Source organism: Malus sylvestris, chromosome 3 (assembly GCF_916048215.2).
Source record: "Malus sylvestris chromosome 3, drMalSylv7.2, whole genome shotgun sequence".
NCBI lineage: Eukaryota > Viridiplantae > Streptophyta > Magnoliopsida > Rosales > Rosaceae > Malus > Malus sylvestris.
This window is the reverse complement of record NC_062262.1, coordinates 27150262-27206369: the sequence shown is the minus strand read 5'-3', so window position 1 is coordinate 27206369 and position 56108 is coordinate 27150262. Positions and strand designations below refer to the sequence as shown.

At 38.0% G+C, this 56108-nt stretch overlaps 5 protein-coding genes, 1 long non-coding RNA gene and 1 pseudogene across 8 annotated transcripts; 4 read left to right on the top strand and 3 right to left on the bottom strand.

The window, feature by feature from the left end:
- The first annotated feature begins 11735 nt into the window (after positions 1 to 11735).
- Positions 11736 to 18583, top strand: LOC126616070 ((-)-germacrene D synthase-like). Of its 2 annotated transcripts, none has more exons than XM_050284032.1 (7): positions 11736 to 11759; positions 14258 to 14552; positions 14652 to 15024; positions 15127 to 15345; positions 17185 to 17323; positions 17563 to 17808; positions 18105 to 18583. In XM_050284032.1, the coding sequence occupies exons 1-7, from the start codon at positions 11751 to 11753 to the stop codon at positions 18399 to 18401; spliced, it is 1578 nt and encodes a 525-aa protein (XP_050139989.1). In that variant the 5' UTR covers positions 11736 to 11750; the 3' UTR covers positions 18402 to 18583. The 2 variants fall into 2 exon arrangements, with proteins under 2 accessions (XP_050139989.1, XP_050139988.1); XM_050284031.1 differs by lacking the exon at positions 11736 to 11759 and adding an exon at positions 14014 to 14169.
- A 1182-nt stretch (positions 18584 to 19765) lies between these two features.
- Positions 19766 to 24052, top strand: LOC126615863 (microtubule-associated protein TORTIFOLIA1-like). 2 transcript variants are annotated; one of them, XM_050283783.1, is made up of 5 exons: positions 19766 to 20705; positions 21045 to 21236; positions 21560 to 21665; positions 21768 to 23359; positions 23714 to 24052. In XM_050283783.1, the coding sequence occupies exons 1-5, from the start codon at positions 19968 to 19970 to the stop codon at positions 23909 to 23911; spliced, it is 2826 nt and encodes a 941-aa protein (XP_050139740.1). In that variant the 5' UTR covers positions 19766 to 19967; the 3' UTR covers positions 23912 to 24052. The 2 variants fall into 2 exon arrangements, with proteins under 2 accessions (XP_050139740.1, XP_050139742.1); XM_050283785.1 differs by having other exon boundaries at positions 19767 to 20705; positions 21783 to 23359.
- A 2257-nt stretch (positions 24053 to 26309) lies between these two features.
- Positions 26310 to 27242, bottom strand: LOC126617119 (G-type lectin S-receptor-like serine/threonine-protein kinase SD2-5). Its single transcript, XM_050285173.1, has one exon. The coding sequence runs from the start codon at positions 27240 to 27242 to the stop codon at positions 26310 to 26312; it is 933 nt and encodes a 310-aa protein (XP_050141130.1).
- A 1734-nt stretch (positions 27243 to 28976) lies between these two features.
- LOC126616405 (uncharacterized) lies at positions 28977 to 33914 on the top strand. Its single transcript, XR_007621148.1, has 2 exons — positions 28977 to 29097; positions 33776 to 33914. It is a non-coding gene; the product is annotated as an uncharacterized LOC126616405 (long non-coding RNA).
- A 1126-nt stretch (positions 33915 to 35040) lies between these two features.
- LOC126614604 (probable serine/threonine-protein kinase PBL23) lies at positions 35041 to 37604 on the bottom strand. The gene is made up of 5 exons (XM_050282251.1): positions 37158 to 37604; positions 36367 to 36548; positions 36075 to 36264; positions 35579 to 35970; positions 35041 to 35475 (listed from the first exon to the last, which is right to left on the bottom strand). The coding sequence occupies exons 1-5, from the start codon at positions 37279 to 37281 to the stop codon at positions 35215 to 35217; spliced, it is 1149 nt and encodes a 382-aa protein (XP_050138208.1). The 5' UTR covers positions 37282 to 37604; the 3' UTR covers positions 35041 to 35214.
- A 741-nt stretch (positions 37605 to 38345) lies between these two features.
- On the bottom strand, positions 38346 to 41257 carry LOC126614836 (uncharacterized). The gene is given in 2 exon segments (XM_050282504.1): positions 38346 to 40494; positions 40497 to 41257. Coding segments are annotated over 2 exon segments (2271 nt in total). The 5' UTR covers positions 41081 to 41257; the 3' UTR covers positions 38346 to 38807.
- A 4450-nt stretch (positions 41258 to 45707) lies between these two features.
- LOC126617118 (uncharacterized) lies at positions 45708 to 53306 on the top strand (annotated as a pseudogene).
- Positions 53307 to 56108: the final 2802 nt, after the last annotated feature.

Sequence of the window (56108 nt, the reverse complement as noted above, 5' to 3'; positions counted from 1 at the left end):
CGAATAGTGTACAAGTCATCCGCAGAGTGCAAGCGATCGGTCTGGAAAATGTGTTGAAAAACAAACAGTTTCCTCAATTCCTCAAATGAGTCTACTGTCTTAGGTGAAAGACAACAATACCAGTTTAGAGCTCCACCAGAGAGGGTAAAGGGGAAGAGAAGATATCGCTCTTCGTCGGTATGCATCTGGTATGCCATGGTAGACTAAAAAAGGTTAAGGTGTTCAATCGGGTCCTCATTTCCAATATAGAGTTGCAAGCCAAACTTCTGTTTTGTCTTTGCTTGGAATGGGGGTGTCGAGGATCCTCCTTGTAAGAGGGCCAGGCCTAGGTTGGTTCCAATCAGGTATCTCAGCTTGTCGTTCGGCCTTCAACTTGTTTACTTCCTTAAGAAGCTGCAAGACAAGAGGGTCCTGAGTGGAGTCATGTACTACTGGAGCTTTCTTTCGTAAATCTCCATATCCTCTTGGAAGTATGAAGGTTTGATCAAGAGCATATGATTTTTCACTGGACTCGCCGTACTGACTTCCAAGGTATGTATGTCGAAACATATATGAGTCCCCTATACCTTTATATTTCTTTAGGACTTGTTGCCCCTTCCCCAAATTGGTAGCCGTCCTAGGACATGGGAGAGGACTGAGTTTTTTAGAGACCCTTGGGTCATTGATCTTCGAACATACATGGATGGGATTATCTCGACGTTGCTTTAGGAAATCTCGACAGTCGCGAAAGACGGCTTTCGATCATTCCACTCCTTCTGTAAGGAGGTGTCTTCATCCACTTCTCCTACTTCGAGTCGAAGCAGCTAGGTTGAGAGAAGTTTCAGGTTGATCAATGTTTTGATGATTAGCTCGCTCCTCATCAGGGATACCCATGTCGAAGGAAGGTGACCCTCCTTGTTGTGAGGCATCCAGATGATGGTTGATGTTCATAGGGTTAACGAGTTCGCGTGTTTGAGTACGCCTAGTTTCATGGAGCATCTCAAAGAGCTTCTTATACTGCTCTTGGAGGACCTCATTCTTCATTGCTATCTTGTTGTTTTGAGATTCAAGCTCATCGACTTTAGCTTGAAGAGCAACCCTCTTTCCTTCATTCTTTCGTTGCTTTGCACTAGGTGCAAGAGGGGTGTCATTCTGTGTTGTGGCTTCCTTCGCTCCCCATGTTGGAAAGGGATGCCTAGTCAAAAAAGAGTGTACGAATGGTGGAAACCAGCTTAACAAAGCTGAAGAGAGTGAGAATAAGCGTCGTTCCCACAGACGGCGCCAAATTTTGATGCACAAAAGCAGCGAGGAATTTGGTACAACAGAAAGTGTTAAGTTTGTGACCTTCGCTAGATTGCTCCGATCACTAGTGTGGATAAGTAAGTAAATGGATAGGGACAGGGAAGCAAACACAAGATGTACGTGGCTCACCCAGATTGGCTACGTCCACGAAGTAGATGAGTTCTCATTAATTATGAAGGGTTTACACAAGTACATAGGTTCAAGCTCTCCTTTAGTGAGTACTAGTGAATGATTTAGTACAAATGACATTCGGAAATATTGTGAGAGAATGATCTTTATTTATAAAAGAGAGTTTCTAGTTTCATTCTGACATTGACACGTGTCGTGTTGTGATTGGCTTCTGATGTTGACACGTGTTGCGCTATGATTGGCTTCTGATGTCAACACATGTCGCACTGTGATTGGCCTCCTGGTTGGAGGGAAACTCTTCTGGGTCCTTGACGGTATAACGTTGACCAGTGCTCAGTAGTTTCGGGATTGGTCAAGTATGGTACAAACAGAAAGGAAATTATAAACTGTGATTATGGTTGTTAGAGTAAAATTGGCAGTTCCTAAACAAAATGCCTTAGTCTATAATCTTAGATTAGTGTTTGTTTTCAATTGTAATTATTTGAGTCTAAGTTTGTCTCACGTGCTCTCGATCACAAAATGGCAAGCGTTTCAGAGACATCCACTCAAGTAAGTTTGGCATGCATATGCATTCACATGATGTAAGTTTTTGTTCAATGGGCTGTTTAGCTTTAAGTTTATAACAATTGAGGTTTGGGCTTTACATATTAATTAATTTGCTACGACTTCATTTAGCTTAATTAAAGGCCCATATATTAATATGAGAATTATATATTTGGAGTCAGATGCCATGCATTTTAAATGTGGATAAATTTCAAATGATCTTTAGTTTTATCTCTTCACTTAGAGATCACTTCAAACTCAATTGGATTAGTTGTTTTAATTGATTAGGATGACAAGTCTGATCTTTCTTTTTTCTTCGGCCAAGTGATTGCTTAATCTAACAGACCTATATATATATATATATATAGATTCATCAGGTTAGGGTTTGGTGGTTGCTGCTCCGTATCAGAACATATATATATACACTGAGAGCAGGCATTTATTTGTGAGAGCATGCGTTCGGTTTTCAGAAGTCATCATCGTATCATAATTGTTGGTTTTGGTTGCTGCAACATGCATTGGAATAGGCTTTGTTTTTGGGCTGTCGTTTTTGTGCTTTAAAGGGATATTTGAGCTTTAGTCAGCAACACTAACAGCACGACATATATTCCTTCATTGTTTTTGTTGTCCATGTGCCGCATGAATTAGATTAGGATTTTGGTTGTTTTTGCTGCATGAAATATCATTTGAAAGCAACGACATGTGAGCAGCCCGTGTGCACAGAGAAGGATTTTCATGAAGAAAAATTAGTTTTTATTGTAGGTGTTTTCGATGAGAAAAATATTAGTTTTGGTTAACTGATTTTTCATGCTCTTTAATTAGAAATCAATTATGAAAATGTGCCTTGTGATTTTCATAATTGGTTGATTTCCAAAAATCATTTCATTGCATACATTATGCATGATCACATTAGTATCCTGCAAAGTTCGAGGCGACAGTGATTGACGGCCGCGTTAGTGTCGTGCCACTTCAACTCGAAGGCTGAAGAGAAATCAAGTAGCAAAGCGCGGAGACAAAACTGCCTACTAGTATATGTGTCTAGTTGATGACTTTTGTAAGTCTTTTATGTACTCTTTTTTTTTTTTTTTTTTTTTTTTTTTAATTTTTTGTAAAGACGGATTAGGCGAGATTAGCTCTTCGTCAACAGTCGCGTGCGAGGCACCAACCCTCTCCCAAAGGAGAAAGGACCGTTGCACCCAGAAACCCCCCGCCCGTCCCCCCTCTACAAGAATTTATTAATAATAAGAAGAAAAAAGGAAAAGTAGAACAAACGGGGGGACTAGGCCAAAACCCGCTAAAAACAATTATTGAAAATGATATGGACTAGTTTAAGGATGCTTAGCTTTAGTCACCTAAAATTGAATTCCCATAATTCAGTTGATTATATTTCTTTCCCGAAATCCTCTTCCATAGCAACATTTTGCTCCTCATGAGCTCGAACGGAAGAATGGAAGCCCGACACAATCTCTTCTATAAGACGCATCAGCAAAATCGGGTACCAAGTCCCACCACGTAAAGCTACTATTCATTGCACCAAAATTAGCAAAAGCATCCGCCAAACAATTCCCTTCCCTGAAAATATGCGAAAAACGCAAATGCAAGCGAGCAATATGCCATAAACAATTTGCCCAAGAAACTTTAAGAAACCATGGAACATCCATGGAGTGAGCTAATAGTAGGCTGATGACATGCATAGAATCTGTCTCTAACCAAATGTTATGCCATTTTTTATCCCATGCAATCTGAATTGCCTCGATGACAGCCACAATCTCCGCAACAACTGCACTTGGATAAGAAGACGAGGAGGCAAACGCTCCTAAAAAAAGACCACTGGAGTCACGAAAAACACCACCACTACCCACATGACCATTCCCTTTACAAGACCCGTCTGTGTTAATCTTAATCCACCCAACAGGAGGCGGACGCCAAAACACAGGCACGAAACTAAGAGCATCCAAAGAAAGGGATGAAATTCTTAACATGGAGAATATGGGAATCGATACACAACCAGTGAAAGAAGAAAAACAAGTAGAAGCTGATTCCCTCCAATGCCGTAAAAGACAACGTTGAGACTCGACAATACTGAAACTTTTGTTCTCAAACCTAATCTTGTTCCTTTCGTGCCAAAGCCACCAAAAGAAACTGCAAATAACCAATAACCAAAGTTTCCGAACAGATGTGGGGAAAGATGAGACCAAAGAACCATAAAAAATATCTTCAATGCATTGCCAAGGATCATAAGGCTTGCCAAAAAGAATGAAAATCCATTTCCATAAATCAACTGTTTGAGGACAATGCAGAAGAAGATGGTCACAAGATTCCCTAGCATTATGACAAAAAGCGCAACAAGAAGCTAAAGCCACACCTCGGCGTTGCAATAAATCATCAGTCAATAATCTTCCATGACAAGCTTTCCAAACTACTAAGCTTTTGCGTGGCTGAATAGATTGATGCCAAACCATTTTAGCCCATTTTTTATGTGGAGCATGAGATGAGAAAAAAAGAAAAGCCTCCTTAGCTGAAGCAGTACCCAAAGATGAACCTGTCCAAAATAACGCATCATCCATGTGTGCAATTGGCAATGGAGTCTTCATAATCTTCTCCGAAAGATGAGGAAAAGAAGAAGTAAAGACAATGGGAAGAGACCATTTTGCATCCTGAATAAAATCTTTTACCTTCGAATTCAAGGGAATTATGTCAACCTCACCAATATTAGAGAGCAAAGTGGTTCCAAGCCAGTTATCATACAAAAAAGAAATCTTACGGCCATCACCAACACTCCATTGAAGGGAACTATAAAAGGAGGGCCATAATTGTTTAAGCCCCAACCAAATGGAAGACTTTTTATAAGACTTTAGCAAATGAAAGTTGTCTTTAAGAAATCTGTTACGTAACCAATCCGAAGCCGGTGAGGAAGAAGAAATTACATCCCAACATCTTTTAAGAAGGAGAGAACGGTTGGATTCAAAAAGATCTCGGATACCCAAACCACCCTCATCTTTCAACTTACAACAAGAACTCCAAGCTATTAGAGGCATACCTCGTTTTAACGGATCACAAGACCAAAAGAAATTTCTAATCCACCCTTGAACTTCACGTAGCAAATTAGTAGGCCAAGCATAAATTTGAAAACTATAAACCAAGATTCCCTGAATTACTGAATTAATAAGTTGGAGTCTCCCTGCTTGCGAAAGCAAAGAACCCTTCCAAGCCGTCAACTTGCAGCGAATCTTGTCAGCAATGGCTTGAAAATAGATCCTTTTCGGACGACCCTGAAAGATAGGGACACCTAGATAAGTAAAAGGCAGATTTCCCCGACTTACACCAAGAACCTTCTGAATAATAGCATGCCGACTGCTTGCATATTTCCCAAGAAAAACTAAAGATTTTAATTTATTTATGCATTGCCCAGAATTTAAGCTGTACTCCTCTACAAAACGCATTAGGTTACGCATAGATCGCTTAGTTCCACGCATGAAAACCATAATATCATCTGCAAAAAGAACATGAGATGGTGGAGCAATACCCATGGGAACTGAAAAAGTGTCAATTAGATCATCTTCCACCATCTTTGTTAAACCCCTGCTAAAAACCTCCTCAGCTAGACAAAAGAGAATAGGAGACAAAGGATCCCCTTGACGAACACCACGAGAACATGGGAAAAAACCTTCAACTGAACCATTAATAAAGACAGAAAGATGAGCTGAAGTTAGAATAGAACAAATCCAATCCACAAAACCTGCTGAAAAACCAAAAGCATCCAAAACCCGGAGAAGAAAACCCCAATCCAAAGTGTCAAACGCCTTTCGAATATCAAACTTGATTGCAATATTCCCACCCCTACAACGTCTGTCAAACGCTTTTATGTACTCATTTCTCTTAGTGTTTGTCCTAGCTTGGGAGCCCGAAGATTTTCCCAATGGTAGGTTTTCCCTCGTTAAATCCTACATCCTTGTGCACTTTTTATTTATCGTTTGAATTGCATATGAGTATGATAGTTTGATATGTGATGTGAATATGAATTTAATTTGAGAACTGAAAATTAAAATGAAAATTGAATTGGATTTTTAAATTGGAACCTATTCACCCCCTCTAGGTTAAACTAGTACCCATCCTATAACTTTCAATGGTTGATCATTATATTTGGAATGGTGAAAAGATTATGAATTTTTCTCCATTTATTTAGGGTGGACATGAATAAAATTATGAAATGATATTTTAGTTCGTTTAATATAAACGAATTTCCAGTTGTGTGAGATGAGAAATTTTTATGATTGATGAAAAATTGATGGGGAAAATTTTTAATTACAAATTTGATTATTTTGGTTGCCTTGGTCTTGAGTTAGCATTGTTGGATTCGATATTGCAAACAAAAAACTGATGATGAGCATATATTCTCGTAACTACGTGATTATTTAAAGTTTAATTTCGTTGACCATTAAAGTTGTGATATATATATATATATATATATATATATATTTCTCTCCCTTGGATGATGGAATGTGAGTAGTGCTCTGGAAGTGCGAGTTACTAATTTATTAAATTTGTGGCTACAATTGATGTAAGTTAAAAGTGAAGCAATCGAAAGGAAGATTTCAAAGGTTTTAATTTTATTGTGGGCAATTTAGTAAATTGCCGAAAATGAAGGGAACCATAAAATGAGAATTTATATTGGTGGTATTGCGAATTTAGTTTTAATTTTCTTTCCATTAACTAGTGAGTGTGATTGGAAATTTTCCATGAATTTGGTTGAAATTTTTTATGTTCGTTATGCCAATCATAAAGTTTTGGCTGGAAATTTATAATATTTATGTTGTCAATGAGTATGGTTAGAATTTTTATATTTATTCTGCCAATAAATGTGTCTAGAGATAGGAGAATGTGAGTGATAATCACAATTATAATTCGTTGGTCTGCTTATTTTTGGAACTTGAAAGAGTGGAATGAAATTTCAAGTTCGTTAATATTAATGTTTTCCCGGTTGGGTTTTACGTTTGGGGAAAAGAAAGTTATAAATTCAAATTTGATTTGTTGGTTTGTCATTAACGAATTATGACCGGAAATTATGATATTTTGTTAGTCATGATAGTCATGGTTTGAAAATTTGACATTTGATTTTGTCAATATGACAAAAAATAATTGGACCACTATTAGTCTAAAACGATTCATTGATGCTTCATTCTCTGCGTAATTTGTTGCCTCTTAACATGTCAAAGTGCATTATGTGAGGTCATGACCAATTTTGGATGTAGGGAATCCCACCAGCCTGATGTTCTTTTACTTCTTAGTTTCTTATCAACATGGAAGATATTTGACATTTTAATCAACTATGCATTACGGAAATGAAGGTTTAAACTTGAATGTGGAAAGAAGAACAGTGGCTCTAGTCAATAGGATTGTGCCTACATGTGCATTGTTTGGATTTTGTTAGAGAAATATTTCGTATTATTTGCATAGATGGTTAATAGCAAAACGCTTGCCATGTGTGTGAAATCCTGGATGCCCTAAGTTCAAATGCAATAGATGAACATATACTTAAGTTCAACCCGTGTTTTGGTTGGTTGATGCATGTTAATTTCAAGCCTTGGTTTCATTTCATGGTAATGAAAATTTCGGATCTTTATTTTAATATGGTAGCGAGTAATGATGGTTGGAATTCCAATGATTTTGTTTGAAATTTTTGCTAACTGATTTGTCAATTTTAGTGGTTTGGCTTAATGTTGTGATATTTACTTAGCCACTGATGAATTACAACTAGAATTTACGATATTTATTCTATCAAGGTTTGTGGCTAGAAGTTATGGTATTTTTACTTATCAAAGAAGGTGGTTGGAAAAACTGAGAAAATGGGTGCGATCACGATAAACTTTTCATTGATTTTTTTTCTAATTTGAATAAAATCGTGGACAAAGGTTATAATCTTGTTCACCATAGTACAAATGGTGGAAATAGTGCTAGTTCTTGCTCGTAACTTGACGATTGAAATCTCGAGGACGAGATTTATTTTAACAGGGGGTGAATGTAATACCCTGAAAATTTAAATATATGAATTATATATTCATAATTATGAAATGTGGGGAAAACGGAAATGAATTAATTTATGGTTATGGAGAAATTAATTGAGAACTTTTAAGTTTTGATTTTCGGAAATTATTAAAATTTAAGTATTTTCATGATTGAGATTTTATCTTAGTTTCTGAGAATTTATATTAAGTTATTTGAATTAGTTTTAAATTAAACTACTTACGAAGTTTGAAGTTTGGAAAGTAATTATTTAAAATCTGTAGACCTTTCGAGGTCACAATTTATATTTTTGAATAGAGCTCGATTTCACAAACGCGTAGGCGCAAACAGAACGCAATTTGGAGATATAACGAAGAAGTTATTAACGAACAAAGTTAGGGACTAAATGGTCAATTAATTATTTTTAGAATGCTCCAGATTTTGGAGCAAAACCTTATGGTGCCACGTGGGTGATTGAAATGAAAGAAAAGAAAAGAGAAATGAAAGATGGATGGTTGTGATTAAAAGAAAAGAATAGAAAGGAGAGAAAGGAAGGGAAGAAGAGGGAGGAGGACCAATGGGGAAGGAGAGAAGGGAGGAAAAAGGAAAGAAAGGGAGGAGCGGGGGATCCTACGACCCGGGGACCAAACTCGACCCGATCGGGCCTATTGTGTTTTCCGGTGGGATTTCGCCCTTTTTCCAGCAAATTACATCAAATTAACCATTGTAAAACTCTCTATAACCCTCCCTCTTCCTACTACACCTCAAAAATCAAGGGATTGGGATTTGAAAGTGTGAGGATCCGCACAGTGGGGGTGCGGCGGGTGTGTGTTCGAGACTATCAAATCCAAAGCTAACTAACTCCAACTTCACCACCATTAGACTTCCTTTGAGGCCTAGAACAAAACCCAAACAACTGTAGGGGCAGTGGAGCACCGAAGGTGACAATTCGAGGCCACACATGTATAGGGTTTCCGGCGGGTTTGGGCCAAATTGGACTTGGTCGCAGGTATAAAGTTTGCTCTACTCCTTGAGACCTTCATTTCTGTAATTTTTTAGAATTTTTAGAAATAGTTTATATTTTCCGGTGAATCAAGGCGGCCGACCGCCACCGGCGGTGGCGCGTGCAGCGGCACGTGCCCAAGGAGCGACACCGTAGTTTTAAGCTAATTTGGATGTTCTAGAACTAAATTTAATAAGCATTTAATGTAACACACTTGTCTGAAGCTAGATGGGGATTGTTAGTTATGTGTAGAAATATCAAAGTTTAATAGAATTGGAATTTGTGAACTACGAATTGTTTTATCCCTGTTTAGGGTACGATGGCAGTCTAACGAACATTAGATGCAGCCATAATACCAGTAAGATTAAATATTTGATAATTAGTCTTTGAATTAGAGGTTGCTTGATAGAAGAATTTGGGGAATTAAGTTGATACAAAATTGATTGTTATGGTAATTAAAAACATGGTTAATTTTATAGGAATTAAATCGTTTGGAGATTTAGAAGTATAATAAAAGAAATAGTAGCAAACTAAACAAGAGTTTAGTTTGGGCCTATCACTAATATTATTATTTCCTGAAATAAAGCAAATAGTTCGGGGCGGGGTCTTACATATTTTATGAAATTATATTTCATACGAGAGTAGTTGTTTAGAATGTCAAGTCCTCAACCGTACATGTTGGGACTTTAGTAAGTAATTTGCTAACACTTGGGTAAACTCCCCCACATTTAAGGTATTTGTAAGAAGGTCTCTAACTCTTCTTACCTTAAAGTTACTCATTATAAGAGATAACTGCTTTTTATTCTCTCTCTTTTAATAAACAAATTACTCTTTACAATTTGGACATCGTGTTTAGCCCTTACTCGGCTAAATTATCACAAAGTACATTTCTCTAGCCTTAAGGCTGTATTCAATTCCATTATAGATTATGCCTTTGGATATCCACCCATATGTACTTTGACTTTAAATTATTAAAATTCAATTAGCCAGCATCATTGAATTCATAACATGTCCATTCATATTCCTTGCTTAATAAGCAACATCATGTCTAATTTAATTTTGTGAAATGCCCCACACATTTTCAGTGTATCATCTTTTCCTCTCCAAAAGACCCCCACACTTTCAGTATATAATTTCTCTCAAAGGAATGTCCTTTGGGTTTATCCATGACTAACTTGGCTTATGAGCAAAACTCTCTTCTTCTTCTTCTTTTTTGTCACATTTAATTATTAATAGTTGAACAAGACATAAAGAAGACTAAATCTTCCTCCATCATCCTCGTGAAATCCAATTATCCCAAATGACTTGGTTGGTTAATTTCTTTCACCAAATCTTTTGCTTGAATGTAATAAAACCATGTACATGTGGTTTGTAAACAAGGCATAGAGCAATCTGCTTTACAGACAATCTGGTTAGGCCTTCCAATTATATCTTTGGCCTTTGATCTCACCTATGGACATCGTCATGCCCATTTCATTCCAATGACCTTGAAATCAATGGTTCTCTTTGTCACAAACCAAAGTTCTTAGCCACATACGAACACAAGGAGGGCTATCTTCTCTATCAAGATATGATTTGTCTAGATAATGAAGCCACTCAATCTTCCATTTTAAATATGAAAATAATAAAAGAATTTCAATGAAAGTAATCATAAAGAAAATCACAACACCAATTATGTATGAGATTAATAAAAACAACTAGTGAGAAAGCTAGAAATACTGACAAACTTAGAGATTGAGGCTTGCATAAATGCAATGTCCTAAAGACAAAGTTTCGCCCCTACTCTTGTGCTTATAGTTCGGTAGGCGTCTGTTTCCTAAGATTCAACAATCTATAATCCGAAGTCGAAGCACTTCAATCTTCGGACTCTGTCGAATTTTATATATTCCGTACTCTTAAAACACGACTCGGAATTTCTCAAAAGTAAAAATTAACTCTAATTTTATATTCTTAATGCCATGGTTTCATGAGGTTAAATAAAACCGAAGACATTGATTGACGAAGAGATGCATACATACACCTTTTAGATGGCACCATTTAAAGGGTCCATACTCAATGTGGCGCTACTATGTATAAGATGGCAACCACTTAATGACAAAGACGGTTTGATACAAACAGTTAAAGCATTTTTCATTCAAATATTGAATTAAATATTATAATTATTAGTATTATAATATATAAATTTCAACACACACAAGCGTCGTTCTCCTTTTTGAACGAAAACTCTTAGACCACGTATCGTATATCGGTCCCTTTTTGTGGTTTAGAAACCCTATAATTATTTTGATCGAATACAACTTAATAGAAGGAAATAGGGTGTTAAAATTATAGAAATAACCCTGAATACAAGTCATGTGCACATGACTTATTTTGAATGAAAAATTTAACGGAGTTAGGATGAGATGATAAAATTTTAATTTATTTGACAAATTAAAAAGTATGTACAAATTCATAAAACATTTCAAAAATTTTCTCTTTATATATTTATACTCTGAGGACACGACTTGGAAGAATTAGCTAACAAAGAATAGAGTCATTCGGGGAAAAACTTCCTACGTGTGGAGTATGCTAATTGATTTTCATAGAGCCGAAGGAGTGAAGTAACTGCAGGCTCCCATGGACTATAGGCCAGAACGCTCCTTGAAAAGAAATTAGAAATTACTACTAATCTTTGGCCTAAAATTGTGACCAACTATAACCAAGTTGGTGACTACTTGGATGTGAAGTTGCCGTTGCTGTTCTTCGTTCCGCATGACTGTCATCTCCAGCACAGCTATAACGACCAGTACTCATGTTACAGGTAAGTCTAAGTAAGCAACATAATTTACATGCTCAGCCGGCTTATTAGCAGCGAGTTTTAGACAAGCTGGCTCACTACTAGCGACTACTTGTCATACCACGTAATTCAATGCTGCCAGCTTGTGCACTTCTTGTCAGGCCACGATCTTGAGATGACACCACTAGGATAGACTATGTAAGCACGTCTAATATGATAAGATTGGTAAATGTATAATTCTTAAATTCCAAGTTCATATGATTTCTTAAATTTTCATCCATTGGTTTTTGGGTTTTCTCGTTTAATTTCTAAAGACTTATTTTCATGGTAATAGACCCCATCACGTAGGTTCAATAAATTAGTCAACTAGATTTTTTCGAATATAAAAAGGGTAATGGTATTCACACATTTTTTTTTTTTCAATATACTTTTGTTAATATTTGTCAATTGATTGTTTTTTGGGTAAATTACATTTTACGCTCTTAGTTTGTGATCGATTTTAATTCCTTGCAACATTTTTAAAACATTTCAATTTCGTACACTTACTTATCATTTTATTTCCATTTTATACATCCATTAGAAAATCTATTAAGCAAACCGTTAAATGATGATATGGTAAATATAGGATCTCCATTTGTGCTGACGTAACTGCAACATTTGTGCCACATGACCAAATACTTAATAAAAATTAAAAAAAACTATTTAAAGAAAAGTTCAAAAAAAAAAAAAAAAACAAAAACCCAGATCCCTTCTTCCCCACCCGTGCCAATCCCCCATCACCCACCCCTTCCCCATCCCCCTTCTCCCACCCTTCCCCCTCACCCCCACCTCTTCTTTCTCTCTCTACATTCAAACCATCGACACATCCATTTCCCGAACTTCCAACCAACTCCACCTTCTCTCTCTCTCCTCCCCTTTCTCTCTCTGGAAAGTAGCCCTATACTTCCAATGGCTGCTTCGATTTCGGAAGCCGTAGAACAATATCTACACAGTAATGGTGTTCAAGGCCAGGTTCTTCTCCTCCAAGAAGTCCGACTTCTCCAATAGCCCTGATGGCTCCAATAATAGTCCGCGATCTCTGGGTTCCAACTCCCCGATCGGATCCGATAAGAAGAAGCCCAAATCCGCCTTCAAAGACGACTCGCCGGGCCCGAGTACCAGTTCCGCCGGCGGCGGCGGCTTCATTCGGCGGAGTCTAGTCAAAGACGTGTCAAAGAAGGAGGAGTAGGTGATGGGGGAAGGGTGGGTGATGGGGTGGGAGGGTGGGTACGGGTGGGGATTTTGGGTAAGAAGCGGATCTCGGTTTTTTTTGTTTTTTGTTTTTTTTGGGAACTTTTCTTTAAATAATTATTTTAATATTTTAAATCTTTTAATAAGTATTTCGTCACGTGGCATAAATGTGGCAGCTACGTCAGCACAAATGGGGATCTTATATTTGTCACGTCATCATTTAACAATTTATTTAATAGATTTTCTAACTGATGTATGAAATGAAATGTTTTAAAAATGTTATAAGGAATTTAAATCGACCTCAAACCTGAGGGGGTAAAATGTAATTTACCATTTTTTTTTTCAATTCATTTAATCGGACAATCGGAAATTGAGACGGGTATGTGAGAGGTAAAAATGAGTGTGAATAGCACCACCCTATAGTAATTTGGTTTTCCCACATCGATTATATGAAAAAATAATATACAATTAATATATAGAAGTTTCCATCCCTAAATTGCCGAGCCGTTTCGTGATAAAACCCAACACCTTGTAATATGTGATTAAATTGAGGCAATATCGATTATATTAGTGGTGGATCATGCATAATTAACTAGGTTCATCCTTGATTTGAGCTATGATTTTCATTGTGGACTCAAAATTGGACCTGACTTCTCTGCCCTCCCACTTCCTATACGGTCTCATCCCCTCCTATTTGTGCGATCACGGTTAAGTCATATCAACATTTTATTTTACTATTGTTTTTTGTCTTATTATCTCTATAAAAAAAATCAATATAAAATACTGACGTGGTTTAACCATGACCATATAAAATAGGATACGTGCTAAAAGCCGGCTCCCTCAAAATTCTCTCCTGATGGGATGGACGTGCTAAAAGCGTGTTAAACATGTGAAACAAGTTAGTAATGAAAACACTTTTAAAAGCGTGTTAAACATGTGAAACAAGTTAGTAATGAAAACACCTTTGCCTCTGTTTTTTTTCCTTTTTTGTTTTTCACTGTTTCACTCACTATAAATAACATAGCGCACCACCTCTTCAACTCACGCAACTAAAAAGCCTATTCACCTTCTCCAAATTAGGAATAAAATGTCATCACCATCTCAAGCTCATACCTCAAAAAAAATTCCTAGTGATGTTAATCGACGTTCAGCTAATTTTCCCCCCAACTTTTGGGGAGATTATTTTTTATCATATGCTTCAGTGGTAGTAGGAAATTCACTGAGATTAATAGTTTGGAGTTATATGCCCCGTGCAGGAAAAGTATAATTCCCTTTTCAATTTGTGTTTGCAGGAAAAAAATATTGAAGCTGAGAAACTTGTCCAAGAATTAAAGGAAAATGTGAAGAGAATGATATTGGCTCCAACGCCTTGTAAGCATTCAGATAAGCTGGACTTGGTCGATACGATTCAGCGCTTAGGTGTCTCCTACCATTTTGAGGATGAGATTGATGAAGTTTTGCAGCAAATTCGCAAGGATTCTTATGACGGTAGTCACCAACACCAAGGGAGGGATGATGATCACAACCTTCACGCAGATGCTCTATATTTTCGATTGCTTAGACAACAAGGTTATGATATATCATGTGGTAAGTCCCTCCCTTCTTTACACTCACACTTAATTATATAACTTTGGATTTAATTTTATTTCTTTCTCCAATTACATAATGCATGAATTTGGGAAGCAGAAATGTTCAACAAGTTTAAGGACGATGAAGGCAAATTTAAGGAGTCACTTGTCAATGATGTCATCGGACTATTAAGCTTGTACGAAGCAACACAGCTAAGGGTACACGGTGAGGATATACTAGAAGAGGCATTAACCTTCACCACCACTCATTTGAAGTCGGTAGAAAATCGTTTGAGCTCCCCGCTTTCGAAACTCGTAACTCATGCATTGTACCAGCCGTTTTGGAAGGGCAACCCAAGGCTAGAAGCAAGGCGTTACTTGTCCATTTACCAGGAAGACGATTCACATAATGAAACTCTCTTAACTTTTGCAAAGTTGGATTTCAATCTCTTGCAGCAAGTCCATCAGAAAGAACTAAGTGAAATTTCAAGGTTAAACAAAACCAATTAACTACACTTAAATTTAAAGAATCTGACTACTTAGTTCTACTAGCTATTTAAACAAATTGTTGTCCACTCAATTTACTGATGCAGGTGGTCGAAGGACTTGGATTTTGTAAGCAAACTACCTTTTGCAAGAGACAGAATTGTTGAGAGCTACCTTTGGGGGTTAGGGTGCTACTTTGAACCTCAATATGACTTTGCTCGGATGACATTAAGCAAAGTAATTGGCCTTATTGTGGGTATTGATGACATCTATGATGTCTACGGCACATTTGAAGAACTAGAGCTCTTTACTGAAGCTGTTGAGAGGTTTGGAATTTAGCTCAATCTCCAATTTTAATTCCCTTTTTATATCATCAATTGCTAATAATCACTTACAAATGATGACACATATCACTTGACTCAAGCCCTAAAATAGGGAAATTTCAATGGAAATATTCATATTGTAACATCCCACATCGACCAACGGAGAGGGGGTGATGTGTCTTTTATGTACATGTCCACTTCCATATAACACATCTTTTTGGAAACTCACTAGCTTCGGATTCCATTGGAACTCCGAAGTTAAGCGAGTTCGGGAGAGAGCAATCCTAGAATGGGTGACCCACTGGGAAATTCTCGTCTGAATTCCCATAAACAAAACCGTGAAAGCATGGTCGGGGTCCAAAGCGAACAATATCGTATTACGACAGATCTGGTCTGGGATGTGACAATATTGGTAACAGCTCATAATTATAAATGATGAAAGTTGTGAAAAATAAAAGAAATTTTTTACGAAATTGTTATTATTACTCCAAAAATCTCATTTTACACTGCTTACATTGTATTTATTTTTTGTAAATATAGAAAGTTTAGAGTGCAAAATAAGAAATGTCAATAATAATTTTTTTTAAATGAGACTTTAGAATATGTTCATTAATTTGTACTCGTATCTATTATTTGGAAAAAAAAATTCAAAGAACTTTTGGTTTGATTGGACTAGTTAATGAACAAGGAATAAAACGCACCATGATTTTATATATATTTATAATGGTTTTCTACAATAATTTATACTTATAAATTGAATATTACTGTAAAACTAACTTTAAGAGTGACCACTTAGTACTACGGTGTAGTGGTATTCCTCTTCATTTGTAAATGAGAGGTATTAGGTTCATTTCTCACCAAAGGTGAATTTGAATCATATTATTGCTAGCTCATTGTGATGCTAAGTCCACCCTTATCCCTTAGTATAGATAATATCATTTGTTAAAAAAAAATTAAAAAAAAAAATCCTTTAAGAGTGGGTGAGAGGTCAGGAGAGAGAGAGCGGGTCAAGTGTATGAGAATTATATATATAAACCCTATGATCCTTTGCTTTTATTTATTTAAACTACATATTAATAGAATTTTGGTTGTTAATCAAAACTTTAGGAAGTTACAATTTTAACACTTTAATTAAAACTGAATAGAAATAAAATTATGGGCAATTTAGTAATTATAAGAACAAATTTCAAAAAAAAAAAACGATATTCTTTACATTAAGGGAAGGGGGTGAGCTTAGCCTCACAACGGTTAGCAAGATTGTGGTTCAAATATACCTTTGGCGAGAATCAAACTTAATACCTCTAACTTACAAGTAATGAGGAATATCATTAAACCGTAATACTAAGTGACAAATTTTGCTTTGTTTTTTTTAAAGCATCAACCACATATAATTTTAACGTCTCTAATTTTAAAAAATAAAAAATAAACCTTTCTCCTCTTTCTTCCACTCCCATGTTCACTTTCACTCTCTTAATCTCTCCTTTTATCTTAAAAACAAAAATAAATCCTAATTATGATAAGTTTTATTATCTTAGCAGTAATACAAAGTCTATGAAAATTTAATTTTTAAATGCTATTATGATTCTACTTTAAGTTTACACAATTACATGATTTAACAAACATACAAATTACAACATATATGTCTCCTTGATTAGCCATATATCCACAATATTTCGTTGATATATTTTGATATTTTTCAACGGACCTTGGGCCACAAGTGAAGGAACAATGGTATCCTACGTGAATGCAGAAGTATTACATTAATTAGTAAATTTAAAAGGATTTTGGAGGAGGCTTTGGTTATTATATATGCTCTTATTTTGAATTTCTGATCACCATCAGGTGGGATATCTCTGCCATGGATCGTCTGCCACAGTACATGAAAGTTTGCTATCAGGCAATGTTGGATTCATACACAGAAATGGAAGAAAAGCTTCGAAATGAGGGGAACTTATATCGAATCCACTATGCTAGAGAAGCAGTAAGTCTCACTAACATTTCCAAGCGGCTAGTTATTAACTTATTATCATATGATAAGTAACGTTAGGAAAATCATCATATTTTTAATTTTTAAACCATTCACATTAGTCAATATCCAATGAATGAATCATACTTGGATATTGACTAGTTGTAGACCGTATACATATATGTGCAATTTTGTATATAATTATAAACATGATGAAAGATTTACAACATGATCACCTTGTATATCTCTCTCAGATGAAAGTTCTAGTTAGAGGGTACATGAGGGAAGCCAAATGGTTCCATCGCAAATACACACCTACACTGGATGAATATTTGTCAGCAGCACTTGATACATCCTCCTTTTCCCTAGCAGTCACGTCTTTTATTGGAATGGGAGATATTGTTACAAAAGACTCATTGGATTGGGTTTTCAGCGACCCTAAGATTTTAAAGGCTGCATCCTTAATTGGTAGACTCAAGAATGACATCAAGTCCCACCAGGTACCTACGACTTGTATTTATAACTATAACCTTCATGAACCTTGAAAAGTGCGGCCGTTGCTAGAGCACCAAAATTCTTACCGATGCAAAATAAAATAAAATAAAATAAAATAAATAAGTGACAAAAATTATAAAAAGGTCGCACTTACAGTATTAGTCACACTTTTCTAACAAATTTTTTGTCATCGTGTTTCTTATATCATGATATGTATCATTGTCACCCTAGCAACAATCTCGATTTTCTTGAAGTTATTGCTAATTTCTCTTGTAGTGATCGTGTCCATTTGTTTTTGTAGTTTGAACAGAAGAGAGGACACGTTGCCTCGGCCGTGGAATGCTACATGAAACAATATGATGTCGCAGAAGAAGAAGCAACACTTGGACTAAGTAAACAAGTGAATAATGCATGGAAGGACATAAACGAAGCGTTGCTCCACCAAACCACCACAATCCCCATGCCTCTCCTGTTGCGAATTCTCAATCTTACACGAGTGGTCGAAGTGTTATACAAGCACGGTGACGCATTTACTAATACTGGAACTTTTCTCAAGGATATTGTAGTTTCTCTGCTTGTCGAACCGGTGCATCTATAAAGTATCTCTAGACCTGAATACAACTAAATAAATTGAGGTCATGTTATCCAAAGGCATGAAGTATAAAATAAGGAGCCAGTGTCTTACTATGCTGGTCGATAGTTTGAATTCATGTTTGAATCAAGTAGTTTGAATTGTGTGTTTAAATTCCACTGCTTTACTATATAAGTTTTTTTCCTTCACTTTTCATGCATTGTATTCAGTTTGATGGGGTGGTAAATTTGTAATGGTCATCAGAGGAGCAAAAAATGTACTCTAAACGTTTGTCTTTATAAATTTTGTGTTGATATTTATTATTCAAAATCAAACGTGAATGATTGTATTTACATCAGCGTCGAAAGTATTATAAAGTCAAATTGGTTCAAAATGCTTTTATTAGAAGCTCTCATTCTATCTGGCTAGTAGGCTAGTAGCAAAGGCAACAGCATGCGCAGCCTTGTTACATTGTCTTCTTGGACAGTGCCGGAGTTAAAATTTTATGTGTGCTTGTGCGGCGGGAGATGTGATATACAACAGAACTCATATTCTATGAACAAAACATAGAATCTTCACTTCAGTCAAATAACTTCCAGCACAAATCACCAACCTTCCCTCTAACACAAAATCCGGAATTATAACAAAAATATATTACATAAAGTTTGTAACTAACACATGCGCCCACCATGCTTATTTTTCAAATTTGAGTGTGTAATGCAATCATCATGTTGCTGTCTTATAGGTGGCCATCACATTTTCCTCCGGTCCTCTTTTGAATTTTGATTACTGCTCTTCCACAACTCCATAAATTATTATCGATGATTGACACCTCCAAACAAATCACATATTAAAACGCCCAACATCATTCGGTCGGATGATTAATCACTTCAAACCTAAACCTTGACTCACATATACTCTTCAAAATTCAAAAACAAATAATATTAAAAGAAAAATAATTTAAATCAAAATTTCACAATAGTGTTTCAAATATATAAATTTAGAAATTGAAGTTGGCGCAAAGATATTATCCTTCTAACTTATTAAATAATTTAATTACGGCAAGTAGGTCAGTGGATATACGACGAGTAGTTCAGTGAAAATACGATAGAATTTCAAGTTTGATTTGCTTCCTGATCTTAAGTTCGAGCTACAACATAAATGATTTTTTGATTGACAACTTAAAGAAGACGTGTGCGACTGTTAGCTATTAATGAACTCAAATACCTTTAACCTTTTCGGGCCTTCTTAGGAATTAGTCTTATACTTCCGAGGGTGGGTATCTCAAGTTAAATGAGGTACAAAAGACAAAACAAGGATTAAAATATGTAATAAACAATAATTTTAATGATTCCAAGTTCTAATGATAAGGTAAGGACTAAAATGTTAGCTTCCTCATCTGTTACCAAATAATTAAAAGTTAAGAAGCAGCTCTCCCTCCACCTCTCTCTGTCTCTCTCTCTTTCTCTCTCTGCAACAGCATTGCCTGTATATCTCACTGTAGAAGCCTGGAAGCTTAAGTTCCCGAATCAGAGAGAACCCATTTTCCATTTTACATCCCATTCCAAAACCAAATCACACCAACTCGAAACCATGAGTTTCGCCGGACCCAGAATCTCAAAACCCGCAAAACCCCCAAACCCATCGGCCACAACGCCGCCGCAGCCGCAGCAACTTTCCTCTTCAAAGTCCTCTTCTTCTTCCGCTTCATCTTCCCTCTCGACCCACCTGGCCATGGTGGAGCTCAAGCAGAGAATCCTCACCTCCCTCTCGAAACTCTCCGATCGAGACACGTACCAAATCGCCGTCGAAGATCTCGAGAAAATTATCCAAACTCTCCCGCCGGAGAGCCTCCCTATGCTCCTCAACTGCCTCTACGATGCCTCCGCCGATCCGAAACCTGCCGTCAAAAAAGAGTCTTTGCGCCTGCTCTCATTGGTCTCTGCTTCCCATCCCGATTTCACATCCACCCATTTGACCAAAATCATTGCCCACGTTGTCAAGAGGCTCAAGGACGCCGATTCCGGCGTCAGGGACGCGTGCCGCGACTCCATTGGCTCGCTCTCGGCGCAGTACTTGAAGGCAGATAGTGTGAGCGACAATGGGTCGGTTGTGGGTTTATTTATGAAGCCTTTGTTTGAGGCTATGATGGAGCAGAACAAAGGGGTGCAATCTGGTGCGGCATTGTGTATGGCTAAGATTGTGGACTGCGCTTTAGAACCGCCTGTTTCGTCTTTTCAAAAGCTGTGTCCAAGGATCTGCAAGTTGCTCAACAATCCTAACTTCTTGGCTAAGTCATCGCTCTTGCCGGTTGTTTCGAGCCTGTCTCAGGTTTGCTTAGTAGATTATCTTCACATGCTTTTTCACATTCAAGTGATCTAGTAGTTATGTACATTGTGGTCTCGAACTCGATATAGTCATGTACATTGTTCTAGATTTTGTAGTAAATTAGGTACTTATGTAGTTGTTTGATTGCTAAAAGGATGTAGGACACAGAAGATAGAAAAGAGTGGTAATTTGGAGTGTTGACTTGAAATCTGTCGTGTTTGATGTAGTGAGAACGTATACATAGTCTTATTGTCAATAGAATGTAGGTGCATAGACTTTGATCTATACATTGGATCATTTAATTGGACTGTACTGATCTGAAGAGTTACCTACTTGTTGTAGGTTGGAGCGATTGCGCCCCAAAGCTTGGATAATCTACAGCAAAGTATTCATGACTGCCTTGGAAGCCCAGATTGGGCAACACGTAAAGCAGCAGCCGATGTGCTGATTGCATTGGCATTGCATTCAAGCAACATGATTACAGATAGAACTGCTTCCACCCTGACTGTGCTTGAGGCTTGCCGTTTTGACAAGGTAGTCTTTTGTTGCATATTATCTCAAGTGCATTAGCTTTTTATCTTACTATCTATGTTCACTAGGTGATTGCCAGAATTCAAAATGTCTAGGGGATTACTTGATTATAGTATTGCATGTTTGAGTGAGTATTGTATAAGGATCAACATATTTTTTAACTTGGGATTTGTATTTGTAACCGGCACACCATTACATAGGAGATTCAATACTGAACAGTATGTCATTGGAAGGTGGCATTGTATGCACACCATTACACAGAGGAACGTAGCGTTGTATTTTCGCTTGCCTTAGTGTCCAAAGTTTGGTTTGGTTTGTATTTACAGATTAAACCTGTTAGAGATAGCATGACAGAGGCATTGCAGTTTTGGAAAAAGATAGCTGGGAAAGGAGGAGATGAAGCTCCAAATGAAAAGAAAGTCCCGTCTCATAGTAAGCTTATCAATAATACTATCTTTCATAAAACGCTCGTTCAATTTTCTCATCCTTTTGTTCCTCACTGGATCATTTTGTTGTTACCACATTTTAATAAAGAAAATTCTGAATCAGCTGAGTTGTCAGAGAAGAATGAGCCAAAAAATTCAAAGGCTGGTGAGAGAATAGAGCAAGGAGCAAAGGGTTCATCTAATGGTTCATCCCCTACTTCAGATTCTGTTTCTAAATCCAAAGCCAGTGGAGATAAAGTGGTTGTAGCTTTGAAGAAGAAACCATCTGTCTTAACTGATAAAGAGCTAAACCCAGAATTCTTCCAGAAACTTGAAAAAAGGGTTTCTGATGATTTGCCTGTTGAGGTAGTTGTTCCTCGTAGACACGTCAATTCTTCAAACTCAAATAATGAGGTGGAACCAGAGGCAAATGATACAGATTCCAAGGAAACTTTAAACCGGATTGCAAACAGCCAATCTGATGATATTCATGGATCTTTCAGTAGTAAATACCGTAACATAGAGAGAGGATTAGCTGGTCTCTATACTAAACAACGAGATCATGATGACCTTGCACGAGATAAATTTCCAGAAGAAAGGGTGAATGGAAAAGACTCCAGAACAAGGGCAGTTGATATTGATGAGAGGATTGATATAAATCAAAGGGAGTTGTCCACTAGTCGTGCAGGTTTCTCCAAAACTGATGGTCAACCTGAAGGATCCTTTGTCAATAACAAAGGAAATTGGCTGGCTATCCAAAGGCAATTGTTGCAGCTGGAGAGACAACAAGGTCATCTGATGAGCATGTTGCAGGATTTCATGGGCGGTTCTCATGACAGTATGGTAACTTTGGAGAACAGAGTAAGGGGTCTTGAGAGAGTTGTTGAGGACTTGGCAAGAGATTTATCAATATCATCAGGTAGAAGAGGCGGTAATTTTTCAATGGGATATGAGGGGGCATCTAATAGGCCTTTAGGTAAGTACAACGGTTTTCCGGATTACACTAGTAACAAGTTTGGAAGAGGTGGAGATGGACGAATTCTGTTTGGCGAAAGATTTGCCCAAAATGATGGACATGTTTCCGGCATGAGGGGGCGGGGCCCTACTTGGAGATCTGACATGTCTGAGGTGTGGGATTTTTCAACATATGGTGGTTCCAGAAATGGACAGACTAGTTCGAGGAAGGCCGTAGGAGGTGGTCCTGTGGATGGTAGGTCACCCAAATCAGAGAATGGGAGTGACCAGGGTAACAGCAGGCGAGCATGGGATAAAGGGGCTGGACCTGTAAGGTTTGGTGAGGGGCCTTCCGCAAGAAGTGTTTGGCAAGCTTCAAAAGATGAAGCTACCTTGGAAGCAATTCGTGTGGCTGGAGAGGACAATGGAACATCTAGAGCAGGAAGAGTAGCTATACCTGAATTGACTGCAGAGGCTATGGAAGATGATACTGTGGGCCAAGAGCGCAATCCAATTTGGAATTCTTGGACTAATGCAATGGATGCTCTTCAAGTGGGTGATGTGGATACGGCCTTTGTGGAAGTATTGTCTACAGGAGATGATCTCTTGCTTGTAAAGTTAATGGACAGATCAGGTCCTGCGATTGACCAACTTTCAAATGAGACAGCAACTGAGGTCTTGCATGCCGTTGGGCAATTTTTACCAGAGCCAAACTTGTTTGATGTCTGTTTGGCTTGGATTCAGCAGGTAGCATTTTTTCCCCTCTTAACGGACGTGTGAGTTAACTATTTTTAAGTATGTGTTTCACTAGTTTTCTTCTTGACGGTTAGACTCACATAAAGTCTTTCATCTTGCAACTTGTGTTGATTAGAACATGACTACGAGCACCTTTTTATTTCATGTTCGTAACAAGATTTTCTCAAATCTATTTTCTCTGATAATTTCGGAATAGCAATGGGGTTAGCATACGTGTTTGCTTCATAGAATGCGATAGTATCAATAATTCCTATATTTTCAATTTTGTTGCTTTTGGTGTCCGGTTATGGCAATTCCTCAGCTTGACTTGGTTTGACCATTTAGTCCTCTATTTCCATTTTGCAGTTGGTTGAAATAGTGCTGGAAAATGGATCTGATGTTTTCGGCCTTCCCGCTGACGTAAAGAAGGAACTCGTTTTGAATCTGCATGAGGCTTCTGTAACAATGGATCCACCCGAGGACTGGGAAGGTGCAACGCCGGATCAACTTTTGGTGCAGTTGGCATCATCCTGGGGAATAAATCCGCAGCATCATGACAAATAGTTTCTAGTTGTATGTATTGCCAACTTGTATTGAATTCAAACTTGCGTTTTGAGTGGAGTGGATGATTTAGAAATCTTACAGTTAGCATGAAATGAATGTAATTGCCAATTGACATATATAAGTTTCCAACATCTGTGACTACCTGTGAACTTAAGTTAGAAACCAAGTGCATACTTTTATGCCATATAGCGTCCTTGTAGCCGATTGGTTTCTTATTAAAGTTGAAAATACACAAATTCGGCATTACCCCTTTTGGAGAAATAATCTTAGATGAAGTATGCTGCTGTTAGTGACTACAAGTGTAGGTGATTTTTAACCGATAATGCATGTGGTGTTCACAAAGAAACAATGGTTGTCTTTTTTTAACGCGGTAGGCAGGCACTAGGAAAATTCTCCCCGACTAACCTTGGTGGCCATTTCCATGAGAAATTTGTTCCTTCCCGGCTCACATCAACCCTACCCAACATGCGATCAAGCGAACCAGTTGTACTGGACTTGGGTGAAAAATCAGTCCTATGGTGGATCCAACCCAGAGTCCCATTTGGTCGTGTATGAGGCACAGATGACGTGGTCCATCCGAAAAAGGAAAAAGTATTGTACCAAAAGAAAGAAGATAAAAGAAAAGAGGAAAGCTTTATGATAAGACATACATTTTCAGTTTCGCGAAAGAAAGTACAAGGCAGTACTATTTCTATATATACAAGGCCTGCTCTTCCATGAGCCTTCTTCCCCAAAAAGTCTAAACCGCTGCCCCTCCGGATACATAATACACCGACTGTCCTCATGACAAGAGGGTCTTAAACCGGGAGTATAACTCTTTCACCTCTTATTTTCTTTTCCTTTCCTCCCTTTCTCTCACATTTTGTTTTTTGTCCTTTTATCTTTATAAAAAAATCAATATAAGATATTAGTGTAACTTAACCGTAGTCGTTTAAATAGAAGAGGAAGGAAGGAGAGAGAAATTAGGAGGGAAGATAATTCTCCTTCCTTAAACTGAAAGCCCACCTTTGTAATTAACGACCGTATCTACTTGTTAGTGTACCAGTTTTGTGCACATTTTTAATAAATCATTTTTGAAAACGTCATGGGAAAGTTCATCGGTCAGCCACTAGTTGTCGGAAAAGTTAGTGAATATAATACTATTCATAAATGATTTTGGTTGACTTTTCCAATTGCGGCATTTTGTTGAACCACATTATTACTAGTCTATTGTTAGGCTTAGCATACTCCCCCACCCTTTAATGTAGATAATATTTCTAGTTAAAAAAATAATGCTCAATTATTGAAAAAAAAAGGGTACCCCTATTAATTATCAAAACCTATGGGGCTGTTTGACTTCTTTTTAATTAAACTGAAAGCTTTGGGCTATAGTTAATTAAAGAAGACAAATGACAAGCCCAGAGGAGCCAAGTAAATAGGGCTGATGCAAGTAGTGTACCTCCTTGGCATCAAGCCCTTAGAGTTCGGCTAGTAGGCACCATAAATATGCCATGTTCTCTAACATTGTGTTTGAATGAGGAAATTTAAGATTACTAAGAAATTTCAAAACGACGGAGTTTTCTTTTCTAGAATTTGTGAATTTCTTGTTTGGTTAACCTAAAAGAACAATGAAATTTGAATATAAAATTCTTTATTTTTAAACTCTCACTCACAGAAACTTGGAAATAACACCTACTTACATAGAATTTAAACTTGGGAATTAGAGGTCCCAAATTCTAAGTTCTTTTTTTTTTTCACGTGGAAATTTTAAATTTCTATATTTATGAGTCCAAACAAAAGAATTTGTGCATGTCAATTTATAAATTTTAACTTGTGTCAAAATTTCAAATGTATTTCCTTCATCAAACATAGTGTAACTCTCTTACGTTCAACTTTGTCCCTTAGAGAAAAAGTGATAAAACCCCATAGCTAAAAATTAGATCATGTGTGCCCAAATTAATCCAATGAGATATCTTACTAGCACAATCGAATCCCTCACTACATCATTCGTCATTGATGCATCATTATGGATACTCTTAGAGGCTCACCACTTGGGGCCTTTCTTGTGAATCAATCATGAAGAGGAAAATACAACACAAGGATAATCTTACAAAGTAGCACGACTAAGGAATTTTGTAGAGGAATTTTGTAAGAATGGAAGGAAAATGTCTTGGGAAAATGTCTTCTCTGGTTAAGGAGCTCAGCACTTTACTCTTTGGACATAGATAATGTTTGGTTAGATGCAGTTCCTTCAAGAACAATTTAAGCGCAGGGGAAAATGAACCGGGTGAAAATTTTCAAATCCCAAAATTAAAGAAAGAAAAACAAAGCAAAAAACTTGCTCTTATAATCATCTAAAAAATTTGGTACAGCTGACATGAAACTAACGAATTCTGGTTTTGTTACATTTCCATGCATTTCATCTCGGACCAGAGAGAATGGATGAATGGGGTGCCACAGAAATAAGGTGATCCTGATGATTTGATTTAGAAGCAGAGGCCGTTGGATGACTAAACTTATAAATGATGTCTGGATCCACTTCCGTTAGTCCTTGCAAGGCCTGCACTACTGCTGACATGAGAGGCCTTCTAGTGTGATCATGCTGCAGACACCAAACTACGATCCAGATAGTCCTCAACACTTCCTCCCTATGATTTTCCATGTCTTCATCCAAGTCTTCCACAATATCAATCAGTTGGTCCTGATCATCTCCATCACCACCCTTCTTTTCCAACATTTGAGGTAAGACGAAAATAGACTCCGACCTCGAGCTGTCCGAGATTTTCCTTCTGGCAACTATTTCAAGAAGAACAATCCCAAAGCTGTATACATCAGATTTAACGGTGACTGTTGAATCAGGAGCAACATAACCTGGAGTTCCTAGCATTCCAATAAGCAGTTGGCTCTGATCTCTTGCAATTAGCTTGGACAACCCGAAATCAGAAATCTTGGCGTTGAAGCTTTCATCCAAGAGAATGTTATGTGGCTTTACATCAAGATGTATTATTTTGTGCCTACAATCTTCGTGAAGATAAGCCAGCCCTTTGGCTACGCCAAGTATAATCTTCTTTCGAGTGGCCCAATTTAGATCCTTGTTCAGATCTCTCTTGAAAATCCATTTCTCTAGCGACCCGTTCGACATGTACTCGTAAACGAGAAGCCTGTTTTTATTTTCTGCACAAAACCCAATTAACCTAGCTAGGTTAAAATGGTGTACACTCCCAATTGTTTCAACTTCTTCTAAGAACCCTATCTCCGCTGGACCCATTCTACCCAACCTCTTCACAGCAACCTGTGTGGTGCCATCAGCAAGGAACAAGTGTTTATTTTTCAACCCATGGAAATTTACCATATGACCGGAGATCTATTATTTTCTTTCGTCTATATCTTTCGTCACGTGATGTTACACCTTAGAATTTGTCAATTGTTACGCCCTAAGAATTTGCTTGTCATGTAATAAACGGTCTTAGATGCCCAACACGAAAAAGAAAGAAAGAAAATTCTATTAGCAACAATTAAAAAAGTTCAGTTGACGAACAAACGAAGATATTATTAGCAACTGCATTTTCCTCCCTTCACTTATTGCTAGCCCCTTGCTATCGCAATCAATTCAATTATTCAATTTGTCTGCGAGCATTGTTTTAGATATTTCACAGTTCACAACTGGAGTCAGTAGAGTTTTCACGTGCTCCAACCTCGATGCAAAGGAATGGCGCACTCAATGACTTCTTTTGTAAGTCAGAATGGAAGTAGTCATAGGTGAGGTATGCTTTTCCCAAGTTATTATTTAATGTTCTTGTGGAAAATGTAAATATTTCAATAAAAATTTAGTAAAAAGCTTTATGGTTTGACGGAGATTTTTTTTTTCAATTGGTGACGGGTTCTTATCACTATTTATTTTTTGTTCAAATATCGATATTTAGCAGTTAATCTTTCTTCTATATTGTTTTTTTTTTTTTGGACAAACAATAGAATATCTATATTAAACTACGAGAAGAAGGATTTGAACATGGAACCTTTTGGTGATGTGTTTAGGCTTTAGCAAAGCATATTGGCCGTATTTATACGAAGAAAAAAAAACACCTCTTTTTTGGGGGCGTAAACTTCACTAACCTAAGAATCCTTGTTTAATGTGTTAATTATATATACTGTGGAGAAATATCAGGCTATACAATAAATTTAACCATTTAAGTTCATTTTAAACCTTCTCCTTTATAAGAAAAACTTTCACTCAACGGGATACAACATTCCAAGCTAATTACACTAAATAATCTAAAACATAAGATAAACAGGACTTGGTCAGATATATATGTTAATGCTGCTGGCCAGGACTTGGTTAGATATATATATATATATATATGTTAAAGCGTGAGCAAAAAGAATACATCAATCAAATAATCCTCCCAAGCTTTGAAATTTTGGAGAAAGTGAAAACTCAGCTGAAGGAAACAAGTGTTTATTTTTCAACAACCCATGGAAATTTACCATATGACCGGAGATTTATTATTTTCTTTCTTCTATCTCTTTCGTCATGCGATGTTACACCTTAAAATTTGTTAATTGTTACACCCTAAGAATTTACCAATTGTCATGCAATAAACGATCTTAGCTGCCCAACACGAAAAAGAAAGAAAGAAAAATCTATTAGCAACAATTTTAAAAAATTCAGTTGCCTAGAACAAAGGAAGATATTATTAGCAACTGCTATTTCCTCCCTTCACTTATTGCTAGCCCCTTGCTATCGCAATCAATTCAATTATTCAATTTGTCTGCGAGCATTGTTTTTGATATTTCACAGCTGACAACTGGAGTCAGTAGAGTTTTTGTTGGTATATGGTCTAGCCCATGATCAATGTTCTAGATTATTCTAGTAAGCAAGTGAGGTGGCTAGAGCATGCTAAACAATTCTAGCATATTATTAAGTTGATTGAAGAAGCTAGAGAGTACTACCTTCCTTGGTTGCAAATGGAAAGATCTAGAAGCTACAATTTTGTGGTTATCTATGCTAGAGGTTTGAAGAATACACTAAAAACTAGTAGGATGCCAAACCCTCACCTATAAATATGGGTGTGATGTTGTAGTGAAGTAACCAATTAAGAACCAAGAGTGAGTAGCAAAGGATCAAGTCCAAAGCTATAGTTCCACTCCAAGAGTGAGAGTGAGAGTGTTCCACTACACATTGTGAGTGAAGTTTAGAGTGATAGAAAGTGTATGTCATACTTTCTTGTATACATCAAGCCTTGTCTTTGGCTTGGTAAGACTACTCTTGTTGTACTCATCTTTTTCATATAGTGAAGATTGATCCTTGTTTCGTGAACGTAGGCATAAATTGTTGAACCACATAAATTCTTGGTGTCCATTTTCTGCTTTACCTTGAGCATTCTCTATCTTGTAGTACCGACATTCCTAACAAGTGGTATCAGAGCCCGGTTGGCTCATACTACGAGATGGAAGAAAGTGGCACTATGATCAAACTCACCAACTCCAATTGGGTAACATGGAAGCCAATGATGGATGACATTTTCTATTGCAAGGATCTGCATGAGCCAATTGAAGGATATGCCGCTAAGCCCGAAAGCATGTCCGATGCCGAGTGGAAGAAGATGAATCGCAAGGTTATTGGCACAATTAGACAATGGGTGGACGATAGTGTTTTTCACCATGTGTCTAATGAAACCAATGCCCGTGAGTTTTGGACAAAGCTTGAGTCCTTGTTCAAAAAGAAGACCCCAGCCAAGAAAGCCTTTTTTATCAAAGAGCTCATCAATGTGAAGTACAAGGATGGTTTAAGTGTAGTAGAACACTTGAACAATTTCCAGAATATCATCAACCAGTTGGCTACTATGAAAATGACGATCGAGGACGAGCTACAAGCGCTCTTGTTACTTGGATCCTTGCCAGACAGTTGGGAGACCTTTGTGGTGAGTATAAGTAACTCTGCTTCTAATGGTGTTCTTACTCTTGATAATGTTAAAAATAGCATGCTCAATGAAGAAACAAGGAGAAAGACTTCTGGCACAGATAGCAGCCAAATATTTGTCACAGAGAACCGCAGAAGAAGCAAGAGTAGAGGGCCTAGAGGTCATGGCAGGAGTCCTAGCCGATCCAAGTCAAGGTTCAGGGATACATGCCACCATTGTGGCAAAGAAGGCCATATGAAGAAAAATTGTCGAGTTTGGAAAAGAGAGAAAAGGGAAGGAAACAATCACAAGAAAGATGATACTGGCAATACCACCGTCGTCATATGTGGTGATGTACCAGAAATATTGTCTGTTGGTGAATGTCTGCATATGGGCAACTCTAACAGAGACATTGAATGGATCTTTGACAATGGAGCTTTCTTCCATGCTACGTCCAAACGGGAGTTCTTTAGTACATACAAAAAAGGTGACCTTGGCATAGTGAAAATGGGGAATGAAAGTTATTCCAAAATTCTTGGAATTGGTGATATTTGCCTAAGAACTAATCTCGGCTGCCAATTGATGTTGAAAGATGTGAGATATGTTCTTGATATATGTCTCAATCTGATATTCATCGGTACCCTTGATCGACAAGGTTATTATCACCATATTGGCGAAGGAAAATTGAAGCTTACTAAAGGCTTAATGGTCTTACGAAAGGCTTAATGGTAGCAAGAGCACGACTTTGTTGTACGTTGTATCAGTTAAATGCCAAGGTTTTGAAAGGTGAGTTGAATGCTGTGGATGACTCATCTCTAGACTTGTGGCACAAGAGGCTAGGCCACATGAGTGAGAAAGGCCTACAAGTTATGGCAAAGAAGTCTCACATTCCCTTTGCCAAAGGTACGTCTTTAAACTCTTATGAGCATTGTTTATTCAGAAAACAAAGAAGAGTTAGTTTTTCTGTTCCATTTACAAAGAAAGGAATTTTGTTAGATCTTGTTTATTCAGATGTGTGTGGTCCCATAGAAGTCGAGTCACTTGGAAGAAATAAATATTTTGTTACTTATATTGATGATGCTTCACGAAGGGTCTGGGTGTATTTGTTGAAATCCAAAGACCATGTGTTTCAGACATTCCAGAAGTTCCATGCCATGGTGGAGAGGGAAACTGGGAAACCTCTCAAGTGCCTTCGTAGTGACAACGGCGGCGAGTACACATTTCACCAGTTTAAAGAGTATTGTGTGAAACATGGCATACGTCATGAGAAAACAGTTCCTGGAATTCCACAACATAACGATGTTGCTGAAAGAATGAACCGAACCATCATGGAGAAAGTTAGGTGTATGCTGAGGACTGCAAAGTTATCTAAGCAGTTATGAGGTGACGCTATAAGGATAGCCTGCTATTTGATCAACCGATCTCCATCAGTACCCTTAGGTCTTGATGTTCCAGAAAGAGTATGGACTAGTAATGATGTGGCTTACTCTCATCTGAAGGTGTTTGGCTGCAAAGCTTTTGTGCATGTGCCCAAAGAGCAAGATCGAAGTTAGAATACAAAGTTACACCGTGCATCTTTCTTGGTTATGGCTGTGAAGATTTTGGTTATAGATTATGGGACCCATACAAGAAGAAGTTTATCCGAAGTAGGACGTGGTCTTTTATGAAGATCAAACAATTAGGGATTCGGATAAAGAGGCACAACCAGATGGCGCAATCAGATGAGTTAATCCATTAGCTTCAGATGAAGAAAGTCACGATGACATCCCTGAAGCAGCTGCCAATGAAGTGCCTGCATAACCAGATAATATTAATCAATAGGAGCCTGATCAAGATGTGCCAGACCATGAGATTGCTGATCAGGGGGAGCCTAGTCAAGAAGAGCATATTCAAGGAGAACCCAATCAGGGGGAGCCTTCAGCCTCGCAAGAGAATGAAGATCAGGTCAGAAGATCCAGCAGAAGTCGAAGACCGTCTACCAAGTATTCTTCATCAGAATATATCATGTTGACTAATTATGGAGAGCCCGAAACTTATGAGGAGGCCAGATCTCATAACTATAGTGATAAATGGATGAAGGAAATGGAGTCAGAGATGGATTCCTTATTAAAGAATGATACCTATGAGTTGGTGGAGATTCCAAAAGGCAGAAAAACATTGAAAAACAAGTGGGTGTTCAAATTGAAAAGGGACGACAACATGACAAGGTACAAGGCTCGTTTGGTTGTCGAAGGTTTTGGTCAAAAGAAAGGAGTTGACTTTGATGAGATTTTCTCATCTGTGGTGAAGATGACTTCCATTCGAGTTATCCTTGGTATGGCAGCAAGCATGGATCTTGAGCTCGAGCAGTTAGACGTTAAGACTGCATTTCTCCATGGCAACGTAGAAGAAGAGATATATATGGAGCAACCCAAAGGCTTTGAAGTCAAAGGTAAATAAACTTTGGTGTGCAAGCTCAAGAAAAGCTTATATGGTCTTAAGCAGGCCCCGAGACAGTGGAATAAGAAGTTCAACTCATTCATGGTGAGTAATGGGTACAAGAGAACTCATGCTGACTCTTGTGTCTATATCAAACAATTTTCTGGAGGTAAATTCATCATTTTATTGCTTTATGTTGATGACATGTTGATTGTCAGTCAAGATGCTTCTATGATTAAAAAGCTCAAATAAGAGTTATCTAAGTCCTTTGACATGAATGACTTAGGGCCAGCCAAGCAGATTTTGGGCATGGAGATAATTTGTGACAGAAAATCCAAGAAGTTGTGGCTATCACAAGAAAAGTATGTTGAACGGGTGCTTGAAAGGTTCAACATGAAAACAGCCAAATCGGTAAGCTCACCTTTAGCTAATCATATCAAGTTGAGCAAAGAGTCATGTCCAAAAACATATGAAGAAAAGGAGAAAATGGTAGTTGTTCCCTACTTTTTAGCAGTAGGAAGTATCATGTATGCAATGGTGTGCACACAGCCAGATATTGCTCATGCAGTAGGTGTGGTGAGCAAGTTTCTCTCTAATTCAGGGAAAGACCATTGGGAAGCTCTTAAGTGGATTCTCAGATATTTGAAGGGAACTTCTAAGATGTGCTTGTGCTTTGGCGGTTCCAAACCAATCTTGGAAGGATTTATAGATGCTGACATGGGAGGTGACCTAGATGGTAGAAAATCTACATCTGGGTACTTGTTTACTTTTGCAGGGGGCGCCGTGTCTTGGCAATCCAAGTTGCAAAAGTGTGTTGCTTTGTCCACAACTGAGGCTGAATACATAGCCGCTACAAAGCATGCAAGAAGTTGTTATGGCTGAAGCGGTTTCTCAAAGAGTTGGGTTTGAAGTAAAGTGATTATGGTTTCTCCGCTACACTACATACCATTCACGCTTTAAGCACATTGATATTCGTTATCACTGGATTAGAGATGCTATCGAGAACAAGTTACTATAGCTGAAGAAGATTCATACCGATAATAATTCTTCAGACATGTTGACAAAGGTAGTCACAAAATCAAAGTTGAAATTCTGCATTAAGGCTGCTGGGATGGACTCTAGGTAACTTGGAGTCATGATCGGAATTCCTCCTCATGGACTGGAGGGGGAGATTGTTGGTATATGGTCCAGCCCATGATCAATGTTCTAGATTATTCTAGTAAGCAAGTAAGGTGGCTGAAGCATGCTAGACAATTCTAGTATATTATTAAGTTGATAAAAGAAGCTAGAGAGTACTAGCTTCCTTGGTTGCAAATGGAAAGATCTAGAAGCTACAATTTTGTGGCTAGTCTAGAATTATCTATGCTAGAGGTTTGAAGAATACACTAGAAACTAGTAGGATGCCAAACCCTCACCTATAAATATGGGTGTGATGTTGTAGTGAAGTAACCAATTAAGAACCAAGAGTGAGTAGCAAAGGATCAAGTCCAAAGCTATAGTTCCACTCCAAGAGTGAGAGTGAGAGTGTTCCACTACACATTATGAGTGAAGTTTAGAGTGATAGAAGGTGTGTGTCATACTTTCTTGTATCCATCAAGCCTTGTCTTTGGCTTGGTAAGACTACTCTTGTTGTACTCATCTTTTTCATATAGTGAAGATTGATCCTTGTTTCGTGGACGTAGGCATAAATTGCCGAACCACATAAATTCTTGGTGTCCATTTTCTACTTTACCTTGAGCATTCTCTATCTTGTAATACCGACATTCCTAGCAGTTTTCACATGCTCCAACCTTGATGCAAAGGAATGGCGTACTCAATAACTTCTTTTGTAAGTCGGGATGGAAGTAGTCATAGGTGAGGTATGCTTTTCCCACGTTATTATTTAATGTTCTTGCGGAAGATGTAAATATTTCTTTTAAAATTTTGTAAAAAGCTTTATGGTTTCACGGAATTTTGTTTTTTCAATTGGTGGCGGTTTCCTATCACTATTTTTTTTTTGTTCAAATATCGATATTTAGCAGTAAATCTTTCTTCTATATATATTTTTTTTGGACAAACAATAGAATATCTATATTAAACCACGAGAAGAAGGATTTGAACATGAAACCTTTTGGTGATGTGTTTAGGCTTTAGCAAAGCATATTGGTCGTATTTATACGAAGAAAAAAAACACCTCTTTTTTGGGGGCGTAAACTTCACTAACCTAAGAATCCTTGTCTAATGTGTTAATTGTATATACTGTGGAGAAATCTCAGGCTACAAAACACATTTAACCATTTGAGTTCATTTTAAACCTTCTCCTTTATAAGAAAAACTTTTACTCAACGGGATACCACATTCCAAGCTAATTACGCTAAATAATCTAAAATATAAGATATGTGATTGACTTGAGATACTGTCATATCAAATTCTTATGGATACGTTTCTCTCTCTCATATACTCTTTTAATGGTTCATGCACACTATGAATCAAACACACCTACATATTTATGTTTTATATTGAAGAGTAAATGATGGCTGCAATTTGACATTGGTACAACAATTAGCATAAACTGAAAATGTTGTTGAAGCCAACTGAATAGTGTATACTATCCTGCATCAGTCTGCACAAGATTTAAACGCGTATGTGAGTTAAATCATTTTTTTAAGACAATATTTCCACTCCATGCATCCTAGTTCAAAACTCGCTCGCTTTTGAACTGGGGTAGGCTTGTTCTCTTTTTGGGTTATTTGGGCCTGCCTAGTTAAAGTGCCTTAACCTTCCCCAAATCTTATATGATCAAACTTACAATTCTTGGGTCACAAGTCCCAACTTCTAAATCAACGTACAGAATGACCACAAAAAATCTCACCAGCATGCTAACACCAAAACTGGAGAGGAGAAGTGATTTATTGGTAATGGCACGGAGTTGGTATTTTACAGAGCAGCCTATCTAGCAACAACACAACATGATATGATCACATTTAGATTTCATGAAACATTAAATTCCATAGGCTTCTTTTCTCATTATGTCTCTCGTTCAACACCCGCACCATCAGTAGTGTCGACATTTCCGTCAGCGTCCGTATCACCTGCTTCGCCATCTAAGGTTAAATACGCTAACGCCGTTACAACGTCACTGATGAGCGGTCGTGTAGCAGCTTCTTCTTGGAGACACATTGCTGCAACAGCAAGAGCTTGGTAAAGACCCTTGATAGGGTACTTCCCTTCTAGCAATGGATCTGCCATTAACGTAAACTTCCTTCTGTCTTTAAATAATGGTTGTGCCTGCAAAAAATCGTGTTATTAACTTTATGGAAATTAGCCATTATAGAAGGATTTCAAAGAGATTTTCCGAAATAGCTTGAGAGATTATAAATTATGAACATACCCAAGTAACTAAATTCTGCTCTTCAGTTGGTCTATTATTGTCTATGACTCTCCGTCCTGTGATTATCTCCAAAAACACAACTCCAAAGCTGTAAAGGTCGGATTTCGTTGTCAACTGCCCTGTTAGTGCATATTCAGGTGCACAGTAGCCATAGGTCCCCATCACCCTGGTGGATACATGAGTCATATCCCCTGTTGGACCTAACTTTGCAAGACCAAAATCGGAGAGTTTTGGATTGAAGTTCTCATCCAAGAGTATGTTGGATGCTTTGAAATCCCGGTATATCACTGGAGGATTTGCTTGTTCGTGTAAGTATTCAAGTCCTTTTGCTGCCCCCGCTGCAATTTTCATCCTAGTATTCCAATCCAAGGCCTTTTTTCCTGGAGCTAAATCTGAGAGTCAAAGTTTTGTTGTCGATCAGAAAGCAAGTACTAATAAATGTTATCTACTTAAGTGCGGGCAACGTGCAAATGCAAATTAGTAAATTGGTGCTTACCAAGAAGATGGTCCTCTAGGGATCCATTGGCCATGTACTCATACGCCAGAATCCTCTGATCACCATCCGCGCAATATCCAACCAAATTGACGAGGTGGGCATGGTGAAGAAGACTTAATATCAAAACTTCTACAAGAAACTCTCTGTTTCCTTGGAATCCATTCCTGTCTAGTTGCTTAACAGCAACAACCTGAAACGAGCGAACAATGGGGGTTATGATCCAACTAAATTATTGTATGTTGAGGGGAAAGAGAAAACGGATGAAATGAAGAGAGATGGATGGAAATACTACTTGTTCTGTGCCTTCAAATTTCCCTTTGTAAACCCTCCCAAAACCGCCTTCGCCAAGCAAATTGTCTGGATGGAAGTTGTTAGTTGCAACACAAAGTTCCCGGTAAGTAAAAATCTGAGCTGTAATGTTTCCTTTCCCAACCTTTGCTATCTCTTCGGCTATGTACTTCCTCCTGCTGCTATCTGCAGATTAAAATTCTCAATAGAGGCCGACAGTTTGAATTGTTGTTCCACACTGCTAAGTATTACTAGTATACTAGATGGTATATATCAGGGTCTGCAGCCAACTTTCAGAAGATAGGACAAGTTGTGGTCGCAAATTAGATCATTTTCAACAAATCTACGTCAAAATTTTGATAATTATTTGCCAAAATATTAAGGAGGGAAGGTCGATTTTTGTATGGTAAAACCAATGTGAGCCTTCAAAAGGACAAATCTCCATCAAGCCAATGACAAATATATTGGGGATTTTTCAAGTGAAATCTTCCACAGTACAAAAAAGATAAATATATGTATGCGTACATACATATGTAAAGTAAGAAAGCTGATAAATTGCAGGCCTTGGATATGAATACTTGATTGATAGACCAAAGTGTTAAAAGACGTAAATCTTTGATATACGAATGCATGCTATAATCCGTAACATATTATTTAAGGATTGAAAAATAAGACCTCTTCGCAGATCCATACCCTATTAGAGAGTAATCATGTATATTATATGTATGTATGTCATTTAAAGTAATGGCGTCATTTGATTTTTCAGGGAAGATTTACGCCGAGAGAAGAATTTACCAGTTTTGAAGGAGATGTTAGCGAAAGAGGCTAAAGTTTTGGTGTCATGGTATTCCTTGATACTCTTTTTTAATGACTTCCTGGCGTTTTTCTCTTCTGACATGCAACATTGGAAGCAATTCATCGTTTTCTTTCCCTCGCCAACTCTAATCCGATTGCAACCACCTTCAAATTGTCATCCAAATCTTGCATGGATTCCAGGAAAAAACCACTCAAAACATACCAAACAAAATTCAAAACTTTACGCTTTGATCCAAGAAACCAACAAGTGCAGATGAAACAAGCCTGAGAAATTAGTTAGACAAACGGGGGATATTGATCTGATACGTTATGAAAACAGCCTTGGCTCTGGAAAAACCAGAATGCTAGTTTCTGGTTCTTCAAGAACCAAAAGCTTGATCCCTCACATTGTTTCTTTTGCTTGCTCCCTCTATCCAAACCATTGAGTTCGGACAGCCAAAACAGACTAGGTCAAGTTTGCTAAATATGGAGGGACAGCCAAGCATTCTTTTTTCTTTAACAACAGCAAATTTGTGTTTTTTTCTTTTTTCAATATTAATTTGTACTTGTAATTGTGCTGGAGACAGGGCAGGACAAAAATACAACCTCCTATTATTTTCATAACCAAAAGTTTACCTTTCCCTTAATTGGCAAAAATCTCAGTGAATTTCCAACCATATCCACATTCATCTTCTCAGGAATTTGCTGGCAATGTAAAGAGATTATGTAATTTGTAGCAAGAAAACGACTTTATTTTGCATATGTGGATTAGGTCAGTTTGCTTGCCCTCTTGCACCCAACTTTGAATTCCCTCTTTCAACATAAATTAGAGTAGTTTAGAATAAAAATGTCTCGCGTGCTGACAGTAAATTTGATGTCTGAAACATGAATGAAATCTATCATATGTGCAATTCAAATGCCACTGTGTTTTGGTCTCATTTGACCCCACGCTGATCCCACCGGTGTGAGAGCTTCCTACCGACGTTTCTAGATACAATGAAGATTCTATCTAAGAAAATGAAAAATTAGTAAAACAACCAACCCAAGGGTGACATCTTAAGTGAAAGGATAAAAAAGGGCAAGTCAGCACACCTTTCAGTTCTGTTATACCTAAAATCTATCTTAGACCGTAGAACAGTCTTTGCCAATCATTCATAGTTTGAGAAAAAACCAATCACACTACTATCATAATTTTAACAACTCATTAAAACAAGAGATTATAGAACAGTCTTTCCCAACAAATTATATCAAACAACCCTGTTTCCCCGATCATAATTTGAATTTTCCTACAATGATCTGTGATGGCTGCTGCTGTTCTCGGCGGAGAAAAGTTTGGACCTGCCATCCCACACTACTTTATCACCATGACACGAACAAATGATATCATGCCAAAAACCATCTGTGGTTTACATCAATGCCACCATCATCAGAAGCTTAAGCAGTAGATTGGCCAACTGACAACAAATTAAACTAGCAAGAAGCAAAAACACTTATATATGTTCATTAGCTTGTAACAAATTTCACTACTAACCTGGAATAAGCTCTAAATATTCCACCAAGACAGTGAGCCTGATAAGTTAACAAAATGCAAAAAGTGAACAGATATTAAATCATCCATAATTGCATATATCCATAAGCCCAACAAGTTGCCTAAGGATTTTGTTTCTCTTTTGAGTTTAACCCCAGAAGTTTCTCCAGATTCGCAACCCTCGTTAGTATTTCAACACTCTCCATGGAGTCATCAGGCTTTGTTTTTTTTACTTCTTTCAGAGAACCTTTTTCAGGTTGATTGCGTTTATGGTCATTAACCCCCATAGGTTTCTTGAAAGACCCTTCAGGCATTGCTTTCTTCCCTTCTCTCGAAGCAGCCTTTTCTGATACTTTAGTTGCCACTTTATGCTTGTCTCCCATCCTGGAAGGTACATCAACTTGTACATTTGTCCCTTCACCAGCCTTCTTCCCTTTTGTAGCAATCTTCGTAAGACTTTTACAAAAATCAACAGCACTTCTTTTCTTAGCCGGAAATCCTTCCGCTTTTGTGACTAACTTCCGTTTGCTCACACTTCCACCTCGAATAAGTGAGGTTGAGGAAACACATTTTGTGGATCCGCTGCTTGGGGAAGTATTACTCAAACAAGCTGGTCTATTTGCAGAGCGACTTGATCGTACCGAAATGAGAAAATCTTCATTACTATCATCGCTATGATCAGAAGCCGACTCATTCTCAACCTTCCTAGGGAATTTCCTATTCATTCGTTCTGAAAGCGGAATATCATCATCATCATCATCGTCAGTATGATCAGCAGGCAACTCTTTCTTGACCTGCTTAGGGGGAATGGCAGAGGTCTTCTTTTCTGAAGTAGTATTGGATTTTCTTGAGACCTCAGGCATAACATAGGAGTAATTCTTTTCTGGTTTAGACTTTGTCAAAGTTTGTGCACATTCCTTTTGCATCTGCAATTTCCTCTCCGTAACGGAGGCATTGAACCTCTTTATCTTCTGTGTTGCCACCATGACTTCTTTTCTGATTGCATCTGCACGAGCAGACTTTGATTTTTCCCACCAATCCAAGTACCTAGCCGTTACACACGGCTCAAAAGACCATGGCGGAACAAAGAAACCAATATCATTGCAGGCGGCAAAATCCAATCCTGGAAATTCACCAGGAAGGTCTTGATCAATTCCAAACTGCATTGCCACACGGTGCGGAAAATACTTCTCTTTACTATCTTCTACTCCAATCAACTCAGAAGGGCACAAGCACCTAACATAAGATTTTAAATTCTCATCTGCGTGCTTAGCACTACCAAAAAATACGGGCTTGTTCTCTCTGTAGTAAGAGGAATGGCGCAAATTGCTCAAATCAGCAGAATACGGACGCCACTGAAAATTCTCTTGCAACTTAAAAACGGTTCTCACAAGAGGCAGACCGATTGACTTAGAAGCTACTTTGTGCCACCGGGCAGCCCTAGGCTCGCCAGGTTTCAGAGCTTTCGGGGGACTCGGAAACCTCTCCAAAGCCCACAACTGCAAAAGCTGAAAGGGGCCAGAAACCGAAATCTCCTCCTCACCAGAAAGAACTCGGTTCTTTAGCAAGCTAAGGTCTCTGAAAAGACCCGAAAGGATGGCGGGTGCAAGAGCAACTCTCTTCCCCTGTGACAAACATGCTGCAATCGGAAAAACATGCCTCCCAATGCAATCCTCAGGAAGAGAAGGAAAAACAAACCTCGAAAGCCACAACGATAAGAAAGCTACATGCTCATATTCATACCCTCCATTTGGCAGCTCCATCAAATTCTTGATCCAGCTAGATTGGCAAGCTTTCTTCGCCTTGGTTCTCAAAATCTCCATCCTCTTCTTCTCCATCTCTTCCACGATTTTCGCCAACAACCAGTAACAGGTCTAGTGACATTCCTTCCAAGGGCCGAAAACCCGCCAAGAACCATGACATCTTCGAGCGTAATGGTGGCCTCCCCCCATGGGAAAACAAAAGTGTTGGTCTCCGGCGACCAAAACTCCACCAACCCGAGAAGCACATTCTTGTTGTTTCCCCTGATTTCATATCTGGAGCTCAAAATTGCATCACAGATTCCAGACTGGTTCCAGATGGAGCAGTACTTACCGGCCAACCTATCGACCCATTCATCCCACTTTCCCTGGGGAATCTTCCACCCTTTGAAGAACACCTTCGACGGCCATTGCTGGAGGTCGTGAGGAAAGACCTCGCAGAGCAATGGAATTTTTGGGGGACCCACTGCGGTGGTAAAACCGGTGGCACATGGCTTCAGAAACCTTGCGAGTCTCCTCTTTTGTTTCTGACCATGTTTTAGAGAGACCACGGTTTCTTCTCTCTGTTCGTATATGCGGCTTAACGGTGACCGGGGCGGTGACGCTTCTGCTGCTGCTGCTCCGTCTGCTGCCATTTCGTCAGAGAGTGGAGTGGAAGAAGAAGGAAGACGAAGAGGGCATAGAGAGTATAACTTTCGAAACTTTTGAACTGCCAACAGGCCCTAGAAAATAGAGGAAGACGAAGAGGGCAGAGAGAGTACAAAATTTTGAAACTTTAGGACTCTCTCTCTCTCTCCCTCTCTCTCTCTCTTTTCGTACCAGGACTGTAAAAAATCATCATAAGTTCCATATCTTGTGACAGAAGTACACGGTTGCTAGATTTGATACACATTCCCCGCATAAATGTTTGGTACGAATGAAGTAATATTAGGCCTTCCACAATGATTTGGTGAGTTTAATGGTTAATCATGCATCGTGCTAGATTCGTATTACGCTATGTTAGAGTGTGGTGAGTTTAATATGAATGAGTTTATATATTGAATGTGTGACCCTCTTCTTTTTCTTTCTTTGTATGATAGGTCACTTATTTTCTCTTTCTTATCATTTGTTGTATTGACATCACATATGAGTTCAATATATTGGAGTAAAATATACGAATCACTCTCATTACACTCATTTTTTTTTACCATTATAGAAATCTGAGTCCTATAATATTGATATCACATTTCATTTTCCAACCAATTGTGGAAGACCTTAGATGTTTTTGGTCAAGAAAAGACCTTAGATGTTCAAATGGATAGAAAGTATGAATTGATACAATTTCAAAACTTGAGAATGTAATGTGAAAACTTTGGAACATCATGACCCATTTAAAAAAGGGGTAACTTTAACCTTCAAGAAAATTGAAATTTCATATAAACCTGGTGTTAGATTACATATTGATTATAATCCCTTGATGTGTCCTTAATTCAAAATAATTAATGTGCATTTTATTTAATGTCTTCCATTAAATATTTAAATTTATTGACATACAAACTTTAATTTATTTTTTGACCAAAAAAAGATTTTTTTAAATTTATTAATTTTATTTAACATTCTTTAAACTTGAAAGACTCAATTAATGTACCTAAATGTGTGTACTAAAATGTAATATATTGAACTAATGTATTTAAATGTTAGTACTGAAATATATATGCACCCAAATGTATTATGTTAAATTAATGTACCAAAATGTGTGTACTGAAATGTATGCACCGAAATGTATTATATTGAATTAATGTACCTAAATGTTTGTATTGAAATGTATGTACCGAAATGTGTGTACTTAAATGTATGCACCGAAATGTATTATAATGAATTTAATGTACCTAAATGAAGAAAACAAAGTACATCGAAATATATTGTAAAACAAAAATTAGTTTATCTAAATGTTTACAACAAAATATATTACAATAAATGAAATAAAAATGAAAATTATAATGAAATAAAATTAATACATTAAAAATTAGGAAGAAAAAGAGAAATAATTAATAAATGAGGTTATTTGTTACAATCACCCCCATATTTTCAATTTATTTCTATTTTCCCCTAAAACATATTTTAAATCTATCAATTTAATCCCTTATTGTCTTTTAATCCTAGCCGTTGATCTAGGTTCCTTTTTATCCTAAACAGCCATGTGGCAGCTCTTTGACTCTCTTATCTTCCCTATTTTCCCTAAAAACTTTCCATCTCAAACCTCTCTCTCTCTTTCTCACGGGAAACCTCAAGTTCCAAGAGCTCCGAGAGCTCTTGTTTCTTTCCTCTTCGAAAAACAAAATCAAACCTAACAGATTTACCACATATCTAGGATCCTAGGAGCTCGAGAAACACAACTATAACCATGCATGCGTTGGTAGAACACCTCTGTGTGTTCTGCAATTGAAGCCAAGAGCTTCAAACCTCTGAAACTCGAACTCAGGCGAGGCTCACTACTCTATTTCTATTTTTGTTGAGTTATTCTCAGTTCAAATGAAGGTTCTAATAAGTGCATGCCTTATATTTTTGTTTTCTAGAACCCGGCGAGAAAACCCGACGAGTTCCAAGATCAACCTCTCCATTCTCGACCACAGTTGAGACTCTAAGTGGTATAATTCTGTTCCCATCATTTCAACTATTTTTTTTCCTCTTCAATTTGGTACTTGGTTTGACTGTTGTTTGAACATTTGTCGTCGACCAGAGCTACAATAGCTCCGGTGTCCTTCCCCGAGCATACCCAAAGCCACCAGGTCATCCGTCATTCTCAAACACCCACGAGCCTTAGCCCAGTCTTGAACCAGCCCAGTCCCTTTTTTATTAATTGGCCTGCAGGCCGTGCGTGTCTCTGTGTGTGTGTGTATTGGGCCGTGAGTGTGTGTGCGTTGTGTGTGTTGGGCCGTGAGTGTGTGTGCGTTGTGTGTGTGAAAGTGGGCTGCGCAGTATGTGTGTTGTGTATGTTTGTCCGTGTGTGTGCGTGGTGTGAGTGTGTGTGAGCGTGTGTGTAGTGCCGTGTGTGGTGTGTTGCGTGTGTGCATGTGTAAGTGTGTATGTATGTGCAGGTGTGTATTTGTGTGTTGTGCATGCTTATGTATGTGTTGGTGTGTGTGTGTATATGTATTGTGTGTGGGTTTGGGCTCAAGCCCAAACCACCCATTTATTCCTATCCAAAACCAGAAACCCTTAGGATCCTAAAAACCCATTAGACCTTAACCATTCAACCCAAATCCTTTATTTTCTTTAGTTCAAGCCCAAATCCTTTAGAAAATCCTTTTATTTATTTATTACATTTTTTGTACTTAGGTGAAGTTGCTAGTGAGGAAATTCTTAATCCTTATCCGCACAACTCTACTGCTAAGGAATATTTGTAAGTGGACCCTTTCTAAAATTTGCATAATTTCCTAGTTTAATTGCATAAATAAAATACATGCCTTACGAGTTTATGAACTGATTTTTATGTTAAGCATGTTTATGAAATACGTTGTTTATCGTCTCGTTTTGGTGAGGAATTAATTGTTGGCCTATATTGAGCTATATTTTAATATATTGTATTTTCTATAAAAACCTTGAACTGGTAGACTATCTGATGGATGATTATATGATGCTAGAACATGTTTTAGAAACCCCTCTTTATAGTATAGACGATGGATGACTTTATACTATGAAGTGGTTATTTATGAGAGGCGTAACTATTTGTGCGTACCTAGTGGACACTATGCCACCTGGGGCGAGGATCTGGTGTTGGCAGATAGGCCGGGAGAAATAATCCCTAGCTACGGGCTGATGGACACGAAGCAGGCATTGGGCCAGGAGTTGGTAATATCTGGCTACGGGTGCAGAGACCACGGTGCTGGCATAGGGCCGGGAGATATATTTATTCAGTGATCTTACTAGTAGAACATTACGCTACGAGACGATTTATGAGACGTTTGATATTTTGTGTTCCACGATATGTCTCTTAAGATATTTTTGGCATGCTAGGTTTTTCATTAAACTTATCACTTATTATGCTAGTAGTTTTCTTTATATAAAATGTGGGGGTTAGTATCATGATAACTGTTTTATTATTATTGTGTATGAACTTGGTCCACTCACCTTTCTTTTGCGCCCCCATTCAAGTCTTAGAAACGAGGGCTACGACACAACGTACGAGGCATTCCCCTACCAGTAGCAATCTATCACTCACTTGTGTGATATTTTGTAATGATCTTTCCTTTAGTGATCTTGTTTTAGATTGTGTTCTGTGCACTCTAGACACGTCCTTAAACTTTGTTTATTACTTCTAGATTCTAATGATTATTCATGAATTTTTCCTCCTAATCATTACTCTAGTATTCAATAAATGGCATTCGTCACCCTCAGGTGTCGGCCAGCACGTGCCTATCCGGGTATTCAGAGAATATCGAGGTCGGGACGTGCATTATTAATGTATCAAGGGACTAAAATTAGATGTTGATCTTTGTTTATACCATATTTAGGGCCTCCGTATTTAGACCTCGTATAAATACTCGGGGGACTCAAATGTAATTATGCAATAAGGGAAGGGGCAAATATGTAATAAGTGAAGAGTCCTTATTCTATAAAAGGACTCCTCATCCTCACAATTAAGGAGAGGCCAATTCCTAGGCCTGAGATCCCCTCTCTCACCCTCAGAAGCTCTCAGAAGCTCTCACCCTCTCCCTCTCTATTCCCTCAAATAAATACATAATCAGTGTGGACGTAGCCCAAACCTTGGGGTGAACCACGATACATCTTGTGTCATTTACATTTCATTGCAGATTCACGGTCGGATTTACGTTGTTCCAAGACCTCCGGTTTTGTGCATCAACATTTGGCGCCGTCTGTGGGAATCGATACAAAAAGTTGCGTCGATTCTCTTTCATTTTTTCACATCCACTGTGAATCTGCAAGAACCCAGAACCTCCTGTCAACTACTCCGTGTACATGGTCCAGCAGTAGAAGAATTCACAGTGTTAAATCCTAACTGCTAAAAACACAAGCCCATAATCTGCAAAACGGTGAATCAACACACGAGCTCGTCATCATGCCCAGGCCCACAAGCCCAATCCTAACTGCCAAAAACAAAATAAAAAAAACCTCTCCATCAGAAAATCACTTCGCAGGTTCTCGGTTTTCCCAGTAGTCTCGGTCGCTCCCTCTCAGATTTTCTGGAGTTAGAGTCGCTGCAGTGCATTTCTCGGCTCCATGTTGCCGTCGTGGATCAGTTTTCCGGAGTTGACAGCCAAAATGGGCCCAACCAAGTCAATCTCAAAACCCCAAATCACTAATTTGAATAAAGCTGCTCAATTTCTGAAACCCTCATCGTTTTCATCGGGATTTAATATTAATTTTCTGTTTTGTGCTGACCAACCAAAAACCACAAAAACCGATGAAGCTCGCTTCTCGCGACCAGATGCTCCACTTCTTCCCCGCAGTCCTTCACGGTTTGAAATGATGGGTCGCCGTGTCAGGTCAGCTTATGTTGTTCTTTATGTTCTTGTTTGTCAACTGTTTGTGTCGAATTTGGGTGACTATGTCTCGGACTCGGAGTCGGGCGAGTACACGTCGGCAATAGGAGACCCAGGAATGAGGAACCCAAATGTGAGAGTTACGTTGGAAGCTTGGAACTTCTGCAATGAAGTTGGAAGTGAAGCGTCCGGCATGGGCAGCCCTAGGCTCGCCGATCGAAAAGGTGATAGTTCACCGGCTGTTTCTGCTCGCAAGCGAGTCGTCGGAGTTCTGCCCGACACCCCCGGAGACACCCTTCAACTCCGAGACAAGCTGCATAAGACAAGGGCGCATATTGGGCAGTTTGTGAAAGACCGTACTTAAAGAATTCCAGAAGGCTCAGAGGCTTGCAGCTGAAAGGGTCAGAGGCCCAAGTTACTGTTGTCAAAAGTTATTGTTGTCAAGAAGATTTCGGTGGCAGCCGACGATTCAGATCCGGATCTTGGCTGAGTTAACGACCTCTTGATATAGAGGACTTTTGTTACAGTCTGACTGCCATGATTTGGAAGCTAGATGATCATCATCGTGTGATGTTAAAGGACGAAACGGAGGAGATCCAAAATTAATAAATGATGGATGGATGATGATCGAAAATGATAGAGATCTACTGCAAAGCTTGCCTATTGCAGTGGTAATCCCATTTCGTACAAAGCTGAGAGCCAAGTCTTCTTCTTGGTCTTCCGTATCTCTGCACAATCTCCAACTGCATCATCATCACAGCCCTAAGAATAATGCAGTAATGGGTTATCTTTAACAACCCACTTGGATAAAGGGAATAACTCTCCGCATGTGCTAAATCCGACCCATACCATCTTGTCCACCCATCAGCTTGTCAAAAGAAACAGAAACAAAAGCAGTAAAGGTAAAGCAGTTTTTCTTTAAACAAACAGCTGGAAAGTGGTTCCGCGACCATGATGATAAAGGAATTCAGACACTTAATGATGCCAAGTTGCCATCCCACTACAAGGTCCCAGCATCTCCTTGTGTCAGTGCCTTGGGACATTGGATTGACAAGACACCGAGCACCATTATTCCTAAAAAGAACGGTCCTCCAAGAAAGCGAAAGCAAAAGAGAAAGCAAAAGCAAGGAATAAACTCCCCACCAGAATGATGTGATTTACTTTTCTTGTTTTTGTATGATGTGATTTATTTTTCTTATCTTTCGGAGACATCTGTATAAACCCCATCAAAGGGTAATATAAAAAAATAAAAAATAAAAAAAAAACGGAAAAGCCCAAAAACAAATGGGCTGGCATGTTGTGGAGGGCGAAAGCCCATAAGCCCAAAACTATTCGGCAACCCGCCGCTATTACCACCAACCAGGTGATGAAATGTATAACCCGTACTCTAATATCATTTGGCAACTAGCCATTCATTATCACCAATCAGGTGATGAAATGTACAACCCGTACTCTAATATCATTTGGCAACTAGCCATTCATGCCACCAACCGGTGATGAGATGTACAACCCGTACTCTAATTTGGCAACTAGCCATTCATGCCACCAACCAGGTAATGAGATGTACAACCCGTACTCTAATTTGGCAACTAGCCATTCATGCCACCAACCAGGTGATGAAATGTACAACTCGTACTCTCCTTCATGCCACCAACCAGGTGATCAAAAGTACGCCTAGTACTCCAAATTATACATGAGCACTACTCATGTCATTCATACATAAACATTCATGAGCATCATTCATGTCAACATTCATGAGCATCACTCATGTTAACATTCATGAGCATCACTCATGACAACATCCATGAGCATCACTCATGTCAATCAACATAAACATTCATGAGCATCACTCATGTCAATCAGCTTCAAAAGCTTTATTTACAAAAGCTCCAGCTTCGAAAGCTTCATTTACAGAGCTCTAGCTTCAAAGCTTCATTTATAGAGCTTCACCTACAAAGCTTCAGTGCAAGGTATACAAATACCGCATCCAACCGCCACTTCGGCCCATACATGGATTCAATTTAAAATCTCTAGCCAACAGACTCTATTGACCGAAGACTTGGGGGACTACATTAGGTACCATATATTGGGCCTCAACTGGGCCTCATGAAAAATACTTAGGGGACTCTAGCCCATTATTTATGTATTGAGGAGCGAGCCCTTACTTTATAAAAGGGACTCCCTCACCATCATTAGAGCAGCATCAACTCTAGCCCATTATTCATGTACTGAGGAACGAGCCTTTATTTTATAAAAGGGACTCCCTCACCTTCATTAGAGAGCAACGCCGCCAGCTGAGCAACCGCCTCATCGCGAGCATCACTCCTAGCCCATCACTTATGTATTGAGGAGTGAGCCCTTATTCTATAAAAGGGGACTCCCTCACCACCATTAGAGAGCATCGCCGCCTACTGAACAACCGCCTCGCCGCGATCATTAACTCTAGCCCATCATTTATGTATTAAGGAGCGAGCCCTTATTCTATAAAAGGGACTCCCTCACCTTCAACGCCACAAGCTGAGCCAACCAAGGCAACATAAGTCACAAGCCGAGCAGCCTCGCAGCGTGTGCTACTTCTAGTTGAGCGTCATTTCAGATTGAGCATTGCCTCATATTGAGCATCAGTTCAAGACAGTATCTAGTTACTTCAGCCCACACATGGACTGAATTTCAAGTCTCCAGTCAAAAGACTCTCTTGACTGAAGACTTGGGGGACTACTGTTTATACCATATTTAGGGCCTCCGTATTTAGACCTCGTATAAATACTCGAGGGACTCAAATGTAATTATGCAATAAGGGAAGGGGCAAATATGTAATATGTGAAGAGTCCTTATTCTATAAAAGGACTCCTCATCCTCACAATTAAGGAGAGACCAATTCCTAGGCCTGAGATCCCCTCTCTCACCCTCAGAAACTCTCAGAAGCTCTCACCCTCTCCCTCTCTATTCCCTCAAATAAATACATAATTAGTGTGGACGTAGCCCAAACCTTGGGGTGAACCACAATACATCTTGTGTCATTTACATTTTATTGCAGATTCACGGTCGGATTTACGTTGTTCCAAGACCTCCGGTTTTGTGCATCAACAATCTTACTCATAGTTTTAATCTAAAAGTCATATTTACCAAAGATTAAAATGAAATTTTCTATTTAAAAAATCTACCTCAAACTTAAAGAGTGTAAAATGTAATAGGAGGCAAGCACCCTACACTTTTCAACTTTTTATCTCAACAATGTGACTTTATTTAATAAAATAAAAGAAAGTTTTAGTGTCACTGTCAAATTTGGTTCTATAATATATAATACAATGATCTAATGTAGCGAGGCTAGTAAGAGTATCTTCAAATAAGATGTCAAAATGTTCAAATAAGCAATAACAGTAAAAAAAAAATAGTAACAATGTTTTTCAACCGAGAAACCAAATCTAATGTAGCATGACATGGAATAACATCTCTTCCCCTTGCTACCAAATTTGACAACTTCAAAAAAAAAAAAAATTCATTAAATGCTTTTTATTAAAAAAATTTATTGGTTTAAAGCAATGGCTTTTTTAATTTCTTTTAATTTTCAATGCAATGTTTAAGTATTTTTATATTTTTAATTCATTTTCTTTCATTACAAATGCATTGGTAATGAAAGAAAAAAAATATGCATTGGTAATGAAAGAAAATAAATATGAATTTTATTTTATGTTTCAAATTTGACATATCGAATGGAGATTAAAACTTTAAAAGATGTTAAAGTGCCACATAAGCTGTCAAATTTAATTTTTATGTTTAAAATTGATAAACGGTAAACCCGCCTTATCGTAGAACTTGATGCGAAGCATTTCTTGTTAGGGAGATTATATTCACACATCTCAAATTACTTTCTCCACACCCTTTTAATTTTTGAATATTTTTCTATCAAGTGTTAGTGGTGTTTCAAAAAATATTAAAAAATTAAAAGAGGGTGGGAGAAGTAATTTAGAGTGTGTGAATTTAATTTCTCTTCTTGTTAAATGGTAAACCCACCATATTGTAGAACTTGATGTGATGATATATACTTGACGGAAGTAAACGTTGGAAGTGTAACACTTGAGGATGCAAATTTTATACACGTTTGAATTGACAAATTCCACCTACAAAATAAGAAACACTATTAGTCTAATTAACAAACACCTAAAAAAAGGAGTGTGTATGTGAGAGGCCCACCCACACATGAAATCCTAGCTCTACTAACTTTTACTGTTAAAAATATGTTTTTGTCTAGTGATAATTTTGATATCTTGTCTAGAAGTGCTCGACTATCTCCAAAGGAGATGTCAAAAATGCCACATAAACATATAACGGTAACAAATGACGTACCATTTACTCCAACCGAGATGTCAAAGATGACATGAAAAAGAAGACTAAGTTGACATAGACAAAGAAATGTCAAATTTAAAGCTACCTTCAAATTTGATTTTTTCTATTTCCAAAGACATTCCACTTGTCTTACCTTAAATGTTAGCATATTTAAGTATTATTTTATTATTTTTAAACCAATAACAACCAAACTTTTATTATTTTTGTTTAAAAAAAATATAAATGAAGCAATAAATTTTAGCATATCGAGTGAAAGAAAAATATTGACAATGTATCAAATTGTCAAGTCAGCCATCAAATTTAAATTTGATGTTTTGAATTTAACATCTCACTTGGAAATGCTCGACATTGATGAGCAATTCGAGCAATTCAATAAATAAACGACGAAATATATGAATTTGAAACATGAATGATCAAACTGATAACTTCCTATGTGAACAAAAACTTTAATTTAAATTCATGTATTTGTAGTACGACTTTTGCAATTCTCGATAAGAAAGGGAGAGAAAGGACCTTCGAGCGAATGATGAAACCTCGTTTCATGTCGTTTTTGTTTTGCGTAGAAGCCGTAAGGGCGCTCTAAACGGCAGACGATTACGAGTGGACATACGTGCTCATATAAACCATTTTTCGTATTATTCAATCCAATCCCGCTTCACACTTCATTTGTGCTTGACCTGAGCTTTTGATTCAACTCCGGAAAACCAAAAGGAATAAAAAATGAGAGAGAGAGAGAGAGAGAGAGAGAGAACCCACCGGAATCAATGGTTGAAGGGAGGGAGGAGTTGATGGTTCCACCATCCGGCGGCAACCCATTTCTGAAATAAAACCCTACTTTCTCAACCCCACTTTGCCAACTTCCTCCATTGATACCCTCCTTCTGAGCTCCCTCATAGTTTCTGCTCCATCCCTTCCCGTTTCGAGCCAAAGAAATTGCCTTTGAATGTTGAGTTCCCAGGATGGAGACAAGCCGCAAAAGATTGGAAATCTTGGTTCACCAATCTACACAGAAGGAGGCTGGTATCTATGAAGCAAACCTTAATTCTACGTACCAAATACGAAACTAACCAGTTTGGTACACGGGTTTGCAGAGAAATGGTGTCCTGAAACCAATACGTTTAATTTTTTCATGGGGTGAAGCAACAATCACATTGGAGGATGTCATGGTTTTAGGCTTTTTCTCGGTTTTGGGGGACTTTGTTTTAAGCCCTCTTGAAGCAACACAACTTAAAAAAAAAAAATTGAAGAAAAACTACTTGAAGAGAGAAAGGAATTTTACGGGAGTCCGACTAGGAAGCCTAGAACAAGCTTGTGGTTGAAGAAGTTCATTAAGTGCGGGTACAAATTTGAGCACGAAGCGTTTCTTGTGTATTGGTTGTTGAGGTATGTTTTTAACCACAATGTTATAATACAACAGACCTGTATTCTCCATGGCAATGCATTTAGGTAGGGGGACTAGAATCGTTCTTGCACCTGCTATTCTTGCAAGCATTTACAGAGATTTGGGTTTGTTGAAAAGGAAAATCGTAGCTTCAAACCAATTGGCAATAGGAGATGCTGATTTACAACTCACCCTTAAGCACTGTTCTAAAAATCCCCGCCTAACGCCGCTTAGGTGCTAGGCAATTGGGCACCGTCCCAATTAGTCCCTATGAGTTTGAAAATTAAGAAAGTACGCCTAGACCCTCTTAGGCATTCTAGGCGCCCACCTAAACATGCCTAGGTCGCAACTCTCACTTAGACAGAAACTCAAAAACTTTCATTTTGCATTTTAATTTTTCAACAAAATGTAGGAGACTTATTGAATACTTAGATGAACACTCATTATATGTTTGTTCCCCATGTTTCTAATACTTTATAATTTATATGTCATTTTATTTTGTAAGTTATGTATGTCAATACAATTATGTGTGTGTTTTTAAATATAAATCAACACTTATTTATACAATATATAATAAATTTATTTAAATCCGCCTAGTCAACCTAGGCGTTAAGCCCCATCCCGCCGCCCGACTAGTGCCTAGTGTCTTTTAGAACCTTGCCCTTAAGTCTATGTTCTAATTACTTCTGGTTAGGGCATGGGAAATATTCTTGGAACTTAGGCCAAAGCCGAATGTTAAAAATTTTAGTGAGCCAAGATTGGCTAGATGGGATAATTTAAATGGTATGGAAATTGAAAACTTGAGAAAGGTTTTGGACTCGGCTGGAGCAGAGTTCAAGTGGCGCCCTTATGCCTTGGACGTCATTGAGAACTTGCATTTGCCTAAATACTGTCCACAAAAGGAAACGTGGGTTTTGGTTGGTCCTGATTTTGGATGATAAATTATTGTCATTCATTAGATGTTTGATAGTAAGTGAACTAGTTGGTCTTGGTACTATTGAGCACTACCTACCGCATCGTGTAGGCATGCAGTTTGGATTGGATCAAGACCTTCCATGTTCTGTTACACGACCTAATCACAATTCTGATACGGCCTTGAAGCATAATAACAAAGAAATCAAGAATGTGAAATTGTATCTTCTGTGTTGGCTTTTCAAGGGAGATATTAGCATGAAGTACAAGTACTGGTGGAAGAAATCAGTGTCTGGTCTCGAAGATGAAAGTGAAGCTGCTAGTCCCCAGAAAAAGAAAGCAAAGAGTATTCATCGGTCATTATTGATGGTCAACCACCCCCTGGTATCTCCTGGTTTTCCTCGAAAATGCAACAAAACAGAAGCTGGAGATCCTATGGATGAGGATGATACATTAACAATGTCAGAAATTTTGAAAGGACATAGGAAGTATGAGAATTTTGTGATTATAGAAGATGGTGACAGTGAGAAATTATCAGGTAAAATTCCAAGTTCGGAATCTGAAATTGTAGGAGATAGTTCGGTTTGTACAAAGCCAAATAAGGACATCGGAAGTGTTATCGGTAAAGAATGTGCCAGCAGTAGCCCTTTATTTGAGAGCCATGTTTTGGAGTTTGAGAAGCGAGGTTTGGAGATTAAAGCTAGGATGAAGAGGCTTGAAATCATGCTAGACGAGTAAAATTCAGATATGTTGCCGAGCAAGTTTTAGGAAAAGGTAATGTAAGATAGCTCTCTAATCAGTTGGTATTTCCAAACCTTGTTATAACATATAATTACTGTATTTTTGTATTAATCTTAGTGATACTACATTCTTTTTCTTCTTTTATTACTAATGTTTGCATAATTTTGTGTTCAATTTTTTCATCCATTTAACATCCAGTGTGAAATACTGTACATAAGACTTGATTTCTATTTGCTTTCTTCCTTGCTTGCTATCTGATTCTCGATTCCATTCATCTTCTTTAACAGTAGGTCATTTTAGGCTGATTAGTTCCTCTAGTCAATATGAATGCAAAGTATCAATGCACAAAATCGGTCTTATAAATTGCATTATGTATTTCTTTACTAGTTGTGCTTTTCCTATCAGTAATCGGCAGAAGACATGTCAACTTGTATGCAATCTTGTTTCTTTTCACGTTACATTTACATTGTATTTCTGTTATTCAACATTTGACCTCTTGAAATTGTGAGTAAAGGCTTTCTTTTGCGTGCTCTTGTTCTTGGTACAGGGAAAAGGGAGGACGTGACTCGCACTCTGGAATAGCAGAGGAACTTGGTATTTTGTAGATATTCCATGGATGGCATATAATGCAGTAGCTGGAGGTTTTGATACTTCTTGCTCTATCCATCCAAGTCTTATTCTCCACTTGCCAATAGATTTTGCAACAATGTGGTTTCCCAACCATAGAAGTTGATGGCTTTTATCTTTTGAGTAGTTCTTTGACTGTTCTTCCATTTTCGAAACAAAATTGAATGGAATTATGGTTTATCCAGATTGGAACTTGAATGGTTTTTGTGGTTTGAAACTCGAACTATGCACCTCTTTTCTGTAAATTTCCTTTGCAATTTTTTGTTTGTTTTGTTAAACTTCCATGACACAACAATTTAAAGTATTGACATTGATATAATTTGGTAATAATTTGCTGTGCATATTTTTATTTATTTATTCCTCTTTTCTCAACTGTCACATGATGTGGTACTTATGAGATTATTAATATACACCGGTGCCTATGATTGAAGAATTCGCATTTTACGTGAGTACGCAGAACAAGTTTTCGATGCAGCCACATATGTTAAAGGAGTGCATAATGACACTCTAACCACATAAAAAATTGGGATAGAGGCACTCTGACCATAGCACCCATAAAATATCTCTAACAAAAACATGAGATTTGAACCTCTTTCTAAAAACAAAAAAAAGCGTCAGCAGCACTGATGAATCCACCGGAAAGCATGGTGGAAGAGAGAGAAGATTGATGGTTTCACTATCTGGCGGCAACCCATTTCATAAAAAAACGTACTTTCACAAACCCACATTGCAGAATTTCGCCATTGATGAACCTCCATTGGAGCTCGTCATTGTTCCTCCTCACTCCCATCATTGGAAGATTTTGGATTTACCAAAATCAAATGGCATATGTGCACCAATCTACATGGAAGAAGACTGGTTTTTATGAAGCAACCAAATACGAAGACAGACCGATTTATTTTTTTGGTTTGCTGAGATATGGTGTTCTCAAACCAGTAGGTTTATTTTTCTGTGGGGGTGAAGCAACAATCACATTGGAGGATGTCATGGTTTTACGAGGTTTTTTGGTTTGAGGGACTTTGTTTTAAGCCCTCTTGGGAGCAGAGAACTGAAAGAAATTACAGAAACAACTTGACGAGAGAATAATTTTTAAGAAGTCGAGCTAAAAAGGCTTGCACAAGCTTGTGGTTAAGGAAGTTCATCAAGGGAGAGCATGAGTTAGAGCACGTAATGTTATTAAAAGACAAACCGATTTGGTTTCCGGGTTTGCGGAGAAATAGTTTTCTGAGAATAATACTTTCATTTTTCCACGGAATGAAGCAACAATCACATTGGAGGATGTCATGGTTTTAGAAGGTTGCTCGGTTTTGGGGGACTCTGTCGTAAGCCCTCTTGAAACCATACAACTCAAAGATATCGAAGAGAAACTACTTGAAGAGAGATACTTGGAAAACTAGATTTCATGAAATGGCTTCTGTGCACCAATCTACCTGCAAGAAGGCTGGTGCATATGAAGCAATATTTAGTTCAACATACCAAATCAAAAGACAAACTGATTCCTTTTTCAGATTCGCTGAGAGATGGTGTTCTGAAACCAATACCTTCATTTTCCCATGGGGTGAAGCAACGATCACATTGGAGGATATCATGGTTTTAGGGGGGTTTTCGGTTTTTGGGGATTCTGTTTTAAGCTCTCTGGTCACCACAGAACTGAAAGAAATCAAAGATAAACTACTTCACAGAGAGGAAATCATAAGGAGTCGTGCTAAGAAGGCTACCACAAGCTTGTGGTTGGTTCATCAATGGTGGGCATGAACTCAAACACGAAGCTTTTCTTGTGTATTGGTTGTCGAGGTATGTTTTTTAACGATGGTGGTATAACACATAGGTCTGTTTTCTCCATAACAATTCATCTATCTAGTGGGACTAGAATCGCGCTTGCACCTGCTGTTCTTTCTAGCGTTTATAATGATTTGGGTGTGTTGAAAAAGGCAACCGTTGATTCAAACCAATGGGAAGTAAGTAGTGCTGCTGAATGGGAGACGCTTGAAGGGTTTGCGTAGCTGGTTTATTTGGGGCCAAAGATCTTCAGGAAGCTTTGACCCGTCGAAGAAATCCGAGTCGTTGGCCATGAAAGGAGCACTATTTTTGTGAACCTAAGATAACATGCAAAGAGAGTTTCAGTAAAGGAGGCAGGTGCGATGGTAATGATACCGATCCAAAAACATAAGC

Coding starts and splice junctions, on each gene's coding strand:
- LOC126617119 (XM_050285173.1), bottom strand. CDS start 27,242: ATGGTAAATTTCCATGGGTTGAAAAATAAACACTTGTTCCTTGCTGAT.
- LOC126614604 (XM_050282251.1), bottom strand. CDS start 37,281: ATGAATTGCTTCCAATGTTGCATGTCAGAAGAGAAAAACGCCAGGAAG. Junction 35,971..36,074: donor CCTAGAGGACCATCTTCTTG/GTAAGCACCAAT, acceptor TTTGACTCTCAG/ATTTAGCTCCAGGAAAAAAG. Junction 35,476..35,578: donor AGCAGAATTTAGTTACTTGG/GTATGTTCATAA, acceptor GATTTTTTGCAG/GCACAACCATTATTTAAAGA.
- LOC126615863 (XM_050283783.1), top strand. CDS start 19,968: ATGAGTTTCGCCGGACCCAGAATCTCAAAACCCGCAAAACCCCCAAAC. Junction 21,666..21,767: donor AAAGAAAGTCCCGTCTCATA/GTAAGCTTATCA, acceptor ATTTTAATAAAG/AAAATTCTGAATCAGCTGAG. Junction 23,360..23,713: donor GTTTGGCTTGGATTCAGCAG/GTAGCATTTTTT, acceptor TCCATTTTGCAG/TTGGTTGAAATAGTGCTGGA.
- LOC126616070 (XM_050284031.1), top strand. CDS start 14,053: ATGTCATCACCATCTCAAGCTCATACCTCAAAAAAAATTCCTAGTGAT. Junction 14,170..14,257: donor TTTTATCATATGCTTCAGTG/GTAGTAGGAAAT, acceptor TTGTGTTTGCAG/GAAAAAAATATTGAAGCTGA. Junction 15,025..15,126: donor GAACTAAGTGAAATTTCAAG/GTTAAACAAAAC, acceptor TTACTGATGCAG/GTGGTCGAAGGACTTGGATT.